Source organism: Xenopus tropicalis, chromosome 4, assembly GCF_000004195.4.
Source record: "Xenopus tropicalis strain Nigerian chromosome 4, UCB_Xtro_10.0, whole genome shotgun sequence".
Lineage (NCBI taxonomy): Eukaryota > Metazoa > Chordata > Amphibia > Anura > Pipidae > Xenopus > Xenopus tropicalis.
The window spans coordinates 64330666-64402754 of record NC_030680.2 but is presented as its reverse complement, the minus strand read 5'-3'; the positions used below and the strand labels follow the sequence as shown (position 1 = coordinate 64402754).

Here is a 72089-nt window from a genome sequence, read left to right as displayed (position 1 = left end):
TCAAACTTTATGTGCCAGTCCATGCTACCGAGTACTTTTTTCTTGAGAGTATTATTACACATGGATAAGCCTGTTCCACAATGTAACTGGTTGACTTGGTTGTTCAAAGTGGAAAATCCACTTGCCAAGGAACTATTTCCAAGCACTTGTAGGGTCATCAAAGGGGTAGTTCAACTTTATATTCATTTTTAGTCTAATATAGACATTAATACTCTTAAGACAATTTGCAGTTGGTCTTCATGTGTTATTTTTATGGTCTATTAGCATCTCTCCAGTTTGGTTTTTCAGCAGATTTCTGGTTGCTAGAGTGCTGTTTTCCCTAGCAACCAGGCAGTGGTTTGACCGAAAAACAGGACTATGAATTGGAGAGAGCCGGCATAAAAAGTTAAGTAATAAAAAGTAACAATCACAATAAAATGGTAGCCTCACAGAGCAATAGTTTTTGGCTGCTGGGGTCCGTGACCCCCATTTGAAAGTTGGAAAGAGGCAGAAAAGTATAGAAAATAATTCAAAAACTATCAAGAAAAATAATGAAAACCAATTACAAAGTAGTTAGGAATAGGGTAGAATATAATATAAGTTAATTTAAAGGTGAACCCCCCCCCCCATTAACTATGCTGGCCAAAACGTGTAAATGAAATGTAATAAAAGTCATAAATGGAAAAAAAATGCACACAGAATAAAAATTAGCATTTTGCAATGTAATATTTTTAATTAGAATGTTATTACATTGCAACTTTTAATTGGGCATTGCAAACTTTTAAGCCATGCTTGAAGGTGGTGCAAACTTTTGGAGCAAACGTGACAACTTTTTCATTAAGAAGTTTTATCACATGCACTGTGCACAAACAATAAAATATGACTTTTATTACATTCCCCCATAGAGTTTTCTGGCAAAGTACCTTAAATGTTTGCCAGTGTTTCATTGTCATAGAAGTTGTTTGGAAACTGCTTTGACAAAGGGTTCTGTTTGCCTAGTTGTCTTTGAATATTAGACACAGAGGCTGTTCTGTTTAGTAATGAAACTACCTTGATATACAGTCAGGGGCGGGCCAAGCCGACCGGGCGCCCTAGGCAACCCGGTCGGCCACCTCACTCCTGCACCTTCCTCATTAGCCCCCCACCCCACTTTGGCGCGCATGTGCAGTTGAACGCGGGGGGGTCGCGTTGTGATTCAATGGATCATTGCCCCCACCGCATAAGGAGAAGCGGCGGGGGCAATGACTAAAGAGCGCGGACTAGGGGTAGGCAGGAGAGACTGCCTGGCGCCCCCCAATCGTTGCGCCCTAGGCAGCTGCCTCTTCTGCCTACCCCTAGTACCGGCCCTGTATACAGTACTGGTCTTCAATTGCTGTGGTCACCTTGTTGTAAAATAGATGAAAATTACTTGGCCTGTAACACATGTTGTGATGCTCCTTTAAAACCTTTTTAATTTAGCTCCAGTTTGGCATTCAGTTAATGTTATTTAGTTCTTGCAGTCAGGTCTGGACTGAGATTCAAAATAAACCCTGGAATTTGAAGTACACAGAGGCCCAAAAGACCCCCCTTGCAACCCAATAAATAGTGACTGTCTATGGCATCTTACAGCAGTCCTGGCATTTGCCAGAATCCACAGATCGCCAGTCAGAGCCTGCTAGCAGTAAAGGCAATCCTGTTTTCAAGATCATATTAATTCAGTAACTTTCCAGAAGTAGTTAAAAGACCAATACAACTCACACTATTCAATAAAAGCATGCATTGCAATAAAAATGTGTCTTTTAAAAAATTACAAACTGTGCATGAAAAGATACTTTTCAATATCATAAAAAAAAGTGTCATTTTTCTATATAAAATGAGTGCAAAAAAAGTGCATTCATTTTACACGTGTTTAGGTAACTGAATATATATATATATATAAGGTGCTTGAGAGAGGAGACTGATATATATATATATATATATATATATTTTTTTTTTATATATATATATATATATATATATATATATATATATATATATATATATATATATATATATATATATATATAAAACGTGCACAAACTTGCAGCAATCACAGGAATTTACACAACTGTGTTAAATGAATTTAGAGTGCGGTTTTTTATGTTCTTTAATAAACCTCACTCTATGTTTATTTAACACAATTGTGTAAATTCCTATATATATAACAGAATAGACGCACTTGTTGGTGGACTCTTGACGTTTGAAGCTTATTGTATATTTGGGCACCAGAAAAACAAAAATAATTTTTTTGGTACAAATTAACAAGGTTGATTGATGGCAACTGCATAAAATGGTGATGTAGCAGAACCATAAAATGTTTGTGCCATGGCTGCAGCAACACTTCTGCACTCTATCTGTAGAAATACAATCTCCACAATTTCCCTGCAAGCTCAGATGGATTCTGGGAAGGTGGAGAGCAGCTAACAGCCCTTTTACTGGCTTAACACATCAATAGATTACCTGGCTAACTATACATTACAAAACAGATGTTTCCTTGATTTCAAATGTGTTTAGACTTTTCTGATATTATCAGTTTGTACTTGAAATAATATTGTTTGGTCAAATTTGAAGAAACTGTGAGGAGATGTTTAACTACCCTCTGGCATTATTCCTCGTAATAAATGGGACTTTAAAAGCTACTGGTACGTGAGTCTAATATGGCACTGAGCAGAAATTCCTATCTCCAATCAGTCTTCCCTTGCTTTTACCAATTCCTCAGTCAAATATGTTGGTTATCAGTTGGCATGTTATGCATATTGTAATGGCAATTTTATTCTTTTTTTTTCAGGACACATCTGAATTTGTTTCAAGTGCAACCAAGTATAGTGGGTTGAAGAGTATGACAAAAACCATCTGTGTGACGTGAGCTATTTAGCTATCAAGTCTGCAATAAAAACAAACAAGCCTTTCAGACTTTAAGACACTCATTTTTCTCAGGTAGAGCAGATTATCTCTTAACATTAATCACCAGCTCTTATCACACACGCCCTGTCACCTCTGTGTGTCATTTGTCTGTCTTTTATTAGATCATTAGTTATCGATGTGGGGGGCCCATTCGTTTGGATCTGTAATTCACCCTTTCTCAGCTTTTTGTTTGCTTGATAGTAATACCAGGTGATATTTTCTGAATATCTTCATATTGTGTGAACATTTTAGCAATAGTTATTCAGTATATACAGGACCTAAAGGAAAGTCAGCTAAAATTAAAGCTGCTTATAAGAGAAATAATGTTCTTCATAAAGCAAAAGGCCAATTATCTTTTGTCCATAACAACGTGTTAATGCTTTGAGTAGATGTCTCGAATTGTGTGGCTGGTTCTTCTTAGGAAACTGAAAGAGCTGAATAAAAGGGCATTAGAGGTGCATGTTGGTTTACAGATCTAAATATTTCCACCCAAAGGTGCTACAACAGAGAGAGAAAGCAACAAACAGACCAACTCACCTTGCACTCAGAGGCAGAAACCAAACATGCAGAAACTCACAGCCACATGGCAAGTTGTGTTTTACATATAATGACTATGGATAACTGTAATCACATAAGACCTGTCCCTGTTAAAAAATGTGATGTTACTTTTTTTACTGTAATAATAAAACCTCCTTCTGTGCCACACTTTGGATACAAAATTTGGTCCCTGTCAGTTTGCGGCAAATAGTTCTAAAGCCGTAAAGGGCGTTGGTGAAGGCTGGTTGTGGCGGGGGTCTCTTGCTCCCCAAAGAGTGCAATCTCCTTAGCAGTCCCAGGCTCCCTGCTTCAAAGATCATGGCAATACCTCTATTCTGCAAAGTAAATATGGTGGCAAAGGTAAAACTTTAATATTTTCTCCAACCAATCATAATACAGTATTTGTTCTTACTGTGCAACATATTGCCAAGTGGCATGTTAACAAAAACACATAGGAATTTTATTGATTTGAGTAACCTGAGCTACATTTCTTCCATATGAGTGTTACAAGAATGTGATATATGTTAGTTCTGTTATCCTAAATAAAACAAGCAGTGCATCATTTTATGAGATCAGCCATTTCTGTGGAATATAAAAGAATTTTGTCATCATCATTTTTTTTTTTTTTTTGGCTTTAGCGCAAGAAATGTCAGTGTAACTTTTCAGTGGTACTTGCACAAACATGACTTTACCATGCATATAACAGGAAACATTCATGATAAATGTATTGAAGCATTTTGTAACCATACGAAATGTATCAAAGTTCAAATAGGACTTATAGCTTTAAAGTCTAGCATTATGAGTAGACTAGGTGGGCCAGATGCATGTCATCAACTCATAGTCTCTGTTTATATAGACCTGCCTCCCAAAACAGAATGTCTTGTGATATGTTTACGGGACTAGTTAAAAAATATGGAATAGTTAATATCAAGTCCCAGGACTGTTGTGAGCAGCCACAGCATACTGAATATATAGTTTTATATAGCTGATTTTACAGTGTATGGGTCATGTATTCTGCTGTTCTTCATAGTGTTGCTCTATATGAGGACACCCAACAACAGGAAATAGCTTTCTAGCAGCATTTATTACCAGAAAGAAAATTCTCACCCAGCAGTTTAATGGTAGGAAGGATAGAAAAGAATGATACAGTAGGGCAGTGTTATGTGCTGTGCACAGCCTATGCACCTTTTCATTTGAGACATTGCATCACATTTTATATGTAATTTATATATATTTATTATATTATTTAATTTTTTTTTTTTTGCTGTCATATTTTTAATAGAAGGAGGAGAGCATGACCTCTTCAACACAGTTGGGGGCTGATTTACTAAGACACGAATTCGAATCCGAATTGGAAAAATTCCGATTGGAAAACGAACATTTTGCGACTTTTTCGTATTTTTGCGATTTTTTTCGGCGCCTTTATGACTTTTCGGAAATTATCGCGAGTTTTTCGTTACCAATACGATTTGCGCGAAAAAGCGCGAGTTTTTCGTAGCCATTACGACTTGCGCGAAAAAACGCGAGTTTTTCGTAGCCATTCCGAAAGTTGCGCAAAATCTGGCGACGTTTTGCGCAAGTTGTAACTCTACGAAAAAATCGCGACTTTTCGAGCAAGTTTTAACGCTACGAAAAAATCGCCAGATTTTGCGCAACTTTCGGAATGGCTACGAAAAATTCGCATTTTTTCGCGCAAATCGTATTGGTAACGAAAAAGTCGCGATAATTTCCGAAAAAATCGCAAAATACCGATCATTACGAAAAAAACGCAATCGGACGCATTCGGCCCGTTCGTGGGTTAGTAAATGTGCCCCTAAATGTGCACAAATCAGTGCTGCACTAGCTGATAACTATATATATATATATATATATACATATATATATATTAAAGGGCAGCAGCAGAGGATTCAGCCCCTACTGAGCAGGTTCCCTGACCTTTTATAAAGTCTGTAACAGAGCAATGGCCTTCAAGAGGAGGAATTGGAGTGCCCTGATGTTATGAAGCCGAGGGCTGAGTTCCAACAACATGCTGGAACAGTGTTGTGCCGGCCTCAAACTGCCAACCCATGAGTTTCAATGGGCCATTACAATACTGGTAAAAAATGTATAAATTAATGTATCAAATTGTAACAGTTTACTTAGTAAAGTTGTACACTTGACCCAGAGTTTTTGTATGAAGAAATCAATGAAAAAAATCATTATTTATGATGCTTTATTGTCAGAAAGATATTTTTAAGAAAATCATTGGAAAAAAACTTGCCCCCAAACTGTAAATGAACTTTTAGTTTTATGTCAAACACCAATAACAAATATTTATCTAGTTGCCCTCTTCCGCTAATTTTGTTTCTAAAATTCATTTTGAGAATCTGAAGGGGAAAACTGTATTACCGTGTAGCATCAGGAATTTGATATTGTCATCAAGACTACTTGAATGGTAGGGTGAAAAACTTTTGGGTTTCCCCCAAATTTCATCCTGAATCTGAAGTCTTGGACTGAACCTATTTCAATCTATTTTTCTGTGTCATGGAAAATGATGGTTTGAAGTTGCTGAACTGGGTGCAGATATCACTTAAGATGGTGGATGTGGTGATTTTGTCCTTCAATGGGAGACTCTATATTAAAGGAAAAACTAGAGTGAGATGTATTGATAGAAGGTGTACACGAGGGTGTTGTAGTTGAAAACATCAGTGCATTTATATGTGGCCTGTTTTTTTGACTTAAGAATCTGTACCCAAATTTACAGAGTCCAGAAACTCCCCCTTTGTTAGGAACATTGATTATACAGTGATGGAATTGTTACCAGATCACGTAAAATTAGGGACACTTATTGTAAATCCAGCCAATAGGACTGCATATATTGCATTAAATTTAAATTCAATGAACAGTCAATCAGTGCAGCCCAGCAATATGGAGTGATTAGAAATGTCTCTGACATGTTCAGAGAATAAAAAACTGAGGTGGATGTAGGGTTCGCCCACCTGTTGTTAGTTATAAAGTACTTTGGAAAATGAGGTGTTATCCTATTCCAAGGCAAGCAAAAGTGTCGGGAGGGAAATTTGCCAAGGGAATTCTGTTTGAAAGTCTTAAAATTAAGGGTTTCTAGAGAAGTAAAATTAAAGACTGGAAAGGGTGTTGGAAACACGTGGACTTGCATTGTTTACAGCCACCATTATTAATGGACATCTGAAAATAGACATTTTTGTGGGTGGGGATGTGCTTAAAGCATATATTTAGAAATTATGCATGTAATATATGTGATCAAACTAAATCTGATATGCTATATACAATTGTGCATAGCTAGGTTAAGATATATATATATATATATATATATATATATATATATATATATATATATATACATACATAGATGCTACATTATGATGTCTGTTAATAAAAATAAATATATACTTTCCTTTCTCCAAATGAGTATAAGATAAACATAAATAACCCTGCTCCTAGCTTGTTTCATTTACTTCCTCTATGTCTATGCCATGGTTCTGGGCTGCACGTTCTTCACCATGGCACTTCTGTCTGCATAACCCTAGAGCCCATGTCCAGATTTGGGGGGAACTCTGTGTCTCTGCCCAACAGTGAAGCCACCATATGAACAGTGGGAAGAAAAAGTAAATATGTTGTTTTACATGATTGTTTTATATGGAACTGGCTAAATATCTGACTCACAAAAAACTTTTACAAGATAACTGGATCTGTGTATTAAAATATATAAAAATAAAAAACACTTAACAATTAACCTATTTCTCCCCTAATTAGGATCCTTCTCCTGTTTACAGTTACACTTTTAATGACTAAATGCAGCATATACTTTACATCTATGGGGAGGTTTAACGTGATCACCCATATTCATATGTAATACAAAAGGCTTTAAATTTAGGTTTGTTTCTCTATTGAAAATAGATAATGTGATTCATTTTACATCGGCTGTGGTCTCTTTAAAATAAATGTGGCAAGTCTTTGTGTGATCATATTGTGGACCAACTACTACGAGTATATTCAAACAGCATTAGGCTGTTAGTGTTTGCAGTAAGTCAAAACCCACAGGTTTTAAATCAGTGTTATTGATCCTGGAATACAGCCAGAGAGGCAACTTCACGGTTCTAGGCCCACCCACAAACTATCTTGAGCCCCCTCCACCTGGTGTATGTGCTCAAGCATCCTACAATCTCCATAGGCATACATACTGCATGTCCGAGTTATATCCCTACTGATTGTGCCTAACCGGACGCCGCCTCTCATCCTGTTTCCCCCTGTGGTTTTTATGCCACTGACTACAGATTTAACAAACCTTTATAATCAGTTTTGATTATCAGAACTACACACAGAAGTCCAGTGGCAAAGGAAAATCCAACAGAAATGAAGGTACACCTTACAAAATCTTCTTTTTAATGAAACTTAATTATTTGAATGACTCATTTGTATGTTACATAATTTAGATTCTATCCCACCCACAGCTGATAATAAGCCTTTAACTTAATCATCTCTTGTTAACTTTTCATGTGGCCCTTTTTGTACAGATCTGTGGAACACTGGCAAAGAAAGGGCACGTGGTAACTCAATGGTGCATATAAATCATATTTTACAGTATATGCATTATTCTCAGAGGTGGAGAAGTGAGGTCAATAAATCATTAGGGCAAAAGTTTCCAGAGGAGAGGGGTTTAATGGAAACTAAAATGAGACATTTTATTTTGGAAGGCATGCGTTTAATTTGTATGCATTGCATTAAAAATAAGTTTTAAGGGTCCTAGAAACTACTATGTTATATATATATAAAAACCTATACAGATTTAAAGAAAATAATAAGATTATGATTACTTCCATGTCAGGTCACATAAGACTTCACCTTGAGGTCACTTGGAGACTGACTCATCCAGTGCCACATACAAGGTGCCTAGACCTTTTCTAAGGCTCATTTAACTTGTATACAATGGTGTTAGTATTTGTACTTGTGTGTTTATAACCTAACCTTTTAATTTGGTAACTTCCAATTCATTTCCTGTCACCTAAAACTCACTCTCTTTGGGTCACTAAAAGTGTTGATTAAGAGCAAGAGACCTCACTTGGTGCATTCAGTTCATATCCCTGTGCATCTTTATTATTAGTAGTATCAGTATTATCCTCTACCTCAGTGGCTTTTAACTTTGTTAGTTAGTTTTAACTTTGTTCCTAACTAACAAATTATGTTGTAAAATCACAACACAAAAAATTGCTTTAGCACCCCTTATTAACCTTAATTTAGTAGGAAAACATTTTACATTATTTAAGTGGGTCAGGGGACCCATCCTAAACTGCATGGAGACCCATTCTTGGGTCCCAATCTATAGGTTAAGGATCCCTGCTCTACATAAGCAGTGCTAATATATTAACCAGCACTTTACAGAGAGCTAATAACCTAATTTCCCTACCACAGGAAGTCAGTTAACCTGCCTGTATGTTCTTGGTCAGTGGGAGGAACACTGACCACCCAGAATATGCTCTTACAAACAAAGCACTTACCAAGGAAGATCACATAGTACTTTAGTACTCAAGCTTAGTAAGCTTAGTAATGCAAAGTTCCCAACTTAATTTTAAAAATAGAAACATTTTATAATACATTGTATATTGCACAGCAATGGATCTGTAAGCACTAACTGTTTAGTGTGAACAAAGATAATTTTAGAATTTGCAATCTGCCGTAAGGCCCCCAGCATCAAAACATATTATACCACATAACCATTTTTTTCAATAAAAGTGGCTCAGTTGGTAACATTGCTACCTTGTATCACTGGGACATAAGTTGGGTTCTACCTGAGGCACTATCTGCATATGGCATAAAAATAAAAGCACTTTTTTTGCAGAAATTTTGCATTTTGTCTCGTGCTCCCCCCTATATATATTTTTCATACGCTCCCCCCTATATATATTTTTCATACGCTCCCCCTATATATATTTTTCATACGCTCCCCCCTATATATATTTTGCATACGTCTGTGTACTCAAGTTTCTTGGCCATACTTAAGGTAAGGTCACCAAATGAGTGGATCTTCTCCCGATACACTCACCAAAGGTTAAAATGAATGGTGGGTAAATGAGCATGAACAAGCCAATGCAGTCCCCAATCCAACGTGAAAATCAAACCTGCCCGATGGAGGTCTGGCCAATTTAAAGCCAGATGTTAATTGGGTAGGCCCGTCGGGGGTGCCCATAAGGGCAGATAAACTGCCAAATCAGTCTGAAGGACCACAATCTGCAGCTGAAATCTGCCCATGTATGGCCACCTTTACACTCTGATACCACACAGGCAATTGTATTGGCTCCTGATTAATATGATGTGTGTAATTATTATAGAGACCTTAGGTTGTAAGCTCTATTGGGGTAAGGAGTAATAGGGATGATAAACAGTCTTTGTAAAGTGCTGAATAAAATGTTTGGTGCTATATAAATAAAGGATAACAATAACAATGAAATACATTAGGGATGTCCAAGATGCAGTCCTGCAGCTGCTGTTGTACTTCAGCTCTGATATTTCCTCCGGCAGCCAAGGGCCACATAAAGTGTTGTGAATCCCTGAAATAGTCAACCAAACTCTACATTTAATGCATCCTTATTATGCTCCAGTTATAACTGGGTTTTTACATTCCATCTACCATCTACTTGATTTTGATAAATTTGCTAATGAGCGGAGTGATTTGTTTATACATCTTAATTCAGTTGCCTGTATGTATGGATGGTTCTACACATTCTGATAAACACAGATATATAGACTATTGGGGTTCACTTACTAACCTGTGCCTATGAGTTTTATAAATTATTAATAGGAGAATGTCTTTTAAATGTAAACGCTTTTTAAATAATGCAGTATTAGTAGGACATAGTCATCATTAATTCATAAAAGAAACAGGATCTCAGATTTTATTCTGCTTATAAAAAATATATATATTGTTATTCCTAAACATAATCCTATTTAGATTATTTAACCTTGTGCTCTTGTACACACACTCACAGTAACTAGTTTAAGTGGAAAAAAATGTGTGTCTCCATCAGAGCCCCCCAGCATCTGCCATTCCATTATCAGCCATATGTTTTCTTTAAAAAGTATCACTGTTAGGGAAAAAAAATCTTAAAGAACAATCATATTTTCTTAAACTCCATTAGATAACAAGCAATGATGTGTTAGAAGAAATCTGCACATATTTAAAGTTTCATTGTAGGCCTCGCTTTGAAGGAATCTAACAAGACAGGGTCATGAGGCCTGAACTGTCCTTGATAAAAACTTAACTTAAAAGACTGTATGGGAGATCAGACAAAGAGAAGAGAGATAGAGACCCTGAGAACATACTTAGGAGACATTGAGAAACGTGCCATAAAAATGATAAGACGGTAATCAAAAGTTCTCTGATAGTAATGCTTCCTCTTTCTACCTATTAAATGGGTGCCTCTGTGTATTTTCCATAGATACTTCGTTTCAACATGCATTTTAGTAATGGCACTGTCACTGTGTATTCTGGGTGATGATGTACAAATGATCACATCCGACTCATTCAGGATGGATCCCACCACAGACATAACAGAATATATTCCCAAAGCCTTTCTACAAGCAAGAGAATATGTTTAAAGCTTCTATGGGCAACAAGAAGTAAGAAAACAAATTCCAAAATGATATCATATTTAACAGCTAAAGGAGCATTTAATAGACAGCAGTCCCTGTTGTAAGGAACTATCTTAGGATGTCTGTCTCTATGCCTTTCAATATAAAGCTAATCGCAGGAGAGGCCTAGGCATTGGCGTCTAATAAAGAGAATCCCACTGCCATACACATTTGAAGAAGCTCTTAAATTAAACAGCTCAGAACATTACTGATCAAAATGAGGGAGGTGCTTTATTTAAAGGAACACTAACATCAAAAAAATGAAAATGTAATTAAAATATAAAGTACTGTTGCCCTTCACTGATAAAAGTTGTGTGTTTGCTTCACAAATGCTACTATAGTTTATATAAATAAACTGCTGTGTAGCCATGGGGGCAGAACAGAAAAGTGCTGTAGAATACAATAGGAATCTACTTGCTTATCTGATATCTGCTATGTAACCTGTGCCTTTTCTCTTTTTTTTTTATTTTGAATGGCTGCCCCCATGGCTACAGAGCAGCTTTGTTCATATAAATTATAGTAGAGTTTCTGAAGCAAACACACAACTTTTACTAGTGCAGGGCAATAGCACATAATATATGTATTCCTTTGATACACTTTTATTTTTTGGTGTTACTGTTCCTTTAAAGGCTATTGTTGAAATGAGTGACAGTTACCCCAAACTTTCCCCAGTTCACTATATATCCATCAAGGTGCTCCTGGTTATATGTTGAACCTTTGCTTTTTCTTTTTTTGTTAACCGTAGCGCTCAATGTGACTGCATCTAACTCATACATGACACGGAGAGTCATGAATAATAGCGCAAAATATAAAAGTTAATAGTGGAAAAGAGATATCTTAGTCTTAGTGGCATGAAGGAAACACATGAATAAACTGGAGCTTCATTCTTAGTTTGTTAAGTTAAACATTTAAAGGTCCCCTTAGCCCCATGGAACCACCACTGTTTATCTTTCGTACAGCTTGCACCTATACTGTCTGCTTTAGTGGTGAGTTTTGGCTGAACCGACATTATTCCTCCTCCTACTCTTCGGGAAAATGATGTGTGTTATAGAGAAGAGTTGTTTTTGTTTACACTAAGAAACTGTGTCATGTCTCCATTCATAGTGCCTTGCATGAGTGTTTGCCCAGTATGTCTCGTGCAATGCACACACAGTGATTATTCAACAACATTATAAATCTGCAGTGATTCACTAATGCTGTAAATATTTAGGACCAGCCCCCAGATCTTGTTTATGAAACATGCTGAGCTGTCCTTAACTAGCTTGTCTTCACAAAGTTTTCTAACCTTTAGGCTGTGAAAAATACTGAGTAAAACAAAGAGTGAGTTATAAATATATAATATTGGTTCACAACAAATCATAGATTGCATAGCAGGGCTAAATATTGTGTCTACCACTTTGCCCCAACTTTAGGCAAGTGTTACCCTTATTGGGGGTCACCAATGCCACTACTTATTGGTTTAGAAATCCAATGAGGGAGTTTATAGAGCAGAGATCCCTAACTGTTTTTACTTGTGAGCTACAAGCAAATGTAAAAAGTGTTGGGGAGCCACAAAAGCATGAAAAAAGTTCTTTGGGGATGCCAAATTAGGACTGTGATTGGCTATTTAATAGCCCTATGTGGACTGCTGACCTTGTGAGCAACAAGTCCTTTTAAAACTTGCCTCCAAGCCAGAAATGTAAAAATGGGCCCTTACTTTGAGGCCACTGGGAGCAACATCAAAGGGGTGATGAGCAACATATTGCTCACAAGCCACCGGTTAGGGATCACTGTTATTTGAGTATTAATAGTCAACCAACTCCATCCTTGGATTTCAGAACAGTAAGGCAGGGACAAAATCGGTGAGCCCCAATAAGGGCAAAACTGGTAAACCAATACATAAGTGTTTGCAGGGGAGAATCTCCTAAAAGCACTTTAACAAGCGCACTCAAGGTTTTACAGCATTTTGGTCCAGCCCCCCTGCCACCAGCATTGGCCAAGCACTACACTACTGAGCCCCAATAAAGCAAAACCCGTCTGTACCTGGGGTCTATTTAGAAAATGCCTTAGCAGTGCCTTAAAACTCAGTGGCCTAAAATGGACATTTCTGTAGTGTTTTCTTCCCATAATTCCTCATCACTTTAGATCAGGGGTGGCCAAGACATTGATCGCAGTCCACCAGTTGATCCCCCGTGGATTTCTAGTAGACCGCGATGGTGCGGATGCTTGAATGCATATGTACCCTGCATCTTGGGGGAAGAGTCAACGGTAGATCGCCAATGGACAAAGTCTGGCCACCCCTGCTATATATGCTGTTCCCGTGAATCTACATCACTACCTCTGCAAATGATGTCTGAAAAACCCTGCACTACACTGATAAGTGTGGCAATGAGGATGCATCTGTCTAGTGGGGATTTGATCAACAAATGGTTGTGCTTAAATATCCAGTGGGTGAGAATTAACTCATAGGATTTGCCAAAACAGTGGATATTATTAGAGCTAAACTCAGTTTTCTTCGGAAGATGCTACTGCTTTGCATTTAAGGGCATATAAACCATGGCTCATTTGCACTCCAAGACTTCCTAAATCTAAATTGATATCCCAACCCTATTAACAGATAGAAAGGAGATCTCCAATCAGAATTAAAATATATGCTTTATTGCTTTAGAAATGCACCTGATGATCTCAAGCTACAACTTTCATCCTGCTTTTACTCTTAATAATAGGTTGGAGAATCCTGTAGTTCAGCAACTTTTGGATGGAACAGCACTGCCCCAAGAACATAAATGACAATCAGCAAGTAGCATTTATTGGTCTTAAAGCAAACATCTTATTGGTTACAATGAGTTACTAAACAAGATTTGTGCAGCTATCTCCAGGTGATGTTCGTATTATCTAATTGCATCAAATTTTTTAAGCAAACAGGAGAACGCCCTCATTTTTGTGCCACGGATTTCTTGTCCTTCTCATGCACTACAGAAAGACCAGTACATGTTTTCTTTACCTACATAGTATGTTGTCTAAGATCCCCTCCTTTTCTCTTAAATTGCTTTATAGTGACCTGCAAATATCAGTCCTAGAACTACTTCTCATTTCTTTCTTCACTCCCTTTAGCTATAATGCAATACTTATACAGAAAGTATGTCCCACATTAAATGACATGTATTTTGTTCATAATAATACACTTTGGTAATGTTTTAAAATAAATAATGCAGAGGCATAGACACAGTATGCAATTCTGTACTAATAACACCCAGATAATTAGCTATTTGGGTATCAACATATTTTGTATAAAAACCAAGCAAATCATAGAATACTGTATATTGCTTTATTGGGGTTTGGCTGCAAGTCACATGCCTAATCATTCTGATATACAGTATTGTTTGTGCCAATTACAGGTGAGCTATGTATGCAGTTGAGAGACCAGAGACATTTTTATTTATAATATTATGCAATAACATACAGATTACATAACATAACATATACATAACGTAAAAATTCTTAGGATTTCTTTTTTATTATTTGGTTGGAGTTCCCCTGTAATTAGAATGTTTTAGTTGGTGGGAGGAAACTCACAAAGAGAAAAGATAAATACTCCTTGTAGACACTGGCCATTGCTCAGACTGGAATCATATATTATTAACACTTTCATTACCGGGAGATTTTCTTCCTAGGAAATCAGTAAATAATTCATGTTTAATTACTTTTTTCTTGTTTAAAAAATAAGGAAATATTGGAGAATCAAACCAACAGAGGAAGCATAACTTGGAAATTTTAGGGTGCTGCAATCATCCTTTGTGAAGGCTGCATTTTTGTATACATATTACAGTCCTATTGGACTAGAGCATATCTGTATGGACAGTAAATCCAGCCCACTAATGCCATGATCTGTAAGTGAAAGTGCTTTCTTCCATTTCTGTTTCCTTGAGATCTCTTGCAATGCAATGCAGAGGTCTTTAAAGAACCTTACTTTGTAGTCCAAAATGTAGCAGAGCATTCTTTAGTTCACAGCAAGGATACAGATACATAAAATCCCTTAGTCACTCTGGTGTAATTCTAAATAAAACAGAACACACCCCAAATTCCACCCATAGGTGGCCAGACCCACCATTTCAGACCGACCTAATGGCTGTAAGCGTAGATCACTGTCATTTTACAACCCATATAGGTGACCAAACCCTACATAATGTTAGTTTGGTTAATTTCATAGGCTCCTTCTACACCATCCCTAAATTCTCCCATTTGTAAACCACCACCTTTCTACACTATGCTCTCCAGGCATAATTCAGATGTAAACACATGAACAAAGAACAGAGACCCTTGGTCCCCACGAAAGTCACTAACTGGATATCCTGGTCTTGTTAGTGCCAGCTACTCCAAGATTTTGCCCATTTGTTGATATCTAAGTGTAGGGTTAATCTCTTTAACTCCGTCTGTGCTTCTCTGCACTGTATCTAAGCAGTCACGAACTGGTTCGATTTAATCTGTGCGTCGGCGAAACATCTGATATCGTCTGCGCATGTGCGCTGATCAGGGAACTTGTACAAACGATACAACCAGTATGTGTATTGCAAACAAGTTCAAATGTATTTTGTTTTGAAATTACTTATATAGTAGATAGAAAAACACATCCCATTATGCTTACGTATCATGGGTGGGTACATTTGCCTTGCAATTATTAGTAGAAATACAGAAATTATTTAATTAGCTGCTGAAGCTTTATTATGATCTCTTAGCCTTGAATATTAGCTGAGATATTCAAGGCCGGAGCAACTTGGACAGACAAGATAGTGAGGATAATCATAACAACTGAAGTAATACATACACAGGCCTTCATGATTCAAAACAAAATTGTGTAAATTCAGCATTTAGCAATTTAAACCCTATCACTAAGTGGGCCACTAGACCCCAGGGAGCTTGGATAATTGCTTTATTGAGCAATGTTGCTTTAAGATTTCAGCCCTGATGTTGCTAGATTGTCCTAGCATGATTTAACCCTTGAAAAAGTATAATAATGCTGTACGTAGGGAAAATTTGGGTTTCTGCAATAAAATGAATTACATTTGTTCAGGTGCAGGAGCCCCTGTTTAAAAGCAAACACTTTAATGGTTGCTATGGTTAAATGCACTTTGGCAAACTTTTTATTACATATGGGGGTGTGAGTTTTTCCTGTGGACAGCGCAGATTCTTTAAAGTGGATTAAATAAATTGCAGACCAATAAAAGTAATTGTAGTCCTAAGTTTCCATTATACAGTAATTAAAAATGTTCAATGTAAATATATCTGCTATTGAATGCATTATCTGTCTGTCCCTTGTTACCCTTAGACCTAATGGTTCTGACTTTTGAAACAGTGTAGAAGGAGCCAGCTGATTAACAGGCCTGTGAAGAAGCATGCAAGGCTGACTCTTGTTGCATCATTTCAAGATATAGAACCAGCAGTGCAAAAAGGGACACAAAAAAAGTCTTTCAGTTATATTTGAAAGTTTTACTTCCAAAAATCACTGAAAATGATTAATGAATGTTCACTGGGAAATTACATTTTCTTTAATCAGGAAAATTTGTTTTTGAGTTTAAATTAAATTCATCAAACATATGTTTCCTTTAACCTCAGTGGCTGGCACCCAGTGACCTTAAATAAAACGAAACTGGCATTAAAGGGAAAATGTACAAAAAAAATACATTTTTTTTAATGTATTTGTTCTAAATAGGCCAGCACAGCCACCCCCAACATAGAGTGTTCTTACTAATACACAGAAGCCCTGAATAACCTATAATATATATCTTTATAAACAGCCCTTTGTGATGTTATTACTATGATAAAGATATCTTTTATTTCTAGTCAGAATCTCCTCTCGATCTAAAATCCGCTGACTGCCGATGAAGAGAGAGTTCTGCCGCAACATTGATCCGAAAGGGGGGGTGGGGGGGATCTTTAGTAGATGGGGGAATATATCAGTGCACAGACGTATTTACCTCTTAAAATGCCCACTTGCCAGACTAAAAAATGAACATCGGGGCAGGGTTAAACTTTAAAGAAAGTCACTGTCACCAATGACATGGGTGCTGATGAGGCTGCGATGTGGGAGAAGCAGAAAGCACCTGTTGGGGACTGATGAGGGATTAGACATGTGTTGACAGACAAATTGAGCGGATTAATTGCAGCAGCCAGGAGTGTGTGGGCTGAACTTGTTGGGAGATATTAGTGCGACTAGACTTTCATCAGCTCTATCTCTGGGTGCAAGGGCAGCACAGCAGCTTGGTATTGCCCAACAGTGGTATCTCCCATCTACCCCCTGCCTGGCTGCTCCCATACAATGCATGAGAAAATACCCTAGTCTAGAATAATAAAGAACATCAGTACCAATGTTATTTAAGATTCAAAGCGCACGATGTTACAAAATGAAAAGTAATATATATAATAATGTAACGCATGAAGCCCTGTAGCTTCTCTATCGAGCCAAACATTTAACCCATTTCAGTACTGTTAGATAAAATATAAAAACGCTTTTTGTGGTGGTGTAGGGGGATGCTGCATGTAAAACTGGTTTAATGATTATTTTTTAATTAAAACAATAAAAATGACCAGAATGAAGAACACAATTTGTTTTACTGTTATTGAAGATACAATCTATTTTTGCTGTAAAGCAATTAAGCTTTTATAGAGGTACAGTACACAAATAACATTTAAATAATGATTTGAAATATTATTAAATAATGAATTGTATTTGGCTACTTACAAAATGCATATGTTGTCTATGCCCTCAGTAAGCAGACAAAAAAATATATTTTGCTCTATCACTGTGCTGTTCACATGCTAGTGATATATTTGTGCCAGATAAAAACGTGTATGTGTGTATTTAACGAGCTTTCTGTAGATGTGAGCTGTGTTTCACTAGAAACCAGTTCAGAGACTGCAGAAGTCTGCTTGTAATCTGTGTCCCTAAACAAAAATATACGAGCCCACCTACTGAGCAAGCAATGAATGAATGGAGTCCCGGAATGGAATATGAGGACCTGGGCTAATGAATGCAATATAACAAACTTTAAAAAAAAAAACAACTTTATTTCAGAGCTTGCATATTTTGTCGCAACACAGTTACATATAAATAAGACATTTCAGATATCAACAATTTTATCTTGTATAACTCTTAATATTGAACGTATATAATAAATGGCACATGGGTAAAGTCTAAAAGGCACCTAGATTAATTCACATTATGGCAATTTGAATGTCATGTTGTCATCTGAATTTGTCCGCTAATAGCCAAACAAACATTTAAAGATAATCTAAAAAAAATTAGAAGTAATCAGAATTAAAAAATAAATAAATAAATGTATACCTATTAATTTTATCCCTGTTATTTTATGCGTAACTGTTTTTAGTTTGCGTGTTAATTTTTTGCCTTTTTGAGTTTAGATATGTGTCTTGTTTTACTATACAGTTTTGTATATTTAGATCCATTTTATTTCATTGATTATAAGAAGTTCGTTCCTGTACCATAGTAGTATGTAGTGTAGCCCACGATTACCTGTAAGAAAAGAAAATTCGTGTGGTCAGTTTACACTATATTAGTAGACAAATACACAATTATAAAGCCTTGTAGACTATTTTCTAATGGTTTGTCTGAGGATTGTTTTAAAGCATTTTAGATCTGGGTATATTTTCCTTAGACAGCATCCCAGCACGTATATTTCTGTTATCTTCTATTACTGTGCAGGGTTAGAAGTTATCTCTTCCTGAGATTACTAAAGGGCACAGAGGTCTCACAAAGAAATATGCAAAATGTATCAGCAGATTTTCAAACCCAGAGATTTATTTGACTTGCAGGGTAGGACAATAAACGACTGCGATCTCTATAGGCACAATGTCATTTATATCTAATCCAAAAGATATGGAAGCAGTCGTGATGGAGGGTATGTGGGAGCTAGAGTTCGCTCTGTCTCCACTCAGGAGAATTTATTTTGTTATTAAAAATACATCAAAATCTATCATATGAAATGCAAGTCCACCTCAGACATTTTTGTATGTCTACAAAAAAAGAAAAGGCACCATTAAATTTTTTAAAATACAGAAATTGAAGGAATCAAAAGGAATTCAAATTCGACTTCATCAGAAACATTGCTATATAACATGGGTAATCGTTATTCCAAAATACAAGTTTGTTCGTAAGCAAATATTAACACAATGTTTACTGGACTGGATTGTTTCTTAAAATTAATTCACTGACATTAATAAAACGCAAAGGTTATTTTGTAGACAGACTAAAATTATAACATATTAGAAACCACAAACTATTCCGTTTACCCCTTCATTGCCCGTACCTAGCTATCTATGCATCTATGTCTAGAATGAGATACATGTGCATTCGTATACATTAAAAAAAAAAGGTTTTTTTGCAATTATACTTATATCTTTTGATCAACCAAACTGATGAAATGGGATATAAAAGAATGTCCTTGATTTCTCCTCCAGTGTTTTTTATACTTACAAAAAAAAGTTGTGTAAAAAAATCCACTCCTTCCCTCGATCAGTATTCTAAAAAATACTTGTGGTATATGCAAACCTGTGTGCGTATCATAAACCTTAAACATCATTTGCAAACAACTGCTGAGCTTATTATCATGCTAACATTTATTAAAATAATTGAAAAATTCTTTGTCACATTAAATCATAAGAGCGTTGGGAGGAGTTAAGGGCATAGAGAAAACTAGGTTCTGCGAGCACTGGTGTGTTATAATAATACATTTATCAGTCTTTGACCACGCTGTCTTTAATACCAATCTCATTTGCAGTAACTGTAGTGATTTACATTACTTTGATCAGTAGGCGTAGATGCAATAGAAACCTATTATTGCAGTATTTAATAGCGGTCTATATTTTAACTATTGTAGTTTTTGATAGAAAGCTGTTTAATGCCATCATTAAGTATTAAGATGTGCGATTGCTATTTGTGTCTGATAGGAACTTTATTAACTGTATTATTGGACAGTAAAGTATATTTATTAATCGCTGTTTATTTATTCACAGTAAAAACATATTACGCTTTGTAAGTGCTGGACTTCTAAAATGGGTTGTTCATCTCTGAGTTAACTTTTAGTATGATGTCGATAATAATATTATAAGACAATTTGTAACTGGTCTTCATTTTTTATTATTTGTAGTTCTTTTTAATTATTTCAATTAATGTTCAGCAGCTAACTGGTTGCTAGGGTCCAAATTACCTTAGCAGCCACAGAGTGGTTTAAAAGAGTCACTGGTATATGAAAAGGAGAGGACGTGAATAGAAAAAAGTGATGAAAAGTACTAATAATAAAATTGTAGCCTCACAGAGCAATAGTGTTTTTTGGCTGCTGGGGGTCAGTAAAACCCATTTGAAAGCTGCAAAGAGTTAGAACAAGAAGACAAATAATTAAAAAATCTATAAATAAATAAATACTGAAGATTAGTTGAAAAGTTGCTTAAAACTGGCCATTCAATAACATACTAAAAGTTAACTTAAAGGTGAACTATCCCTTTAATAGAAAGACCAGTTAGAGTGGCGACACTGATTGCAATTGAATGTAAATTAGACAGTAGACTAGTTAAATACCATTTGCGAGTACGGCTTTTCCATAGTAATGCTTGTATTCCCATCTGGGAAGAACTCTTTTTAATGCATAGCATAGCTGAAATGATAGTGACCAAATTATTGCGATATAATAATCAATATTCCTTAGCATCTCTGGGTACTGGCATATTTGATAGCAGCCTAGTTAGCGCCCACAAATAAAGACACAAACACATGTATTACTACCTGTAAGCATTAGTGATAGTGTCTGTGCGAGCAATAATACTTGTACTCTTTGTGACAAAAACTCTCTGTAATTAATCATATTCTATCTATTCTTCCCCCTTCCTTTGCTTGAGGTTTATTGTATCAGTTAGTTCTAATGTAACAACATGTGATGACATATAAGAAGATTAGAATCTAGGATAAAACTACAAATCTGCACCTATGTGGATAGGGCGACCCACGGATAAAGGTTGAATTATCGTCCAATTCTCGCTTCTAATTAAATGGAGCATTTAGCAAGAAAACGGCCAGTTCTGTGGCAGGAGGATGAGCTAAAGGGTGTTGGGAATCTCCCAAGGGAAGATTCGTTTGGGAACGTGTAGGAAGACATGAGGGTTATTATTCTTTTCTCTGTGGTGCGGGCAAGAAATGGTTAAGTAGCAGACTGCTGCTCTGTACTGTAGCCTGTCGCTGCTGCTGTAACTGCAAGTCTGTGCCCAGGCCGCTTCTATACACAATGAAGGTAAAGGAGGATTTGATGCGAGTCTCCTGCATTTGGGCAAATACAGAGAAGAGCTGCTACTCAGCTTTAACTCCCTGCACCTCCTCACACTCTGCATTGTTGTAGTTGAGTCGCAGGGTGGTGTCAGGGAAAAAGGATATAGGTGTGATCAGGAGTGTGATACAGTATGTACGTGAGCTGGGAAGAGTGGAACTGGGGTGCCGGGTATATGTGACTGCTTTGGGGGGGCAGGTTGTATATGAGACTGATTGGTGGGGGACAGTGTATATATGACGCTGGTAAACTGTATTTGAGGTGGGCTGGGTTGTATAGGTGTGGTATAACAGTGTGTGTGATAAGCTGCCAGTAAAGGGTCAGAAGCGTACTGTATATACTGTATATAAGGTCCTGTGTATGTTTCATGAATACCCTATGGTGACTCAGTTGGACAGAAGTGTATACCATGATATTATGAGTTATGGGGGTGCTGTGAAAACAGTAGGGGTGATGTATGTTGGCTTAAGGGTTTCTAGATCTTCTGTGCACAGTATATTAGAAGTGTGGTATGGGGGGTCCTGTGTATTATGAGGGGATACGTTACATTATACCGGGAGAGTGGATCTGATAGACCGTGTGTTGTATAGTCTGCTTGTAACTGTCACCCTGAGTGTATAACTCTTTGTATATCTGAATCTTACAGTTTGGTAGTATGTCATTTGGGCTCTGAGTGGCCAAGTTATGCGGCCAATTGCCTCTATGGAAGCTGCTGTAAAGTGAGTGAAGCTGTACTGCCCCAGGGGTGAGCGCTGCCCAGAAGGAACATACGCCTCACAGGGCTCACTAACGATTGTCATATGTATATAGATATGTATATAGATACCATTCCAATAAAACTGGTAAAGCAATACGTCACAGTGGAGCACTTTATGCTTCTAACGTACCGCACTCACAGGTATGTCTGGCACAGTGACATTGAACCATTCATTTGACATGTAAAATTACCTATCTATGATTTATAGGGGGCACAACAGTAAATCATTTTGAGCCCTCTTAAACCTTGGGACAATTTTTATAAAGATATACTGAAAAGTCCTGATCAGTCAGTGCCCCCCAGGGCCCCCTTTAACTTCTGTTCCCAAGAGCTACCACCCACCTCCTCAGCAGCCATACTAGGTATTACCTGAGTGTAATCTTAGTGTGTGCAGCAGGGGAATTACAATTGACATATACTTTTCAATGTGGGTAAAACAATGCATTTTCAGGTAACAGAAATTAAAAATCAGTCGACTGGTCTTCTAAATCTGAGCCAATTACTTACAGTTTTGAGTAAGCAAAAGACCTTTAAAACCTTTTAAAAGGTCAGGGCCCACAATGCATTGTGGATACCAAAAAGCAAAAAAGTTGCTTAATTTATAAAACAGGGGAACTCAAAACGGTCCTCCACTGCACAGACCCACATATAGCTGTGACTGATGAGTCGGGGTACATGTATGTAATAGCTTCGCCAAAGGTTAGTGAATATAGCAGTGGTTGGTTCAAACAAGTCTTTGGTAAGAGGCGCCTTAATTAATATCAAGGTTACAGATATACAAAACGTTGCTGTATCAGTCACTCTAAGTCACACTATCAAATATTCAATCGTTCTAGGCGAGTGTCTAGTGTCCTCGAATGACTTTTTATCTCTGATAAAAATATATCTAATAAATTAAATGTTTAAATTGACAGTAATCTTCCTGCAACTGAGCACACAGAGCGGATTCTGGCTAGAAAACACTTGTGTCCCCGCATGTCAGTACTGGACACTTATGGTTTGGTTTTGTTCCACTTCTGTCCTTTCTCTGCTAGAGATTTTCCAGTGGTGCTGAACATAAATAGAGGAAATTTATTAACATTGTAGGCAAACATCACAGGTGATGTTGCCCATAGCAACCAATTAGCAATTAAATTTGAGTGGTTACCTACCAATTACAAAACAAAACCAAAGATCTGATTGGTTGCTATAGGCAACATCACCGGTGATATCTGGAGTGATATAGCCCTAACTGGCCTTTAGGCTGAGGCCCCTGCCATTGCTCCACCGCTCACCCCAGCAAGTCCCACAGTAAGGAACCACTGGACAAAGTGAAAATATCACCTCTGGGAGCAATTTTATCACAAAGCAATATTAACACTAAAAAGTGTCTGAAAAGTGTCTACTGTTTGCTGTTTTTGGTATTTATAATGCATTGTTTCACCCACAACGTCATGCAGGTACCTGTCATTTACATTGCCCTGCTAATTATACTGGGGAAAAAACTGTCAGTTTCCTTGTAAACAGGGTGATATTTTACTATTTCTTAAGAAAAATTATAAATCAACCTTAAAGGGGTTGTTCACCTTTATATTAACTTTTATTATGATGTAGAGAGTGATATTCTGAGACAATTTGCAATTGGTCTTCATTTTTTTATTATTTGCAGATTTTGAATTATTTAGCATTAGTTCAGCAGCTCTCCAGTTTGGAATTTTAGCAGCTATCTGGTTGCTAGGGTCCAGTTTTACTTAGAAACCAGGCAGGGGTTTGAAAGAGAGACAGGTATATTAATAGAGAATGACAGAGACAGAAGGATAAGCAACAAAAATAAAACTGTAGCCTCACAGAGGAACAGGTTTTGGCTGCCAAGGTCATTGATTCCCATTTCAAATATAGGATAAACCCATGTAAATGGGACTTTTCTAGGAGCCTTAAGGAATTTCTTCCCAGAATCCTGTTATGACTTATTTGCATACCTATGAGGGGGTCTCCTCAACCCTTTTAGCTTGTTCATTTCAAAACTGGAAAGAGTCAGAAGAGGAACCAAATAATTAAAAAAAAATATACATAAAATAAAAAATTAAGACCAAATGAAAAGTTGCTAAGAATAGCATAACATACTAAAAGTTACCCGAAGATGAACCACTCCTTTAAAAATTAGAAAATATGGACCTTTAAAAACAGGCACAAAGTTTGTTTAAACAAAGAAGGAAAAGCAGAAAATATCTCCCTTTTTACTAGGAAACATTTCAACATGGCAGCAATCTGTTATTTTCAGTGGAAATAATACAAATTATTAACATATTGTACCTTTACCGGTATTCCAATATACACCAAAATAGAAAATGAATTGAATCTTATTAAGTGTGCAGTGGCAGTTATGTTGCACCTTTACTCATATAGGTAGAAGCTCTTTGAAGGTATAATCTAATTATGAGGGAAGGATTCAGACAGGTGCTAAGTAGCCCTGATCACTATCACTACACAGAACAGGATGGCGCTCAACTGCTCAAATAAGCAGAACAAATCGATCAAATTGATAAATATTTCAGTTCTTTAAAACTTTCCTGTCAGGATAATTTTGTTAAATGGAGGAAATATTAAATTGCTAGGATTCCCCAACTCATATTTCATAAATCAACCCTTCTGTGTTTGCTTCAGTAGCTCCAATCTAGTTCATGTAAACAAACGATGTTGCCATAGAGCTGTCATTCAAATTCCAACAGGACAATAACGCACAGGGTGCTTTTGGAAGCTTTAAAAAACTGAGCGCTAAAACTCCCAAACTAATCTTTGAGCAACTGTTCATGGGGCAAGATGCGCCAAAACATAACATTACTCAATGCTATTCGCTTGAATGGGGAAAGAGTGACAGTATATGTACTGCCACTTTGCAGCCCTCACCTTTACTGCCACTTTGCAGCCCTCACCTGTACTGCCACTTTGCAGCCCTCACCTTTACTGCCACTTTGCAGCCCTCACCTTTACTGCCGCTTTGCAGCCCTCACCTTTACTGCCACTTTGCAGCCCTCACCTGTACTGCCACTTTGCAGCCCTCACCTGTACTGCCACTTTGCAGCCCTCACCTTTCTGACAATTTGCAGCCCTCATCTTACTGCCACTTTGCAGCCTTCACCTGTACTGCCACTTTGCAGCCCTCACCTTACTGCCACTTTGCAGCCCTCACCTGTACTGACACTTTGCAGCCCTCACCTTACTGACACTTTGCAGCCCTCACTAGAGCCCGTACTGGTGCAGTCAGGCATTTCCCATTTGAATGCATGGGAGGCAGCGGTGGTTCCCTCCCTGCAAAACTAAAAAGAAAGACAATGTTGCCAAGTGACATCAATCTAAGTATAAATATATATAGGTCAGATGTCATTCATGGCTCTCTACATATATAGAAAGCTTTTTTCATATGACTGTTGTAGCCAAGATATATGCTATTTGCAGTTGTAGGACACACATACAGTATAACCTTTTAATGCAAATACATATATTCACTATATGGCATTATTTGCCCTTTAAAAAAGCTTCAGCGGGTAGAATGTCATCTCAGAAATAGTTACAGTGCTGTGCATTGAATAAGCAGTGACTGACAACTCTCTAATGAATATCGCCCTGAAATATTGAATTTATTCAATCCAGTTAACTGAATCAGCATAACTGTAGCCCTGTGTGTCTAGTCCATGAAACTTCTACCATAATACCATATATGTAGATTGAAATAAATGATCCAATATATAAAGTTATAGGCGTAAGTATCCATATCCATATCTATCATCTAATCATCTTTCTGTCATCTCTCTATGGTCTTGTTCTTCCTTTTTTCTACTTTACTTGGTAAAAATATTTAATAGCACTTGCCCTTGAGCATGTATCTGTCAGCTAGCTAGCTGTATCTCATTATCTCTCTTTCTGTCATGCACATATAGCCAATTTTTTCATATATAATGTATTAATTATCTATATCTTTCCATCATTTATAAGATATTTGTTGCCTTTTATTCAATATATATCTATCGTCTGTCTGACTCTCTATTTATCTATCTATCTAGCCATCCATACCTAAACAGCAGGATAGGAATTATTGGAGTAGTTTCGGACAAGCACAGCCCAGTTCTGTGCAGTGAAGAAGCCCTGACTGCCAACTCTCTTTAAGGAGTCTGGCCCTAAAATATTTATATAAATTTATTTAATCCAGTTTTAAAAATAAATGTGTTTATCAGTATAGCTGTAGCCCTGTATGTCTAGTCTAAGAAATGTCCTCCATAATACCATATATGTACATATTTAAATAAATGGTTCAATATATAAAGTTATAATCGTAAGTATCCAGATCTATCGTCTATCTCTCTATGGTCCTGGTAAAAATATTTAATAGCATTTGCCCTTGAATGTGTATCTATCAGCTAGCTAGCTATATCTCATTATGTCTCTTTCTGTCATGCACATAAAGCTATTTTTTCATATAATGTATTAATCATTTATATCGTTTTATCATTATAAAAAATCTGTTGTCTATCTATCTGTATATCTGTCATCTATCTATCTATCATCTATCTATATCTATTATCTATCTATTTATCTATCTATCTATTATCTATCTATCTATCTATCTATCTATCTATCTATCTATCTATCCATATATCATCTATGTATCGATATATCTATCTTTCTATCTATCTAGTCATCCATCCATAGTTAAGTGGCAGTGTAGGAATTATTGGGGTAGTTGCGGTCAAGCACAGCCCATAGTAGTTTTCCCTGTATGTTAATAAGACGTATTAAGCTGTAACTAATACGGTTTGCAGAGCGCTGCCTGTAACACACATACTGAGGGGAAGGGAATTAATTGCATGGGAATAATGAGTTTAGCAGAGAGCCTGGCAATCTAGTTTTCTCTGATTATTATTTTCTATAAGCACATGTGTAAGTAAAACTCCTTATGATAATCAAAAAACATATTTTAATTGCTTATCTCTAATATTATAGGCAAATAAAGCAGAAGAGCATTAAAATGGCAATGCAGATGTATAGATGGGGGTAGAAGATAAGCTTAAGGCCTAATTTTAACTAATACCCACCTTGTTAGATGCTATTAATTCGAAATGTTTAAATGTATTGAGGGCATTTACACAACAGTAGCATCAGCACCATCTTGGTGCTGCCATTCATGACCATGCATACCATATATTTTATTTGTGTCCATTGCTGCCGATGTATTTTGCTTTTTTTTATTGAACATGCATCTCTATAGTGTAGAATAGAATGACAGCTTCAGTTTAAATATACCTAAACCCTACTTTAACATTGAGTAGTGTCTCTCTTCCCTGAATGATTTGTAGTGATCATATTTTGCTTGCCCCTTTTAAAGTGAATTGATTTTATTTGAATTTGATTTTAAAAGAAATTGGGACTCAACTGCACAAAACTGCTTTCCAATTCTAAAGAATAATATTCAGCAATATATTCAGCATTATCAAGAGGAATATGTATTTAATAAAATAAAGTTTGTGGGTGTGTATGTGTGTGTTTGTATTTATAAAATATATTTATAAAATACATTTCCATAATTTTACAAAACACACAATGATTACACCAAAAAGATGAATCCCAGTCTCATATAGAGCAAGAAATTATTCATTATCCTAAAAATCTAAATTAATTTATTACTTGAAATATCTAAAAGAAATAAACTTATCCAACATAACTGGGCCCTGCTTTACCTTAAAGATGTGGTTGTAAAAATAAATTGTGAACAGAATTCCACTACTACAATAATAATGTGAGGTCCTTTAAAAGTCTTTCAAGGTAAAAGGCACAAAAGGCACATTTCCTATGCAGATGGGAAGAATCTGAAGCGAGTTATGCACAAATGAGAAGAGGATAAGGCATCTGGATTGTGACCAAAAGTCGCCCTTTTATCTGCCGTGTAGCTCTGCGGGCGCTCTGATACACAACATAGTTATCTGTGTAACCTCCTGCCTCAGGGACTTCTACTGCTGCGAATACACTTATATTTCGGGGGAAAAACAGCAGAATCGGTTCCAATTGAAAGCTGAGGAGCCACATATATTTACAGTGCCCTAATCACAAGGAACAAGGGAAAGGCGAATAGGGACACCTTGGGTGACTGTGCAAAGTGGGAAGGATCGGTTACTGTTACTGAGCCAAGACGTCAAACAACTTGTTTGTAGCCAAAATGTGATCTGAAAATAGCAAAACGTTAAACTATTCTGCACCAATTGGCTGCTGTTTATGGATTATGTAAATCATATCTATTCATAACTGTTTGGTCATAAATAAACCGCTCTCACCCCATTCACTTCATCACTTACACATTTCCAGAGATCTGTGCTACACTACAAGTGTGTAAATGATTTCTGCATCTACACGTTTATGGGTGCATTCCCTGCAATCTGCTAATATTAATATTCATTCTTTTACTGTTTCCAAGAGGTTTGAATGTAGTTGTTTTTTTTTTTTTTTTTTTTTTTTTTAAATACTGCAATAGATAACAGTCCATTAGTGGACCTCCTGCCTCCATCTGTTGACCTCCGACGGTGCTCACATTAAATATTATGGGGTTTATTTAGACAAGATCATCCAGAGTCAGTAAGGCCAATAAAGTGTCTAAAGCACATTTAGCCGTGGCTCCTCCCTGTCAACACCTTTTATTTGGAACTTTTACAAGAGAACAAAATGCCATATATTTCTTACCCTGCTAGTAGTATTGGGCTGTCACAATCTCCGCCTCCCACCCCACCTTATGTAAACGTTTAGAGATCAATTTGCAATGGTGTATGGCAGCGTGTGGGCCAGAGGACTGAGCAGGGAGGGGGCTATAACATCTATTTGGGGGGGTGGATTGTGCAAGTGAAGTCACTGGTGTTAATTAAAAGCAGGGAGAAGAGAGGGGCACACGCCTGTCTGCTGGAACCATGGGTGGTCTCCCAGTCTGATAAACACAGGGCCCCCTCCTAAGGGAGAGCTGCACAGGCTCCTTCCAACAATATTCCCTATATACATTGCGCTCAGATTACACGTGTAACTAAGTGAGAGTCTGCCCCACTGAGACCAGTTACTGGCAATAGAAAAGAGTGGGGGTGGATTCACTTGCGGTTTCCTTGCACCTTTATCGCAGCCTTTATAGTTGTGTGACCCTTTGTTGTGTGCGCAAACGTGTACAAAATCGAATTATCCACTTCGGTTCTGCTACTTTCATTATTGGATGCCAGATAGAAGTCTAGCTTTTATTCCAATTACGTCTCCTATTGAGGTGGAGAGTACGTTCTCTCCAGTCAGAAATTAAAACGGCCTGTATTACATTATAAAAATGAAATATAATAGATGTGTATGTAAGAAAGTGGAGGGTTTTCGGATCAGTCGGGGCGCTAGATAAACGGATTGTGCCAGTGTGGGTAAAGTTATCAAATTGTTGGGTAAAAATATAAACTTATTATAGACAAATTTAGGAATACATCAGCATAAAATGTATATACGAAATCAACTGCTTCCCTGCATAATAATAAATGGGTTGCGCTAAATACTGATGGATCATTCTGTGCTCTTGGTTGCTGTGTGTGTGATAAAACGGTACAGAACGTTCAGATATTACTGACACAGGATGGAGTTCCATGAGAGTAATAACGCGAGACTGGATCTGCGCTGCTTTCATGCAGTGACGCTCACTGAGTGGGTCCTGGCTGCGACTCTGGGTTGGGTATTGGCTGACCTGGCTAATGATAGCCAATGTGGTTTAATGGAAATTTGACCGTCGAAGTCGCTGACCGCAGGCGTGTGGTGGCGATAGCTGGTTAGGTAGAGAATTTCAGAACACATAGGAAATATATTAAGTACAGTTTGCCTTTTGTGTATCTGTCCGACTGAGCCATGAAGCGAACTGGTTGTGGCGTAAGTGAGACTCAGTTTGGAAAGCATGCACGTATTAGAATGTTCCAGATTAACCCTTTCCTGCCTGATCCTTCCTTTAACTATATAGAATATATCTTAGGCCCTGCCCCGAAATTAATAATTTTTTTTTTATAATAAAGTTCAACATTAGATTTATAGACTGCATTTAAATAGAAAGATTTCATTTTCAGATAAGAATGTAGTCGTGCTATTTTTTTTTTGTCAGTGTAGTTTTAAGCGGTTCAATTGAAAACACTTTTTCCCGTTACTTTTTTTTGTCTATTAAACCCTGCACCGCTCAGAGAATCTCTAAATTCTCTCACGATCTCGTGTTTTTATATTAGAATTCCGCATGATTCGGATACCTGGGTAATTTACAAAGTAACCCTCCGTTAATATGGACAGTTTATTTTCAGGAATCGTTTTTAATAACAGAATAATGATGATTGATAGATAGATAGATAGATAGATAGATAGATAGATAGATGATAGATAGATAGATAGATAGATAGATAGATAGATAGATAGATAGATGATAGATAGATGATAGATAATAGATAGATAGATAGATAGATAGATAGATAGATAGATAGATAGATAGATAGATAGATAGATAGATAGATGATAGATAATAGATAGATAGATGATAGATGATAGATAGATAGATAGATAGATAGATAGATAGATAGATAGATAGATAAATGATAGATAGATAGATAGATAGATAGATAGATAGATAGATAGATAGATGCTAGATAGATAGATAGATAGATGATAGATATATGATTGTGTCATTCTTTTGTTGTTAAATCAACTTTCGGTATATTCGGTGCAGGATTGCAAGTGTGCAATAAAGGGCAAATCGGTGGGTGTGTGAACAGAAAAATAATTCCAGAAACACACACGCATTTTATTCAGTCGGTGTATGAGAGTGGCAGCTTGAGTTGCCTGCCGTGCAGCGCCCAGGGCTGTTATCAGCTCAGACAAGGCAGGCGCCCTCCTTATGGGGATTGGATGCAGTGACCGGAGAAAGCTGCGCTAAATAACAACACACTTGTTGTGTTATGATAAATAGCACGGGTTAATATCGGGGACAGTCTCCCTATCTCCAGTCAGTTGGATTCCTCACAGGGGACTGAGAAAGCAAGATCTTTCCTCCTTTATCAGAGTGTGTAAAATCAAGAAAAGGGGGTCAATTTGTTTGTAAGTAGGTGCCAAAAGTTGAAAGTGGCTTACCTTGATGCATATCTCAGAGCCGAGTTGATGGCAGATTGCTTTGAAGAAGGTCCCTTTCCCAAACGAGCAGACAATGCTCTCCTGCCGAAATAACATCACAGTTCTGTGCTCCCAGGTTTAGAAATAAAATCAGAGTGAAACAAACAACACGGAAGACACAAAGCACGGTTTATATGCCTCAGAAAGGAGCACTATGGAGACTAGCAGGGTTTTAGCTGTTTTTTATTATTAAAGAACTGGGGAAAATGTTTACATTGAGCTGTATAAACATCCTGCCCATGTTGTTTTCTATCTGCGGAGAAATCAGAAACTCAGTGGAAGTAGGCAAGTCCATGAGAAACCCACCTTAAAGTTAGATTGCCCGTTACAATCCTCCCCCCCTTTGATCATTTCAAAGTTGTTGTCTGTTTATTTCCATTGTGAGGGGGCATTATTATGATTATATGTCATTGTACAATTGGAAGAAAGTTAGGGGTGTCTGAGACAGGGGACACCTGCTTATACCCCAATAGTTTATTTATAGGTAAGAGGGACTTACATTAGTTGTCATCAATATATCCAGGTGTATGGGTTTATTTAATTTATATATAAATATATATATATTGTCCCCATCACTACAAACAATACACGAGGAGGTGAAACAATGGCCCAGTCAGACATTTTTTTTAATAATAAAACCTGTGGAATATGAAAACCCTATTGACCTTATAGCTAGCTGCCGCTCTGTCTATGGAGTCGTTCATCTATAAAACGCATCTGAGTATCCTATGGTGTATCCCTGTTACATTTATTAGAAAATCCGTGTAAAGCAAATTCTTGTGTAAAACACACAAAAATGGGTTTCAGTGCTTAAAAGACCTAAGTGGCGATATTCCTTTAACTGACCCCCCAGTGGTTGGGGGAGTGCTAAGAAACAGAAGGGGGGCTGTGGGCGGGGACAATCCAGTTCTTACGTCTTACTGTGAAGAGCCGACAGACGCCGATGACAAGAGATAAGTATAGGGCGATCTGCCTTTGTGGGGCAGAATCCAGAAGTTCGAGGCTGAGCAGCAGCAACTTTCTGCTTTAGCCCGGAGACGCAATCGTAGGCAAGGTCCTTGCCAGCCTGCACCCAGCCATCCACTAACGGACCCAACATCAGTTACCAAGGGACCATTCAGCCACACACAGCGGGACCTATCACCGGTGGCGCAAGGGCAGCGCATATGTAGGAATTCTCCGCCGCTTCTCCAGCTCTCGCCTGTATTCCCAGCGCTCAGAAGAAACTTTCCCAAAGGCCAAGCAGCCAAGTGCGAACTGCGGGACTCGTATCCTCCCTCCCAGCCCTGCCTGCGCTCTCAGCTTTCCTCATTTTCTTCAGCTGCAGCCTGAAAAGCTCTGTAAATGACTGCAGAGATTCAGCAGCCCCCCTCCCAGCCCCCTGCCCAGAGCAGCCCAATGTCTGCGGCCACTGACAAGCACGGAGGGCAGCCATCGGTTATGGAGTCTGCCAACTGTGCCACCAAAACCAAGAAGACCAACGCTGGCATAAGAAGGCCAGAAAAGCCGCCTTACTCGTACATTGCGCTAATAGTCATGGCCATCCAGAGCTCCCCCACCAAAAGGCTCACCCTCAGCGAGATCTACCAGTTTCTGCAGAGCCGCTTCCCATTTTTCCGAGGCTCCTACCAGGGCTGGAAAAACTCTGTCAGGCACAACCTGTCCCTAAATGAGTGCTTTATCAAACTGCCCAAGGGGCTGGGCAGACCCGGGAAGGGCCATTACTGGACCATTGACCCGGCCAGTGAGTTTATGTTTGAGGAGGGCTCCTTTAGAAGAAGACCAAGAGGCTTCAGGAGGAAATGCCAAGCTCTCAAACCCATGTATAGCATGATGAATGGCCTGGGCTTCAACCACATACCAGAGACTTACAGCTTTCAAGGGGCAAGTGGAACCATCGCTTGTCCACCCAACAGCTTGTCATTGGACAGTGGCATTGGAATGATGAACGGCCATTTGCCAAGTAATGTAGATGGAATGGGTTTAAGTGGACACCCAGTATCGCATATAGCTGCTAACGGTGGTCATTCCTACATGGGTAGCTGCACAGGCTCCTCTGGTGGGGACTACTCCCATCATGATTCCGGCTCTCCTCTCCTAGGGGGAGGGGGGGTGATGGAGCCCCATTCCGTCTATTCCAGCCCCGCATCGGCTTGGGCCCCATCAGCTTCAACCCCATACATCAAACAACAGCCTCTCTCCCCTTGTAACTCTGCTGCTAACCCACTGTCCTCCAGCCTCTCCTCCCACTCTCTGGACCAGTCCTACCTGCACCAGAACAGCCACAATACAGCCTCAGAGTTACAAGGTAGGTGCTCTGGGGAAAATAAAGGAAGCCAACAGTATCTATCTATCATCTATCTATCTATCATCTATTTATCTATCATCTATCTATCTATATCGATCTATCTATCTATATATCTATAACTGGGCTACCAATTATTACAGATTTCTGTCTATCTATCATCTATCTATCTATCTATCTATCATCTATCTATCATCACCTATATATCATATTATTAAATGACCAAAAGCACTACCAATTGGGTTTTTAAAAAAATCCAAATTAATTTAAGCTTAAAACACAGTGTAATTGTAAAATGCTATTATGAGATACTGAACCTTTTAGTGGACGCAGCTTATGCTCTGTGGTGGCCCTTGTCCCCGGCCACTTCCTGCATTATCTCTACAGCAATTTTACATTAAGCAAATAAAGTATATTCAGCTGGGGACAGCAGGAAGGTTAATGGCCTCCACCACACATGTGGAATAGAGTCCCAATGTGATAGCATGTGAGCATTTAGAGTGGTGCCACTGGGACTGCTGCAGAATAATTAAGGATCAGGAGGGTAAAAAACTGCCTGAAGGCCCCAGGCATCTTTAGAGTCCATGGGGATTGTCCTAACATCCTCCAGCTCCAAACTGAGTATTTAATAACGTTGCCTGGGGGGTACCAATCCCTTCTGTTTTCCCAAGCTAGTGCGAGTCAGGGTCACATTTACTTGTAAAATAATCATCTGATAATATTGCTAGATTTCAGAAACAAAGAAGGTTATTTCCTTATTTAATGTTCATTCTGGGATATGTGCTCTTCAGTGTGGGGGACATTTGTACAAATATCTTATTTAACTCTGTAGGCGTAAATGAGAATTTACATGGAACAAACAGAGGTTATACCAATTAATTACATAATTGCTATCATAGGCATGCTTGTTCTGTGTTGTCTGCATAAGGAAATGCTTCAGCAGGGCTGTGTAAATTTTTATCTAATTCCAATTTAACATTTTATAACGACCTAAATAAATACACCTACATAGCAAATGATGGAGAATAAACAAAATGTGCACGGTTGCACGGCAAAGAAAACAGTCTTTATAAATAAGAGTGGAAAGTATGCCAATATTGTTTTATGTATTTTTACTTTTTTGCCTTAGCTTTCTGTATACGGTGTATAAATAAGTGTACTTTATACACAGGCCCACTTTATTTTACCGTAAAAAAATTGATTACCCTTCACTGAATTTAGAAGAATTTTAGATTTTATTGTGTCATGTACTATAAATGTAATTTAATCCAGTATGCATTCGATTTGGATGTTAACCAGTTCTGGTTTATATTTGTGATGCCCTGGTTGGTGTTATTAGTATTATATCGATTGCAATAATGTGTGTGATATTATTATTATTTATTATTATTTAGTTTTGTGGTTATGAATATAAGATATTAAACTCAGGCCTCGGTTTTGCATGTAAGTATTTATATTTGTAATTATGTGTTTTCCTCCCATAAATGTCGGCTAACATTGTCCCGTTTGCCCTTGCAGGTATCCCAAGGTACCACTCCCAGTCTCCTAGTATGAACGACAGAAAAGAATTCGTTTTCTCTTTTAATGCCATGGCCTCATCATCGATGCACTCTGGCAGTGGATCTTATTACCACCAGCAAGTAGGTTACCAAGATATCAAGCCCTGCGTGATGTGATTGGATAGCTTTGTCTCAGACTTGCCCTCTTCCAGCGCTTCTGGCAGCCAAGTGGTTAAACAAGAAGTTAGTCATTGCACTAACCAAAGAGGTATTTGTTCCCATATTGAGGACGGAAAAAAAACTCTTAGATGGAAAAGAAATAGTTTTGCATAATAGATTTTCTTACTGAGGTCTTTTTTATACTTCAAACATTTATGTTTTTTAAAGAACTAGCACAGAAAGGCCAAAACGTTACCCTTTCATTGCCTGGTAACCTTGCAACCCACCCAGTGTCGAGCAAAACCTAACCAGGCCTAAAGGTGCGTACCCAATAACGCAGCAAGATCCTGGACCCCAACACAACAACTGTCTCCTCAAATTCTGCGGGGTAATTATCGAAGAAAGGTGGGATGAGAGAACTGGTTTCATTTTGGACATAAAACAATGAGCGTTCAGTGTATTTTTCTAGTATAAAATGTGCCCTTTATGTGACAGGCAATGTACTCCCTTATTTAGCGCAACGGCGTTAGATGGAATGAGAAGAAAAGACTTCTGAACTGCCCTCTGTAGAGAGTTACCATGGCACTTTTCACTCACTCTCTTTATTTATTTATCTTTCCCTTTCCTTTTTTTTTTAATGACAACGCGACACCAGATGCATCCGTCGGTTTATCAGTATTGATGGTGTTTTTGTGTTGGCAATATTTGCCAAGTGAATTTTGTTTTCTTCTTTAAAGTCACTGTAAATTTGGAACAAAATTCCGTTCTGTGTAAAGTCAGTCTTTAATATGTTTTATATAAATCTATATTATATATATAAAATAAGGGATGTTCGTGTGTTAGGTGGGTGCATTCGGCACCGACCCTGTTATTTTTCTCTGCACTGTATAAATGTAACGGAGACAGCGTTTCCCCCCTTGTGTACATCTGACAAAAAACACCAAGAAAAAAAATAAAATTTGTATGTTATTTGTAATTGTATTATATGTAGTCTGTTTTAACGGAATTTCATGGAAATGCAATTTTTATTTAGGACTAATGGTAGGGCATACCTACGTTTATCTTTTTTGTATAACCTACTATGAGGAATAATGAGGCCATAATTATACTTTAGGATATATGTATGCCTGCGCCTGTGTGAGACTGAGTGAGTTATAATACCCTCGCATTCGCTGGATGTTTGTTAATTAATTGGGATACAGATGAAGAGAAAAATATATATATATTTTTTTAATTAATTTTTAATAACTACAGCTCCTTAATTATATTCCTTAATTTATATACATAGATATATAGATATAGGCATATATATATATATATACTTCTCACAGTTAAACCTGCTGTCTTGTCAGAGGGATAGCCTTCCTTATATATACCTAGTATACTGGAGAGAGGAATGGAACCAGCACTGCAGTAGCAGCTGGGATGTAATGTAAACATAAAAATACAATTTTAACCGATAAAATGTAATTCTAATCAATATCTTGCAAAATCCTACGGTCTCTTTCTATTCATGGTGGTTCAGACTTTTGAAACAATGTAGCAGAAGCTAACTGTACAGACCTGTGCAGAAACATGCAAGGTTTTCCTGCAATATTGTTTCAACAGAACCAACAGAAAAGAAAGGAACAGGCAAATATCATATTAAATGCAAATACAGTTACACACACAGCATTTTAATTATTTAATGAATGTATATTGCCCAATTACTCAGAATTATATTTTCGTTCATTAGTCAAATTTTAACTTTTTCGTTTACATACTATCATATGCTTAATACCCCAGCCAGTTTGGCTGCCTAAGAGTCCCTTCCCATGCACACTGCTGTGGTACATTGCACACTCCGAGGCTAAGCTGCAGGGCTCACTGACTTGTGTGGGGCAGGGAATTCAGGGAGCAGTAGTTGCCAGACATCCCTACGGACAGACCCACTGCAGTTACCCACACTGCCAGTCCGTCACTGGGATCTCTGTTTCGTCTCAGTCTGACACACCCCAGGTACTAAATAATCAACGTGTGGGGGCTACAATTCAGTGTCAGATTATCAGGGCACAGCTCATAGATTGTCAGCAGGACCCTGTACCCCTCAATAGGAGACTGCTGAACCCCCTCATTTCCCCCCGGGCTGCTAATTCCTGTGAGACAAGACCCCACCCGTTAACCTGTGAGCTGCATTATGTAAGCCACTGACCTGTACCTACCGGCTCCCAGACCCCTGCAGCCACAATTTTCAGACCCACAAACTAATAAAATTAATTGTTACAAAATTAATTTGGATTCCTGTGCAATTTGGCGCAATCCCATATGCAGTGAACCTTTTCTGTTATATCACTCTGCCCCCTATTTATCATATAGAAATCAGACAACATTCGCTGCTGATAAAGGAAACGGGAGCCAACATTAAAGTGGAAGAAATAAAGGTCCTTTAATATTATACATATGAACTGAGCATTTTATACATATTTTTTTTATATATAATATCAAATAATTCGATTTTCTATTGATACTCATACAAGAACGTTAGACCAAGGCTTCTGGAGCTTTTTATTTTTTTACATTTATATATATATATATATATATATATATATATATATATATATATATATATATATATATATATATATATATATATATATAAATATATTTACACATATATGTATGTGTATGTGTGTATGCTAGATGGATATGTGTAGCAGTAACAACAATTAAAATACAAAACATTTTAAATATAAGTGCTGCTGTTTTTAGTTTTCTGATACATGTTGGTGTATGCAGCTGTATTTTGTATGTGCACATTGGCATGCACTAAGATAAAAGCTTTTAGGTTATAATGTTGGTTTAAATGCTAGAAGCATGATGTGGCACCCAGGCAGTCCAGCAAATATAGAGAAAGTTCTCTCTGCCCCAGAGTGTAGGGATTGGACTTATACAGTTTTGGAATGGAATATAGTGTATCAGTAAGAAGCATACTGCTAAGTTACCAACATGTACATGTTTCCTGTAGCCATTTTGCTGCTTGGCCTTTACTCCCTACAAACATACATAAAGCCCATGACTACTGTATATGATAATATGGGAATAAATACAAGTATGTGCTTAATCAACCTTTTCAATAACTGGGCTTTAGAGTAAAGCTTGCCATACAATTGTCATTAATTTGGCAGGATCACTTAAGAAATAATTCTGTTTGATTTGGTCACCAAGTGGTGGACCAAATTGGACTGACCCCCAAGGCAGGTCTATGATCAAATCACATGGAGAGACTAGTCTTTATCTGACTGGATTTTACAGCCATCCCAGTTGATATCTAAGCTACTTCATTTTCAGGAGTATGATGAAATGGCCCATGTAAGGTCATCTTAAAGGGGAAGTAAACTTCCCCATTAAATTATTGGCTTGCGGAGGACCAGTGGACCTTCCCCTACCACTCTTAGATTCACAATCACTTAGATTGTAAGCTCTACAGGGCAGAGACCTCCTTCCTACTGTGTCTCATACCACATGTCACTTATATATATACATATATATATTTATTGTATTTATTTATTATATCACTTGTCCTCCCTGTGTGTAATTTTGTATTCTGTAAGATTGTACAGCGCTGCGTACCCTTGTGGCACTTTATAAATAAAGTTATACATACATACATACTTACATACCATTTCCCCCCATCTCTCCAAACTTTACTGTTAGCCAGTTTCACTTGTAAAGCAGCACATTAGAGTTGGAGGACCAACAGGTTTGGCCATGTCACTAAGCATACTTGGCCAAGAGCACAGATTGGCTTTTATTGATCTGCATCTGCTCACCGATCAGCATATAAGAGACTAGGAATGGAAGTGAAGGGGCTAAATATGACAGTTTGACCCAGATGTGCAGCACTGTTCTGATTACAGGTAGGTGAAAACCACTTGAGGTGGTCAGGTGCGGTTGGTATAAGGGCATGTAGTGATAAATCACTAAAGGGATCACTTCCCCTTTATTTAGGAAGGCAGAAAAACAGCAATCTCTCAAGCTGTTATTTTGGTTTTAAGAAAATACTATGTTCTTAGCATGAGTAAGTGAATATCCTTCTACTCTAAGGCTATTGTCCCAATGAGTGAGTTAGTCGCCCACAATAGATCTCTGCTACTGCGGGTGACTAACTATTTCAAAATGCCTTTCCACTGGCAACAATAGGAGTCGCCCGCAGCAGCACAGATCTATCACAAGCGACTAACTCACTTCACATTAGCCTATGGGGCAAAGAAATACGGAGCTACCAATAGCAGATACTTGTCACAGCTACAAAATGCCAGAAGATACCCTGCCATAGACAATACTGAGAATTGCCTCTGCTAAACACACATAGAGACAATTATCAGTAAATGATCAGCATTGTCTATTTTTGTAGCTGTAACAAGTAGCTGCTACTAGTAACTCCATGTGTCCTTTCCCTAAGGCTAAGAACCCTAAGGAGGCAATTCTTAGTATTGTCTATGTCTTCATTCACAAACTTTGTGAATTAAGGGTATTGCCTAACATTTTGAACACCCCACCCCCCAGTGAATTCAGCTTTCCTTGCCTTTTGATTGTTTTACTTGCCTTTTAATTGCTGTAAAACAGTGGTTTGAGTGGGAAACTTTTTTTTTCACCTCTGGGGTCAGTGCCCCCCCCCATTTGAAAGCTGGAAAGAGTCTGAAAAAGAAGGCAAATTATTACAAAAATCTTTATAATATAAAAATAAACACCAATTAAAAAATTGCTAAGAATTGGACATTTTCATGCAAAGAAATTCACTAATGAAACAGATAACTATTTGACCACAAACGTTATTTATAATAAGCATTATGTACAATAGAGAGATGGGTTTATAAATGATGATACAGGATAGATAGATAGACAGACAGACAGACAGATGATAGATAGATACATTAACAGGACATGATGCATTAAAGAGGCAGATGGCAAACAGCTAGCTGCAAGCCTTCAGATCTCACTAGCCAACTCTCAATACAATTGCTCAATTAGTAGTTTGAACTACTGCCTAAAATCTGTACTAGTTGGTAGCCCAGTGGATGCAAAGGTATTCTAGTTATTATGCTCACTGTCAGAGTATCAGTGGAACAGATTTAGGGAGGGGATAGACATATCTAGAAAGAGCTCTAATCTTGGCTCGCTATAAAGTATTACTAATTACAAGCGCCATGCCTTCCTCTGTACGTAAAGCAGATCTAACAGGAATTCTCTCTGCATTTACGCAACACCAAAAGGCCAAGAATGTCTGCAAGGAAGAAGATCATTAATAATACACAGTGCTGGGGTTCTGATATCAAGCAGAGAAATGGATCAATAGCCAAGGAGGCCTTTGAAGAGAATTTCTGCAGCAGGTGTGTCCGAGATAAGAAAGCTGTGGGGCTGGAAGCTGAGCATTTATCCTGGTTGTACAGGAAACCCAAGAGATTGCTCTGCTGTAGATATAGAGGTTTTATATATAGACCCATGAGGAAGTCTGGGGCTCTTTTGTAGGACACCCTGTCAACTTTTCATCTAATCCGCACCCTTTCCCATCACACTCATCTTAGCTATTGTCCAGCAGACAGGCATTCTCTGTAGCTGTCAAATGTCCAGGGTAGACCTATAATATACCACATTGTGCGCTTGAAAGGCCTACCTACAAGACCTAAACTATGTTGGCTAATACCAGGCTATAGCAGACTTTGTACTCAGTTAAAGGGATACTATCTACCCCAAATTTTAAAAAAAATATTTTTATTTAATTTTTATACATATTTCTGGGCATTTACATTACGTTGCTATTATTAAAAAATGGCTGCAGTGTTTTCTTTATCTTGCTTAGCTTTCTTGCCTCTAACTACTCTCAAGGGCTACAAAATACTGAAGTAATACGGGTATGTGTCCTGTTTTCCAGAATGCTCGGGACCTGGGGTTTTCCAGATAAGGGATCTTTTCATAATATGGATCTCCATAACTTGTCTGCTAAAAATTATTTAAATACTGAATAAACCCAATAGGGTTGATTTGCCTCCAATAAGGATTAATTATATCTTAGTTGGGATCAAGTACAAGGTATTGTTTTATTATTACAGAGAAAAAGGAAATCATTTTATAAAATTAAAATGATTTGCTTATAATGGAGTCTATCAGAGATGGCCTTTCCGTAATTCAGAACTTTCTAGATATTGGGTCTCCGGATAACTGATCCCATACCTGTACATATATATATATATATCCAAAAAGACCAGCAACAACGAGTTATATTCCAAAAACAATCAATTGTGTATTAAAAACGCATGAACAGCCAACGTTACGTTTCGGCCCCCATCGGGCCTTGAGAAAGGTCCCGATGGGGACCGAAACGTAACATTGGCTGTTTATGCGTTTTTAATACACAATTGATTGTTTTTGGAATATAACTCGGTGTTGCTGGTCTTTTTTGGATATTTAAATCATTTACCTTGCACCCGAGCTAAGAGCTGAAGCAGAGTGCCACCCTGGGTTTGCTATATATATATATATATATATATATATAAATTCTTGCTTTATCCTTTAAAGGAACAGTTCACCATCAGTATAGATATTTAAAAAATAGATACTCTACATGTAAGTTGAACAGGAGGAAGTGTGAGTGTAAAAGACAAAGTGCATTCATTGGCTGATGTAACTTAGCACATCTGCATGCCCTTGGCTTGGGTGTTACCAGAGTATGTCATATGGGTCTGACCATGGGCTTTAGTACTTAAAATGGCAGTTTTCCAACATGGTTTTATCCATATTTAATGGCACACAATACTAAAAAAGTAAAGTTTTCATGAAAAGACTTTTATTTATATGAAATGGTGTGTTTGGATGTTTTATGTGATATATATATATATTTATAAAGACCAGCATTGTTCTGAGGTATAGCTTTCTTTTAAGACACTATTGAAGTTTGCATTCATTTTGTATGTCAAATTCCCAGTGTCAGTAAGACGTTTTACCATCACCGTATATGCACAGGATACAAAGTGTATGCAGCCCCAGCCTGAAAATCTGGAAATCTGGATATCTAGATCCTGGAAAATATCAGAGGGGCTGCTGTAAGATTCCATAGGCAGTCACTGTTTTTTGGGGCTGTTTGGGCCCATTATTTTCTCCATTTGGTGGCTCAATCACTTAAAATAAGCAGAGAGGCACAAATATTTGCTTAATTTTTGTCAGACAACAATTCAGACAACAGCAGACTTCGATACATGTATGCATGTTCACAATTGAATTAAGGTAAACTGTAATTACATATTTACTAATTAATCATATTGCTAATTTTGCAAGTGTTAGTAGTATACATATAGTATACTAATTCCTATTTTATTGTATATATGTTTGTATACTAGAAAAGTACAGTAGATTTTCCATAGCTTTCATTGCATCTGAGTGTATTTCAAGAATCTTTGCAATAAAGCAAGACCAGAAAGCGTTCCAGGAAATTCCCAAACCTACACACAGCTACTGGAACCCCCTGCAAAATACATTATTGTGCTCAATATCATTTGTTGTTTTCAAACATATATAATATGTATATAATGTGAAGAGAATTTTCTTGCATTAGCTGCAACTGTGTCAGGCACAGCTCCTCCTGTGAATGCAATTAGGCTGGAATTATTAGGAAAAAAAACTACTGCATTATGGATAAAACAAAACCTGGCAATGGCATCTGAATTTGCACTTTGCACTTGCAGGTAGTAAACTTCCCGTAAAATGTTATATTGCATTCAGTGTATAATAAAAGTATATAATAAATGCATGTGATAGCTACACTTTTTAAAAAAAATTTATTTCACCTTTAGCCTGACCTCACTCTCGCTCTTTATAAAAAAATGTGTTATTAAAAGGGAGGACCACAAGATAACGGTATCAGTAAGATCAGTCATAGCTTCAGCTTTAGCCAAGGGCACACAGCAAAAAGTCCAGATTTTCCTTATTAAATGAGATTTTGTTTTGACTTGCATAACATTTGACTAGATGGATAGTATCAGTTGTGTGTAGGTCATGTGTAACAAGTATGCAACTGGCAATAGGTCGGATGCTTTCTGTGCAATCTGTATATATAAGAAAATAGTGAGTATTGTTGAATAACAACTGACAAAACAATTACAGCATGAAATCTGCCTTCCCTTGTTCCAGTATAACATACATTTAGCTAATCTATAATTAGATAAAATGAAATAAAATGCAATTTTAACTGGTTTTAATCACTATGAATTTAAATGAATAAAATCTGTTTTTTTTTTTCTTTAGGGAGTGGCAGTTTCATTTTGTGTGTATTGTTATTATGTATTGAGTGCAATCATATTAGAGCAAAGGGCCACACACAAGGATGGTTGGATTGCACTGATCTAATCAGAGTGTGCAAGTAGTGTGAGGGAGGTTAATTTTGGCCGATAGCTTTCCTCTTGGGAGTCAACGGCCAACATCCATTTTAGTTATGAGTAACACTCTGATTCAGTTGGAGTGGCTGTTAAATGCTCAGGTTGAACATTTAGGCACTCTGTACATGAAGAAAATTGTGGCCTGAAGATTTATCTGCCAGTTTGGTTGAAAACAAGAGATCAAACAATCTTTTTACGTGTCACAATCTTTACTGCAGAGATGCAAAAGGTAAAGTAATAGTTAAAGCTGATCAAGACTAGTACTGCACAGCTCCAAGAATGACTGCACAGACTCTGAAGAACTCTTCTGCCATCTGCTGGCATTTTCAATTTGACTTAAAACAAAACAGTTCAGTGTGACTTGCTTAAAGGGGAACTATTATGATAATGTAATATAAACTCTTCAGTATGTAATAAATACTCTTCAGTATCCCCTTCTCATCGGCACTCTGCAGGAGTCAGAGTCAGATTTTAAATATCAGGTCCATTACACTGTGTGCTCCCTTTCCCTGTGAGAGCTAAGTGTCTTTAAAAATAGCCAACTCCGACACAAAGCTGCATATAGAAAAAAGAGGGATTGCCGATAGGTCAAAAGTAACACTATAATTTCAAAAACAGGAATTGATTATGTTTAAAAAGATCAACCTCCATAATCTTGGTATGATGGAATTGATATTAAATTGTCATTTTTGTAAGCAGCAGGCAATATAATGTGGATAAAGACAAAAAAAAAATTTCAGGTCTTTTTGTTACCTTTACATTGTGCAGGAGTTTTGGGGCAAATAATGCAGAAGTGTGCCCCTGGATTCTGCCAAATCACACCTTATTGCTCAAATGAGCGAAATTTAGCAGCATGGGAGCAGGAATACAGAGAATCACTGCTAATCACATTATAGAACTGCAGCCCCACAGTCTGTTATTCATTGGTTACATTTACATTTACTGCTAAATGTGCTTCATTAATAAAAGACCTCTGCCAATATTGAACCACAAGATTAGCGAGAACTTGAATATTAGCACTTATTATTATTATTCCCTTGCAACCATGTTACAAATCAGCGCCTGGCCAAGGAGGCGGGGAGCCCTAGGCAACCCTAGACTATTGTGGGACAACACAAACCTTTTTCTTGCTTAAAAGAATTTACTTGTCTGTATGAAGGTATTGTACATTGTATAACTGGTATGTAACCATTTCATTCTCTACTTTGGTCTTGTCCTAAAAACCAGAACATCTCACACAGAAATACACAAAAGCTATTAAATCCTTCAAGACAAAACAAATTCATTCCACTTTAGACTTTTCACAAAGGCTTACATTTACTGATGTTTTTAATCTTTGCTAAACTTGTGTCAAGCACTGGTGAGTTTCCATGATGCAGCACATATGCGGAGTAAATCCTAAATAAAGAGCGGAAACAGTTACAGGTATGGGACTTCTCCATATTTTTAAGCAGTGCTGTCCAACTGGCGGCCCACGACCCCCCCTCTGTGTGGCCCCCAACCTGTCTGTCTGCTTTGATGGTTTACCTTTGTGTAAGCTTTAAATGGTATCAGTACTGGCCCCCTGCATGGTTAACACCTCAGATTCAGGCTGTAAACCCCCTGTATTGTTTAAAAATGTAATCCCCTGTGTTGTTCACACCTTTTAATCCCTGCATTGTTCACCCCCTGCATTGTTCACACCTCAGGCTCAGGCTGTAATCACCCACATTGTTCACACCTCAGACTGTAGGAGCAGTAAAAACCCACAAATAAACCCTACACACTATAAAAAGAACATATACTGTGGTGGTACTGCAATTAAAAAGTTTTTTAATAAATAGTTATTGTTAAGACTGGAGGAGCAGTGCCAGCATTGTGTCACTGTAGGCTGCCTGTGTGTGCCATACACACAGGCAGCATAGGACAGGCAGAGTATGGCACACAAGCAGGGTAGGGAAGGCAGAGTATGGCACACTCAGGCAGCATAGGGCAGGCAGATTATGGCAAACAGAGGCAGGGTAGGGAAGGCAGAGTATGGCACACACAGGCTGGGTAGGGAAGGCAGAGTATGGCCCACACAGGCAGGATAGGGAAGGCAGAGTATGGCACACACAGGCAGGGTAGGGCAGGCAGAGTATGGCAAACACAGGCAGGGTAGGGAAGGCAGAGTATGGCACACACAGGCAGGGTAGGGAAGGCAGAGTATGGCACACACAGGCAGAATAGGGCAGGCAGAGTATGGCAAACACAGGCAGGGTAGGGCAGGCAGAGTATGGCACACACCGGCAGGGTAGGGCAGACAGAGTATGGTCAAAACTAGCTTCCATTATCGGCCCTCCACCACGGAGGCCGGATAAATTCTGTTTGTGTTTTGATGAATGGATTTCAATGCAGGATTCTGCTGGAGAAGCTCTATTAACTGATGCCTTTTGAAAAAAAAAAGTTTTCCCATGACAGTATTCCTTTAAGTCCACTATAAAATCATTTAAAAATTAAACCCTGGTCCAAGATCCTCAAAATTCTGGCAATTTATTTTAGACTTCTTAATGTCATCTTCCTGCTTATTTGTCTCCTGGGGACCCTAGATGTCCTTATAATGTTTAAATATGCCAGAAATAGGTTCCAAGCCCTACTGTTCTATGCAAGGAAAAATACTGCTATGCACTGGATGGGTCCTTGCCCAACTGTCAAATCATGGAAGCAATTGGTCAACAAAGCTATACCCCTAATTAAACTTACAACAGAGGTGGGTGGGTACACAGGGGAAATTTGATAAAATTCGTACCCCGTGGTGTGAAGCTGGCCTAGACTCATTATCTAGGTCAGTGCTGTCCAACTGGCGGCCCGCGACCCCCCTCTGTGTGGCCCCCCACCTGTCTGGCTGCTTTGATGGCTTACTCTTGTGTAAGCTTTAAATGGTATCAGTACTCAGATTAACTGCCCCCCCCTGCATGGTTCTCACCTCAGATTCAGGCTGTAATCAGGCTGTATTGTTTAAATATGTAATCCCCTGTGTTGTTCACACCTTTTAATCTCTGCATTGTTCACCCCCTGCAGTGTTCACACCTCAGGCTCAGGCTGTAATCACCCACATTGTTCCCCTGTTCACACCTCAGGAGCAGTAGAAACCCACAAATAATCCCTGCATACTACAAAAAGAACATATACTGAGGTGGTACTGCACTTAAAAAGTTTTTTAATATATAGTTATTGTGCAGACTGTAGGAGCAGTGCCAGCATTGTGTCACTGTAGGCTGCCTGTGTGTGCCATACACACAGGCAGCATAGGGCAAGCAGAGTATGGCACAAACAGGCAGGGTAGGGAAGGCAGAGTATGGCACACACAGGCAGAGTAGGGCAGGCAGGGTATGGCACACACAGGTCAAGTTTGGCACAAACCAGCCAAGAATGGTACACACAGTGAAAGTGTGGCACACGCAGGCTGGGTAGGGAAGGCAGAGTATGGCACACACAGGCAGAGTAGGGCAGGCAGAGTATGGCACACACAGGCCAAGTTTGGCACAAACCAGCCAAGAATGGCACACACAGTGAAAGTATGGCACATGCAGGGTAGGGAAGGCAGAGTATGGCACACACAGGCAGGGTAGGTAAGGCAGAGTATGGCACACACAGGCAGGGTAGGTAAGGCAGAGTATGGCACACACAGGCCAAGTATGGCACAAACCAGCCAAGAATGGCACACACAGTGAAAGTATGGCACGCAGGCAGGGTAGGGCAGGCAGAGTATGGCAGGTTTTTGCTGTACTACAACCATTAATATGGGTATGGTCATGTGATAACATGGGTGTGGTTTCAAGTGGGTGTGGTTTCAAAAAGGGGAGTGGTCAAAACTGGCTTCCATTATCGGCCCTCCACCACGTAGGTCGGAAAAATTCCGGTCCTCGGTACAACAGAAGTTGGACAGCACTGATCTAGGTGATTGGCCTTATATCCAATACATAATTCAAATGTACTGATCAGATATGTCTTCTACATTGACCTCACATGGCTCTGTTTACTACATCTGTATAACCACCTTCCGACTCTTACTGTGATATAATGATGGCTTGGCATAATGTAATGTTTTGATTTGTTTGTTCCTAAAACTAATAAATAGTTACCTTTAAAAAGCATTAATTAAACCCAATAGGATTGTTCTGCATCCAATAAGAATTATATCTTAGTTGGAATGGAGTATAAGGTACAGTTTTATTATTACAGAGAAAACAGAAATCATTCTTAAACATCTCTCGTAATTTGGAACTTTTTAGATAACAGGTTTCTGGATAATGGATCCCTTACCTGTATACAGTTTATTAATACAGATGTAAGATCTATGTTTGTGTATTTTTTTTTTTTTTTAAACATTAAGTGAGTATATGCGGTTGAAGAACATTGCTTGATTTTGTTTCTCTCACAATTTTTTTCCCAAATCCTTGGTTTCCGTTGGTTTTGTGCCTCTGAGTCCTTGCCAATTCCACCAGTAGGGAAATACCATTTATACTTATTCCTTCTAAGCTGGAAACAGCCTGCTTGGCCTGTACCACATCTTTGTAATCGAGGAAGGCTCTGTGCTGAGCCCCTTGCCATGTTAGCCGTAGAGGAGCTGCCCCTCTCTCCCTCAACATGCTCTTTAACTCACTAACTCTTGTAGATGAAGGTATGTTTCCTATATATACTGTTACCCCATCATACAAGTTACATGTTTCCAGTTTAGTGTGCAGTTGTAAATCAGCTGGATGTTTATGCTCACTCAGTACAGAACCACAAGGCCTGACTTCCTTCTCTGTCACACCAAAAGGAGACTGCCTAGTGCCTTTTTCAGATGCATTTTCATCCTTCAGGGACACATCTCTTCCAGCTTTTCTCTCTCTGTCCTGCAAATTTCTAAGGATTGGGATTTTGGCCATCATCTCTCTTGTGATCTGCAATAGAGAAACGTGTGTTTAGCTGTCTTAACATATACCTTGCTTTTCCCTTATTCAATTAAAGGCAACAACAAAAGCTGTTTGTGTTCTATTTGCAAAACTTTTATATATAGTAGTGAAAGTAAAACCACATTGCAACTCAACTTCCACAACAGTTGTCATCTCTGCCTAAATGAACAGGGCACTTTTAGCCACATATCAGGGAAAAGTATAAAATAAAATAACTGTGGTTACTAATTTGCAGAACCCCCTTGATCCTAAGCATTGCCTTCTGGTCCTCCTGTCTGTCTGGGTTTATGGTGCATTTAAAAATTCTGGGGTAAAAATTGGTGTTATCTTGTAAAAAAAATTGCACAAAAATAGAATTTAGGATTATGTTGAGGTGGTGTAAACTGTTAGATCAACTTTAGGGCTTAGCTAGAGATTAAATAAATGCAAATTTTAGACCACGTGTCAATTTTATTCATATGAAAAGCATTTCAGAGTAAAATACCTTCTCATCAACGTTGAGCAGAAAAGCTGCTCTGTACTGAGGAGCCCCAATAAAGGGTGAAACCAGTCAGTAGTGGGTATCTTTCCAATAACTGCCCTATCTGAACTTTAAAGTGGGTAAGGTTTAATCTACAGTGAAACCTCAATTTTACATACCCTAATTTTAAGTTTTCCTGCATTTTAATTTTTTTTGAGGTCCCACCAATTTATAATGCGTTTCAATGGGTGCTTTTCCACGATTTTACATATTCTCCTGGAATGTTCCCAAAAATGGCTGTTTGTCTATTATTTTTAGTGAAATAAAGAGGTTTAAAATACTAAGTTGCATACTTTGCCATGGTTTAGTCTGTAAATGGTCAGTTCCAATTCCCAATGCACAAATCACTTATTGCTTTAGGTTGTACATCTGACTGCCAGAGAGGCCTTGAACGTGTTGCACTGCTTAACCCTTGTTATTAACTCAGTAAATATTGTATTTTAAAGTAAAACTGACACCTGTGCTTATATCCCTTGAGAACCTGAAGAATAAGTTGCTTTAACACATTTTCCAGATGTTATATTTTCTCAAATTGTACAAATGGAGGTTCTACAGTATGAAGTATAAAGTCAGGGACAAAACTTTCTGCTTCATTCTGCTTTGGGATTCTTTCTGTACTGCGTCAAGTTTCACTTACATCAAAAGCACTGGCCCAGATTCAACAATAAATTAGAATTATCGCTTTATCAATTTACTGTTTATAAATTAAAATCGAGCACATAATAGTAAAACTTCCAAGTCTGGCCATGACTCCATCAGTTACATTGAGTAGGAGAAACAATAGCTTATCTGAAAGCATTTCCATTATTAAGTGCTAGCTTTTTCTGAAAGCACAGGACCAGGCATAATGAATTGGGATGGCTGAATACAAACCAGTATTACAAAAAGTATTGATAATTGGTTCAAGAATACAATTTTAAATGGTAAAATGAATGATCTGCAATGTACACATGGTAATTTAGTAATAAAAACTACACCACAAAACTCAAGATTTAATAATTTTAATAAAAGTTTGCATGTGCTGCACATAATGCTATACTTTATTTTGTACTTAAGTGAGGGTTATTTTTCTTATCACAGCAGAGAGACATTTTTTATTTATGTGCCCTGACTAAAAGCTAAGGTTTTATACACCGTAATGCACTGCAGCAGCATTCTTTGAAGCCACGTGTACATTGCTAATGTTAATTCATTAAACCTACCATAGACCATATGATTCCTTGGGGTTTTGCACGTTTGCAGTCTGTTTTAATAATTCTGGTTGGTGTCAGTATAAAGTCCACTGTAAGATCATGATCTTCAAGAAGCTCCTCAGGAATATCTACCACCTTCAAGAAAATAGGAAAGTAGCATTTAAAAATATTAAAATGTATTATATATATTATATAATACATATATCAAATGAAATATATCTTTTTTTCAGCCGAGACATTCTTTAAAGTTCTGAATTGCAGAACCAAAGCTATGTGTTATAATAGACAAGACAGACAGCTTAGCTTGGTATTTGCTGCCAGTCCTTAACAAAGAAACCAAACCATTAATTCCATCCTCATTTTCTTGTTTTCCACAATGCCAGGGTGTATACAGGCCATATGGTTAGCAAAGGGGCAGTGTTTCTTAAAGCACAAGGAAAGACTTCACTTGGAGGGGTGTCAATTGGCATGAGATTTTTATTCCACACATGGTGGATTCTTAGGCTATGGATAAACACACATTTAATACATGCTGTATTCTGCCACTAGGTGGTGCATGCAGCAAGAGCTATCAACAACACAAGATAGGAAAAAGTTAACTAATCTACTTTTAGCAAAACCCAATAAATAAGATAAACCATTAGCTGGATAAGCTCCTTATTATTACAAATGTCAATATATACAAAATCTCATTAAATGTCTCACGGTATACACTTTCAGACCCATTACTTGGTCGACACAGAACTGTTACTGAACAACCCCCTAGTCCTAGAAACAAACACATATATACAGCAATTAACCCATGGTGACAGACGATTGCAAAGGTCACCTCCAAGGAGTCATCAAACCAACCAATTGTTGAATGTTATCAAAGTGGATTCACCTTGAAAGCAAGATACTAGGTAACCCACCCACGGAACTTATAACATGACTAACCTCAAATCAAAGTTTTTACACAATGTTGAACAACAATATGCCCGAAGTGTAAATATTGTCGACCATAAGATTAAATGTCTTACTTTGTACTAATTTGTTTAAACTGTTAAACAATCAATGTTAGATCTTCTATGTATATCTATTTTTTAATTGTAAAAATAAAAACATTTTGAGAAAATTTTTATACATACATACATACATAATAATATATATATATATATATATATAAAAAAAGGGAAAGTTGTGCTCAACCACTAAATTTTAAACCATTAGGCGGGGGTGCAATGAGGTTGTGACCACGAAATACATAGAAACAACAACAAGAGATCCTCTACACTCACCCATTATCAATATATAGAACATTAAGACATTCGGTGCATTTAAGCTACTAAGAAATGTCCTTCCCTTTAAGCAAAACAGGGATTGTTTGTCCATATATTGCAATATACTTCAAGCTGGCCAACTGCGTCAAAGTCATCCCTTTTGACCAGTTCCTACACTGACTTATGCGATTCATTAAGAATTCTACTGCTTCAATATACATTTAGCCAAGGGACTAAGTTTTACCTGCAACTTACTTGCTTTCAAGGTTAAAACCCCCATATGGTTGCCCTTTTATTGGCTCCACTGGGATCACCTGACTGCAGCTGGGAGGGGTGGGAGCTACAACTAGGAGCTGGCCACTGCTCCTGTATATATTAAGTAATAGGAACCTCGCACTACAGTATTTATGTTAGGGTGCACAGTGTAAGGGTATACTATTAAGGTATATCTTGTTCTAGACACAAGAAAAGAAGGAAAGGACACTGGCACACTGCTCCTGTATAAGCTATTGCAAAAAAAGGGAAAGTTGTGCTCAACCACTAAATTTTAAACCATTAGGCGGGGGTGCAATGAGGTTGTGACCACGAAATACATAGAAACAACAACAAGAGATCCTCTGCACTCACCCATTATCAATATATAGAACATTAAGACATTCGGTGCATTTAAGCTACTAAGAAATGCCCTTCCCTTTAAGCAAAACAGGGATTGTTTGTCCATATATTGCAATATACTTCAAGCTGGCCAACTGCGTCAAAGTCCCTTTCCCTTTTTTTTCTATAGCTTATACAGGAGCAGTGGCCAGCTCCTAGTTGTAGCTCCCACCCCTCCCAGCTGCAGTCAGGTGATCCCAGTGGAGCCAATAAAAGGGCAACCATATGGGGGTTTTAACCTTGAAAGCAAGTAAGTTGCAGGTAAAACTTAGTCCCTTGGCTAAATGTATATTGAAGCAGTAGAATTCTTAATGAATCGCATAAGTCAGTGTAGGAACTGGTCAAAAGGGATGACTTTGACGCAGTTGGCCAGCTTGAAGTATATTGCAATATATGGACAAACAATCCCTGTTTTGCTTAAAGGGAAGGGCATTTCTTAGTAGCTTAAATGCACCGAATGTCTTAATGTTCTATATATTGATAATGGGTGAGTGCAGAGGATCTCTTGTTGTTGTTTCTATATATATTATATATATATATATATATATATATATATATATATATATATATATATATATATAATATATTATATACACACACACAAACATACAAAATCCCTTTAATACATGCTGTATTCTGCCACTAGGTGGTGCATGCAGCAAGAGCTATCAACAAAAGAAAACTTGCAAAAATTACATAAATGCAAAGGCTTCAGGAATCAATGAAACTGACACATCCAGCATTTTTTGTACTGCATTATAAAATAAACTACAATTCTCTGTAACTGACAGACTTTTTAGGCCTATGGCAGTTGTTGGCTCTGTCAGACAGAGATCACTTTGGAACACTTGCTTGGCGTTCTAAAACAATTTCCACCTGAGTACACCAGTATCCGATATAAGCAGTACCTCTCACAGAGGGCAAGAAAGAGGTTTTGGTTTTCCTCAAATCCATTGTGGTATGGTCAAAAAGACCAGTATACAGTTTGGTACCTTAGGTCTATGTCACAGGGGCTGAATTTTGAGAAAGTATTGCCTAATGAATTTTCTAGCACAGGGCAAAATGTTAAAAATTTCTCCAAAACCTCCCATAGTGCTAAATGGCATTAATTTATTTAACATTCTACAGCTATTGACAAGCTAAGACATGTAAGGCAATAAGAAGTATAGGTTACTTACTTGACAGTCATGAACAACAGTAACAACAACCGTATGTTCTGTTACTGCCCCCATGGACACCATCATTGCATATTCCATATCAGCAAAACCTTCTCCTTTTCCAATCCTCCAACCTTGAATAATAATTTGAGGAGGTGAGACAGTATGTTACAACGTGCCTCGATATAAACATTCTCTTCCATGCAAAGTGTCCAAAGGAGAAGGATAGGTTTATTCAGTCGGGAGGGGGGGTGCCTGGTATTTACTTACCTGATACCCTGGGCTGGTGCTCCAGAAAATCACACCAGCCTGTAATATATGCAGGCAAGTAATCCTTTTCCGTCTTTTTTCTTCATGCTGGCTGCGCACACGCAGTAGAGTGAAAAGCCAAAATGTAACTAAAAAGTTGTCTTTTTGACTCTACTGTGAATGCTGGGCTCGGGATTGCAGAGAAATAAGAAGGAAGAAAGAGGATCGCTCACTTGCAGGTATGCCGGGCACCAGTCCAGGGTATCAGGGAAGTGATTACAATCACTGGGGGTGCCTAACATTTGGCACCCCACAGTGGCAACTTTCCTTCTCCTTTGAATATAAATTGTGATACACTGAAATATATCTACATCATGCTTATGTAGACAGAGTGAGTGGCACTTACAGGATATATAATTTTATTGCCACAACAGGTGAAACAACACTCCACATCTATCCCTTATTACCAATCTAAAGCAGAATTACAAAGTACAGTCCTTTAGCAACTATGTCCAGTAGTAGTTGCACATGGTTTCCAAAGATGGCATGTAGCGTTTAGAGCAAAACTGCTTTAAATGACACATGCTTACTAGCCAACTCAATCAAATTTTACAGGAGTTACCTGATTTTTCACCCCCACAGACTCCCCTCACTATATGCCATTCCCCTGGTTTTTACAATTTCCCCATGTGAGTTAGATGTGCGCAAGCTAAGTGAGCATTCAGAGACATGGAATGTCCTGTGCACATGCGCAGCAAGTTGTATGCTGCATATGCCACTGATCCCCCAGGAAGCCAATTTACAAAGTTAACATCTGACTTTTAAGGCTAATACCAAGGGGGCTTATCCATGGCCCACATTGGCTTCTGTGTCTGAACCAAAAGGCACAGCCTGGGTGCAGACACCCTTAGCAGATCTCAATGCAAAAATGCATGCCACACACTTCCATGCCAAAATTCACTCAGTAGCCTAACAATGTAGAAGGGCATTTTTCTGCAGTGTGAGACAGGCAGTGGGATTGCACTGAGCAACTGGGCAAATGGTAAAGGAATTTGTTTTCACAGATACAGAGTTAATAAAATCAAAATATTTACCATACCTTCCACAGACACGGCAACAGAACCTACAACCACTAAGTCCACCTGAACTTTAGCATCCAGACCCATTGGGACGCTGTAATCTCTCACTCCCTAAACATAAAAGAGAATTAATTTTTCTCAATACAGATACTAGTTAAATATGTTCTTAATGGTTAACAGCATGTTTAACAGGGTACACTGTCCAATAACAACTCACCAATCATACACATTGTTTAATTTAACAGCTTTTCTCTCATCTTTCCCTAGTTAAAAAATTTGATGCATATTTGGGCCCCATAGCAAATCATCCCAGGCCACATCCAGTTATGCCAAGCCATGCCACAATCTGACGCACCACATGCTATATATTTGCAGAAAGCCAAAACCATGTAAATAGAGACAGTTGAGAGAAGTCTTTTCACAGCATCAGATAACATAACTGCTCATTACTTATGCCAATTAGTGATCTGTGGGTAGCAAATCTCCCCACACAACACAGAAGCCCCTAATATACCTATCACTGTAATCTGTTCCTTCAAAAAGTATGACTAAATACCATTTTTATATGCTGATATACAGCTGCAAAAAAGTTCTTCTCTTTCTGCATCATTTGAAATTCTGGCAGGGGAGTAGGGACTAAAACATTGATGTTACAACTTGTAACAGATTCTCCACAGACAGCATGCAGGTGTGACCCCAGTATTGTAGTGACTTTCCTTTCACTATTGACATCACGTGTGCAGAGAATTGTGGAGTTTGGAAGATGCAGGCTGAAGGCAGGCTTAGAACAGTCTGCTACTGTTACATTTTAGTACATTTGTAGCACATTTTAGTCTCAAATTAGTCAGCCAAATTAGCAGGAATGCAGGGACCTATGCTTAGGTAACTGTTCCAAAGCATATTATGACATTATCATGAAAAGGCAGCATATTTTTTAATTGTTGTATATTGCAAAATTGGGTGGCATTCCCCTTTACGCACTTCAAAGGGATACTGTCATGATTTTTATGGTGTACTTTTTTTTCTAAATTACACTGTTTACATAGCAAATAATTCACTCTAACAGTTAAAATGTCATTCTTGAACCAACAAATGTGTTTTTTTTAGTTGCAATATTGATGTGTAGGCAGCCATCTCAGTTCATTGTGCCTGAGTCTTCAGAAGGAGCCAGCGCTACACATTAGAACTGCTTTCAGATAACCTATTACTTTTCCTAGTCCCATGTAACTGGAGGAGTCGCAAGCCTGATACAGCACCAAAACAGAACCATAATACATAATTTAATTTATAGGGCACACATGCCCAATGTTTTGGGTATTATTAACAGCTTTGTAAACATAATGAATATGGTAAAAGTTTTTAAACTAACATTCTGACCTGAGAAGTTGAACAGATTCTTAGCACTTCTTTGTTTGCCCCAGAAGGAGGGGTTATTTTGTTGAAAAGACCAGTTCGTAGCCGTGGCGTTGGAACTAACAGAGTCTTATGAGCCTGGAGACGCAGACAGAACAAACAGCAGAAAAAACAGCACAAAAAACATACATGTATATTAACTGGAAAAAAAACCAAAACATTTTTAAATGTATAACACAATTCCTTCCATTTGTTTAATTTTTCTTCTTAAAGAACAAGTCAACCCAATTCACTGGGGAGGGGAAATGTGTTAGGCACCCCCAGAGACTATAATCATTTACCTTAGACCCTGGGCAAATGCTCCTAATCATTAAAAAGTGCACCAACTCAATCCCTTGAGCATCATGCAATTTCTGCAAATATCCTGAATAGTAAAAATCTGAACTCTAACTCTAACTCTGATGCTGGGATAGGGCGAAAGACCAGGCTAGAACATTGCTTACATCTCTCAGACCTAACAAATTTTGACCCTCCCCACTACTTGACAGGGTCTCTTTTACCTGCAAGGCTGCCAGACGAACTCCTTCCAAGGGCTTGTCAGGATCTACTTTAACCTCCCTTGTTCTTCTGAAAATCTCTAGATCTGTTATTTTTTGGCAAGCCTGGCGAGATACCTGTACAATACAGAGGCAGAAACATGTCACTTACTTCTAAAGTGAGGAAGCGTGCACTCTTCTGAGGTGTATCAGGGTTAATCTTAACAATCTTGGCAGCCTGGTACTCCTTTAATGAAGATAGCTTTTCACATGCCTGGGAGGCTCCCTAATCCACAAGAGAACTGAATGTTGAAAATACATCTAATGCAACACAAAGACCATACTAAAGTCACAAAGCACTAAAACTATTTAGCACAACTGGTACTCTGTGCTTTTAGGTAAAAAGTCACTGTTTGCCTTTATTTTGAAATCATTGCTGCATTACTAACTAGCATAACCCATATGGCATATTACAATACTTCCACTACACTACTCTTGAAACCCAATTTAAAAAAAATGGGATGCAAAAGACTTAACATACCTTGAAATTTGGTATCCTGTGATGAACTGGCCTTGGGAAGTCAGCCAAATTATTATTCTCAATATGATCCCACACCTTTTGACGTATGTCCCATTTGCTGCATGCTTGAATTATTTGTCAACACAAAAAAAGAAAAAAGTTAGCAAGGAGTCATATATTAATTATAATCATTTTTTAACACCCTTTTCACTTTTTTGGTAGTGTTTTTCCCCCAACATCATTGAAAATAATAGTGTATCAGCCATAGTTCCAATAACCGTTTAATTGAAATCTCACCCTCATTAACCTTCAAACTGAGCATTCATGCCACCAAATATGTATTCTACCCAAATTTCCCCAACTGATCTTCAGGCTTTTACAGACTCCCCTAAGTCAACCACAGTTTGGAAACCATTCCTCTGTGGGATAGCTCTGATGCCTTCACTTTAGGCTATACTGTGCATGTAGACTGTGTGTTTGTCATGTTATGGGGAAACAAGGCTCTATAGGGCTCCACAGATATCTGTTACCTGCTCATACATATATTAGGTGGGAAAACTCTGTGAAAGGGCAAGAATGCCCTACTAATTTAGAATCCTGTGCATTCTTTACTGGAAGAAATGTATACACCTATTTAAATTTACAAATGTTATATGTTCTCTTATGCAGAGCAGTACAAAGTGCATACAAAACAAAATAATATTAACACATCCAAACAGTTATAAAATATTGAATGCAGAAATCAGTCACAAGTAGCAGGACTCCAGTCACTCCAGCACTGAACACATTTACTAAATAGCAGGCTATCTACTTTCTGTCCATGGAAATGTATTTCTATTTATACTGGAGCAAGAGTGGATTAATTTCAAAGAATGAAAACTGTGCTTAATAGTAAAGCAGATAAAAGTATCAGCCCCTGACCTGGTTCAACTCGAATTCCAGGTTCCATGACCCAGCAGAGCGGCAGGATCAGAATCTAGTTAAGTTAAGAAGTTCTGTCTCAGTACAACAGCTGCTTGTTCCACGTGTGCCAGCAGCACTACGGTAACCTTCAGGGGACAAACAATGGAAAAACGCAAACCACCTGTAGTTGTAGGAATGAGAAACACTAATTTACAACAATAAGTTACTTTACTGTCTTTTCTTTTAATATTAGTATCTTTGGCTCAGACAGCTATAATTTTTTAACATTTATTTTACTGACAATTTCTTTTAATCTAAAAAGATTTTCCTATTTCAAATCAGAACGTGTAATCCAAAATCTATGAGCAGCAGTGCCAGAACTAGGGGTAGGCAGCAGGGGACCCCTAGAAGGTACCTCTCTTTCCTGGCTGCTTGTCATTGTGAAGCAGTCCCAACCCCTAAATTTTCATACATGCATGGCAGGGGAGTACTCAGGGGCCAGGTGGCTGGCCAGGTTGCCTAGGGTGCCCAGTCAGCTTGGCCTGCCCATGATAAGCGGTGCCATATTTCTCTCTTTTCTTTCACGCAGCAACATGTGAAAAGGCTGTGCGTCATTCGAATTCCACATGTCACCTATTCCTATTCACATAGAAAATACAGGCAGGCACTTCCGGATCAGCAAAAATAATGTTTCAAAGCAGCTCAATTTAAAGTAAAAACATATTAAGTTTATTATGTCCATACATAAATTGCCAAAAAAAGCCTTACGCGTTTCACACCTAGAGAGCCTATGACAAAGTACTGCTCTAGGTACGAAACACGTAAGGCTTTTTTGGGCATTTTATGTATGGACATAATAAACTAAACATGTTTTTACTTAAAATTGAGCTGCTTTGAAATTTTTTTTTTGCTTATCCAGAAGTGCCTGCCTGTATTGTCTCTGTGAATATGAATATGTGAGGCAATAAACAAAAATTCAAAGTTATGTAACAAAAATTAACAATAACAGGAAAATTGTAGCCTCACAGAGCAATATTTTTTTGAATGTGGGTGGTCAGTGAGCAGTGCCGGACTGGGACCTCAGGGGCCCACCAGAGACCTTATACCATGGACCCACTCTCCAAACTATTTTTCCTGCTTTCCTTGCACAACCTCTTTATTATTATTTTTCTCATAGTCTCTTTTATTTACATGCTAGCAACTATTATTCTACATCTTTTTCCCATTCAGAAATAGGGAATGACCATGAAGCAGGCCAAATGATCAGGAGCAGGAGGGCCCACCGACACCTGGGCCCACTGGGAGTTTTCCTGGTTATCCTGGTGGTTATCCTGGTGGGCCAGTCCGACACTGTCAGTGAGTGACTCCCATTTGAAAGCTGAAAATAGTCCAAAGAAGAAGGCATGGTGAGTTCCCTGCAGGCTCTGCAGTGCTTGGGCTCACCCTGCGCAAGTGTTTTTATCTGCTGCTGATGTGGTCCTCTTACCTGCAGGCCAGAACACAGCACCTTTTTTTCATTGTGTCTTGTACCTTAGGGCTGTTCTCTGTTACCTACAGCACAGGTGCAGCAAAAAGTCTTCAGTTTGTGGATCTTATTAGCCTATTTTTCAGCATGAAGGACTCCTAGTAGTGAAAGTTGGCAATAAGCAGGCCTTTTGATATGTCCCAATGAGCCTTGCTTTGATTTAGTAAATTATTATTTTATTTATCGGTGTGTTTAATAAAATATATAAATAGTGTGCCTTTTTCCTATATAGGCCCTAGAGTTGTGAATAAAGAAATACAGCAAACCCTTATGCTACATAAGAATAAGGGGCCCATTCATTAAAGGACATGTAAACCCCACACACAAAAATGTAATCAGTGAACATCCTCTTTGAAATCTTTCAATACCTGCCACTCTGTTTGTCCAGAGGTTAATAGTAAGGCTGCAACATCTCCTTAATCACTTAGATTTCCTATCCCTCCTGTAACCCACTAGGCCCCCTCCCTCACGAATTTGCTTTGGCTGTTGGCTTGTGGGCATGCTCAGTTGTTCTAAGCTCAGATTACTAAACACACCCCCAGTCTAGCAGCCAGTAAAGAGATGGCATTGCTGGTTCCCATAGAAACTCAGCTCTAGCTGTCTGCTTCAATTTTTTCCTCCTAACCTGAGCTCAGCTCAAACACAGCAGAACTTTTATTAAAGACAGTTCTGCCTGTGTGAGCCTGTATTCTTGATGAAATGTACGCTGAATAAGGGTCTGTGTGTGTGCTGTTTCCTGATTTAAATGTATCTGATTATATATCAGAGGAAAAATGGCCACCGGGTAAAAGCTACTATTTGCTTTAGGAAAATGTGATGGTGCTGGCAAACGGAGCGGATATATGCAGTACAAATGATGCCATTTGGGTGGAGGAGACGTGCCCAACTGATACATTGTAGGCAAATATAGGCTTTACATGTCCTTTAAAGTACAATGGGCATGATTGCAAAAACTGGTTTTTTTTCTAAACTTTAGAACTGTTCATACTGTTAATGATAATATCGTTAAAAAAGTACGACTTTTTGTGATACGTTCGTTATTTTCCCGACATTTTCAAAATGGCGTAAAGCTCAGTGTAACTCTGTCAGATCAATTCTAAACTCTTCTGTTTTGTTTTGTTTCACCCACTCTCCAATTCACTCTTCTGGTAGGGGGTCATAAACATATTAATGGGGATTAGCAGACTATTGTTTACTATAGACCCTGTGCCACACCTCTCACAACTCTGGTCATGCCCATTTCCACACCTTGTGTCTCAACCCTTTCTCCTTGTAGATTGTACGCTCTTTTGGGCAGGGCTCTCTTCACCTCTTGTATCGGTTATTGATTGCATTATATGTTATTGGAGTGGAGATAGAGGTTTGTGAATAAGGTGGAAAATCCGACAAATCTATCTCCACTTTTATTTTGTCTCAATATCACCACTTTTGTGAACAAATTGGTTTTTTTCTTGGTGTTTTTAGTAACAGTTGTGAGATTTGTGGGTCAAACTGTGATTGGCTGTGGGGCAGCTGTAGCAGGTTGTATTTTGCAGAAGTGGCTGAATAGGATTGTGAAAAATGCTGAAAGATAAAGGGGGAATTAAAAAAATTGGAGATAGCCCTTTTTTGGAGTAAAAGTGGTGGAAAACAATTTCACAAGATTCACAAACAGAAATACGACTTAACTGCCACTTTTCAGTTTTTGGTGAAAGACAGTTTACAGACACTTTTGTGAATTTGTTGTTTAGACGACATTTATACAAAGTTTTAACGGCATTTTTTCCCGACATTTTGAAAATGGAGTAAAGCTCAGTGTAACTCTGTCAGATCAATTCAAAGCTCTTCTGTTTTGCTTTGTTTCACCCAGTCTCCAATTCACACCTCTGTTAGGGGCATCATTTGGGGATCATTAATATATTAATGGGAATTAGCAGCCTATTGTTAGGGGACAAGTTTCTATCTAACCCTAGAACAATAGGTGCAAAAAAAAAGTTTAAATTATATTGTATATATAATAAGTTTTTACCTCACATTTGCATTGTTATGCTTGTTTTAGCTTAATGAATAACAATTTTGAGTAAATATATTGTATTCCAAGGCTCATGTAGCTGTGGGAATGGGTTTGATGGCACACTGACAAATTTACCAAGAGCTAATGACAAATTAATAAAAAAAATGTTGGTAAAATGGAGATAAAGGTTTGTGAATAAGGTGGAAAATCCGACAATTCTATCTCCATTTTTATGTTGTCTCAATTTCACCACTTTTGTGAATTCCCCCCATAGTGTCTGCACATACAGTGCCCCTGTGTGTAATCTAATGTCAGTACAAATACAGCTGCTCTGTGACGGCCTCAGAGGTTGTCTAAGAGAATATTGGGAGCAACAACACCATGAAGTCCAAAGAACACACCAGACAGGTCAGGGATAAAGTTATTGAGAAATTTAAAGCAGGCTTAGGCTCCAAAAAGATTTCCAAAGCCTTGAACATCCCATGGAGCACTGTTTCAAGGGATCATTCAGAAATGGAAGGAGTATGGCACAACTGTAAACCTACCAAGACAAGGCCGTCCCCCTAAACTCACAGGCCGAGCAAGGAGAGCACTGATCAGAAATGCAGCCAAGAGGCCCATGGTGACTCTGGACGAGCTGCAGAGATCTACAGCTCAGGTGGGGGAATCTGCCCATAGGACAACTATTAGTCGTGCACTGCACAAAGTTGGCCTTTATGGAAGAGTGGCAAGAAGAAAGCCATTGTTAACAGAAAACCATAAGAAGTCCCGTTTGCAGTTTGCCACAAGCCATGTGGGGGGCACAGCAAACATGTGGAAGAAGGTGCTCTGGTCAGATGAGACCAAAATGGAACTTTTTGGCCAAAATGCAAAACGCTATGTGTGGCGGAAAACTAACACTGCATATCACTCTGAACACACCATCCCCACTGTCAAATATGGTGGTGGCAGCATCATGCTCTGGGGGTGCTTCTCTTCAGCAGGGACAGGGAAGCTGGTCAGAGTTGATGGGAAGATGGATGGAGCCAAATACAGGGCAATCTTGGAATAAAACCTCCTGGAGTCTGCAAAAGACTTGAGACTGGGGCGGAGGTTCACCTTCCAGCAGGACAACGACCCTAAACATAAAGCCAGGGCAACAATGGAATGGTTTAAAACAAAACATATCCATGTGTTAGAATGGCCCAGTCAAAGTCCAGATCTAAATCCAATGGAGAATCTGTGGCAAGATCTGAAAACTGCTGTTCACAAACGCTGTCCATCTAATCTGACTGAGCTGGAGCTGTTTTGCAAAGAAGAATGGGCAAGGATTTCAGTCTCTAGATGTGCAAAGCTGGTAGAGACATACCCTAAAAGACTGGCAGCTGTAATTGCAGCTAAAGGTGGTTCTACAAAGTATTGACTCAGGGGGCTGAATAATTACTTTGCAGTTATTTATTTGTAAAAAATGTTTGGAATCATGTATGATTTTCGTTCCACTTCCCTCGTGTACCCCACTTCGTATTGGCCTTTCACGTGGAATTCCAATAAAATTGATTCATGTTTGTGGCTGTAATGTGACAAAATGTGGAAAACTTCAAGGGGGCCGAATACTTTTGCAAGCCACTGTATGTATTTGACAAATTGGCAGTAAAGTAAAGTTATGCTGTACTGCAGCACAATTCTTTGCAATTCATTGCACCATTTTATAGCCTTTTCCATATTACTTGGCACTGTTGGCACAATATTGAAAGAGCAGTGTAATACTCAACTGGATGTTATAGCTTTCTATTTATTGTTTTATCTGCAAACAGTTACGCAACCAGCAGGAAATGCTTAGAAAACTGCTGATAGAAGAGCATGTGATTTATTAAAACTTCGTAAAGTTTACTGAGCTTCAACAATAGTTACAGCCTTTTAGAATCAACTATTTAGTTTCTGTGCTAAAATGATTTATTCCAGCACTGAATATAATTGTCCAAATCCTCTATCCCCATGTGATATGTATCTGCATGAGTATAATTATATGGGGAGCAACTGCAGGGGGTGCCCTGGGGAACCCAGGGGCAGCAAAGACAGAGAGGAGGGTGGAGCAAACATTTAGCACCAGCGAATAATTTTTAAAAACTGTATTTCGTTAACTGATCAGCTTGAACAAAATGCAGTTCCTTGCATGTCATTGCATCATTCTACAGCCTCTTATATATTACTTGGTATGCAATTAAAAACTGCTGATAACATAAGACAGTTATTTATGATACCAATTGTATTTTACTAAAGAAAGATATGCTATCAACACTTTCAGGAGTGCCCTCTTATTCTAGTTGCACACTATTTGGCAAATTTGCTCTTTTCTGCTTCCATGTTGTATATTGGACTGTCAGTTCAGGGGATGAATTTCAGAGCATAGTTTTGTGTTTCTGTACCAAAATCAACCCCAACAAGGCAGCAGAAGATAGTAGATTTGGGTTTTCTCTTCCTGTGCTTCTACAAAGCCAAAGAAAATGCCTTGTTTCCAAGTATCCTAAATATATCACAACTTTAGAAATATGCAGTGCGGTACAATACATTATGCATACAGAATACATTAAAAAAACAATAATCCATACAATAGGTAAACAGGAATCTGCCCAAAAGAGCTTTGAATCTAAAGTACCAAGTCTAACACCAAAATAATAAAATAAATTATGTAAATATTATTAAATATTATTGGCAAACCAATTATTTCTATGCAGAACATGTCAGATGTTTTATTCAAACACAAGACCTACTTACATATTCTATTAGCTTTGAAATCTTGCCTAAACAAAGTCTCATTGTGTTACATGGAACTTTTTAGAAAACGTATATGGATGACTTGGTTAAGGTACTTAGCCCTGTAAAATGAAAGAAAAAGTGTATTTAGATGAAAATTCCAAGCTTCCTGGAAATTATGCAAATTTTTAGAAAGTACAAAAAACATATAAATGCCAAAAAAAAATATAAATGCCATTTTATTTTGCAACAGAATAGAAGGAATGTGCTTCAAAAAGTAGCATTTTGGGCTGATTTATTGAAAATTTCTCCAAAAACCCCACTAGTCCGACCCATTTGTGCCACTGTGCATGGGAGTTGGTGGCACTCAGCACACTTAAACAGGAACCAATCAGCAGCTAGGTTGACCTGATAGGGAAATGAATTCATTCTGAAGGTGGCCATACACCGTCAGATCCGCTCGCTTGGCGAGCGGATCTTCTCCCAATATCTCCCACCTATGGGTGGGAGATATCAGGTGAATCCAGGCTAATTTGGTTGTTTGACCCTGGGGCCAAACGATCGAATTAGAACGTCGGGTATAGACGAAGTCGGATCAGGCACCGCATTAATGAGCCAATGTGGTCCCCTTTCCGACTAAATTTTTTAACCTGCCCGATCGATATCTGGTCTATTTCAGGCCAGATATCGATCCGGCAGACCCATTGTTAGTGCCCCTACACGGGCCGATTAGCTGCCGAATCAGTCTAAGGGACCGATATCGGCAGCTATAATCTGTCCGTGTACGGCCACCTTTAGTTGTGTGACTGGAGGGCTGTAATTGGCTATCCCCCTGTTACTGTGCTTCTGGCATAGACCGTTAGAACACGCCCACCCCTCATTTGAAACATGGACAGGAAACTGGGAGGATCTATAAGGATCTCCAATAAAGGGGCCATTTTTACAGATAGTTTTAATTTTCAGACCAAATGGAAGCCAGCACCATATAGTATTCATAACTGCCTACAAGATTAGAGTTTTTTTCATTTATCCTATATGTCTCCTTTAACTATATAACTATGTAACTTACTGTGTCTCCATAGCAAAAATAAAGGCTGTTATACTGAAAAGATGTCCATTCATATGAGAAACAGTAATGGGTATGTATTTGGCTGCTCTGTGTTAACTCTGATGGATACCAATGAAACTGGCAATGGTAGCATACACATAGGTGAATTTTCTATAAGGCTAGGGGAGGTTAGGCCCCCCAAACCTGCTTGTCTCCTTAAAAAAACTCACTTTGTTTCTGCACTGCTCTGGAACCTTTAACATTGGGAAAATCTTCTTGCATTCCAGCAAGCTCTGGTTCTGAGCATACATTGAAGAAAGTGTTTTTAGGGAAGTGAGCCAAGAGCAGGCAAGGTGATGTTGCTTTACTATGATTGACAATAAAACGACTAATAAAACATTAGAGTGAATCATTTTTAAAAACTGTACTTCGTTAACTGATCAGCTTGAACATGCCTTTGAACAGACTCTCAAGGTGAAGAACAAAAGATCCTACCCGCACACCCTAGCTCTCCAAAAATTTTTTTGCTCGGTGCACACTGCTTGGAGGGATCGGCACCCTCCCAATTCCAATAGCCACAAAAAAGCACTGGCACTCAAAGCTGCAAAAAAGGGACAAGCCCTATAAAAATCTTTAATGCGGTGGCACCTCCGCATTAAAGATTTTTATAGGGCTTGTCCCTTTTTTGCAGCTTTGAGTGCCAGTGCTTTTTTGTGGCAGACTCTCAAGGTGGCCATACACAGGCTGATCTCTTATAGTATATGACCAAGTAAATTCTACTTATATACAGCACAGTTTTTTGCATGTCATTGCATCATTTTACAGCCTCTTATATATTACTTGGTCTGCAATTAGTGGATGTTATAATTTGCTATTTTATCTGCAAGCAGCAGAAGATAGTAGATTGGGTTTTTCTCTGCCTGTGTTTCTAAAAAGGCATAGAAAATGCCTTGTGTGCCAGTATCCTAAATATATCACGAATTTATAAATATGCAGTGGAGTACAATAAATGAGCGTATACATTATACATACAGAATACATAAAAAAACAACCAATAACCTAGAAAATGTGTTTAACCCAAACTCACCTCAAGGGCTTTTGAAAATTAAATAATTTTTCCTAAAATTCACCTTTAAGGAGAAGGAAAGGCAAAGTCACTTGGGCTGGTGCCCCTGTTAGAGTGAAAAGTCGGCTTTTCACTCTAATGCGCATGTGCCTGTCGTGGGGTCCCGGCAAAACGAAGCAGGAAGGAGGAAGCGCTCGCTACAGGTACCCCGGGCTGGTGCTGTTTTGTCCTAACAGGGGCACCAGCCCAGGGTACAAGGTAAGCGATTAAAGTCACTTGGGGGTGCCTGACATTTTGGCACCCCCAAGTGACTTAGCCTTTCCTTGTCCTTTAAGGATTGGTCCCCTAATTAACTGTTTTGGGTAGCTCCACAGACGGAAACCTGTGGTAAATACTGATGTGTACTGAGGTGCTTCATGTTTTAGAGAGACCTTTTTCAGTTGTAATGGCACCACAATTTTTGGAAAGCTTGGCAAGTGGCTTTTGTAGCCACTCCCTTGTGGCATTGGGCAGGATGGAGGAAATGTATTCCTGTATGATAACATTAGTACCATGGAAACATCAAATCAATCCACAACATTTGTTGATTATCAAATCCTACCCCCAAAAGGTAAATGAATGACGAAATTGCATTTGCCTTGCCTTAATTGAATAGTGGCATTATGATTTGTATGAGCAGTACTTTATGTCTACATCTCTAGTGTCATGTGACCACATTCACTTCTAGCAAATATTTGGCTAAATCAGAATTTCAGAATATTTATTGTAGTGTACCCCTTACGAGAACTAGTATCATTGGGGGAATAGCATAAGCCCCTAGCAACCATTTGCGTTCATAAATTTCTGTATGTACTTATGCACTTTTATGCTGCAGTTATGCTGCAGTTATATATTATTTGAGCATATAAAAAGGTCAGTATAAGTCTATATATGTGCACTGTAGTTCATTTTAAGGGGTTGAATGTGATGGACTTTTGTCTTTTTTCAACCCAACTTCAAGGGGACATATTATGTAAAAACAATACTGTGCCAATTAATTGTACTCATCTAAATATAAAAGGAATGTGCTTTAAAAAGTAGCATTTTGGGCTGATTTATTGAAAGTTTCTCCAAAAACTCCACTAGTCTGACCCATTTGTGCCACTGTGCATGAGAGTTGGTGGCACACTGCACTGTAGAACAAGAACCAATCAGCAGCTAGGCTGACCAGATAGGGAACTGAAGCCAGTCTTAGCTTGTGTGACTGCAGGGCTGTGATTGGCTATCCCCCTGTTACTGTGCTTTTGGCATGGACCATTAGAACACACCCACCCCTCATTTGAAACATGGACAGGGAAATGTGAGGATCTATAGGGATCTCCAATAAAGGGGCCATTTTTACAGATAGTATTAATTTTTAGCCCAAAGTGAAACCAACACCATATAGTATTCAAGGCTGTTATACTGGAAAGATGTCTATTCATATGATAAATAGTAATGGGCATGTAGTTGGCTGCTCTGTGTTAACTAAAATGGATAACAATGACACTGGCAACAGTTGCTTAGCAGCATACACATAGGTGGATTTTCAGTAAGGCTAGGGAAGTTTAAGCCCCCCAAACTCCTCTGCTCTGGAACCTTTAACATTGAGGAAATCTTCTTGCATTCATGCAAGCTCTGGTTCTGAGCATACATTGAAGAAAGTGTTTATTGGGAAGTGAGCCAAGAGCAGGCAAGGTGATGTTGCTTAACTACGAATGACAATAACACAAAACTTAGTAATGTTTCTGTGGGTGTGGATAGAATTTCATTTAGCAAGATATGCACGTACTTATAGCATATGCTAGTGCAAAATGTACACACAAGTTACAGAACAAAGCTGATATTCTGTGTTTTTTTCCCTGTGTCCACAGAAAGAATACATCTAGCCAATATAAATTTGCCATTAATTCATAGCCATTTGTAAGGAACACACATCCCTGAATTGTACTTTTACATTACAAAAATCGTGTATTTTAATAGTAACTCAAAAACACAATTTTGTGATTTATCAAGTGTACAAACCTAGAAAAGAACTAGCACAAAACTATGCCATCTAAAAGCTAGGTCATGTAGAAGTCAATAGGAGCTTCATTTAATTCAACGTTTTGTAAGTTTTCATGATTTTTTTCATTTGTAAATACACTTCTAAAAATCCAATAGGAATGAATAGAATGTGGGTGAAATTTTCAGTCGTAAGCTCTAGTCCCACATTCTGATAAATATGGCCCATGCTGGCAGATTTATCAAACTTCAAATTTGTGTAAAAGGAAAGGGAAGTTTGAGAACAAACTTCATGTTGGGTTGAAAAACGTGAAGTCAATGAATGAAAAATGATCTGTTGTAACCTTGGGCCACAGTTTGTGCAAAGTTTGGGGACCCTGGATTTTATAGTGTCTAAATGGCAGCAATTTAAATTTCCCCACTGAAATAGGCGAAATTTGATTGGCTGTTGGTGGCTCCGCCCACTTTTCCAAACTAAAACTGCAGTCCCCTACTGACCAACTGTAAAAAGTTTGGGGACCCTGGTGTTAATACTGTGGGGATGGCATCAGGTTGAATTTCCCCATTGAAAGTCATTAGGTAAAATCTGATTGGCTGTTGGTGGCTCCGCTGATTTTTTCTAACCTTGAACCACAGTTACCTGGTGCCTAACTCTGCAAAGTTTGGGGACCCTGGTGTTATTACTGTGGGAATGGCAGCAGGTTGGATTTCTGGCAAGACAGGTAAAATCTGATTGGCTGTTCACAGCTCCGCCGACTTTTGAGCATCCAACAATCATCATCAAGTTTGGGGAGTGTAGCCGAAAGCTGTAAGATTGGCCGCAGTTTCAATTTCCCAATTAAAGTCAATGGATTAAATTTTATTGGCTGTTGTTGGCCCCTCCCATCCAACAAAGTCACTGTTTCATTTGGGGTGACCCCATGATTATGTTATTCAAGTTTTCAAGTTTAGGGAGTGTAGCTTCAAAGCTGTAAGAGTGGCAGCAGTTTGAAAATCCTCCCTGTCAAAGTCAATGGGAAAATTGGGGTGTTCGGAGCGGCGCCACAAAAAGACGGGGAAAAGCACAAGCAACCTGCTTACAAACACAAAAACCTCTAAAATCATGAATTTGCCTAGGACAGCTCCCGTTGACTTCTACATGACCTCACCAGCTTTTAGATGTTATTTGTGTTTGTCATGGTTTACACTTGATAGATAACGAAAAAATTGTGTTCTTGAGTAATTATTTACATACATGATTTTAAGCACTAAAAAGTATGATTCGGGGAAACAAAAAAAATGAACCTTAGTAAATCTGACCCTTAGAATATGTGCAAATAAAAACTGGTTGGATTTTCATACCTCATAAATGTAAGATGATACTTTTTCGAAACTGTGTAAACATTTTGCATTATCATACACTTTAAGCAGGTGCATATCTTGCTAAATGGAATTTTATCCTCACTCATAGAAACATTTCTAAGTTTCTTTATATTGTCCCTTGTGGTCAAGCAACATCACGTTTCCTGCTCTTGGCTCACTTCCCCATATACAGTTTTTTAAATGCATGCTGCTTAGCAGATGTCGCCAGTGCCATTGGTATCCATCACACAGAGCAGCCAAATACACACACATTACGGTTTATCATATGGATAGACACTTTTCCAATATAGGAGTCTTTATTTTTGCTATATAAGATTTCATTCATGCCTTTTTCAAATGTAACTTTAGCTGTCCACCTTTCTTACAACTGCTTTAGTCCTTCTGGGATATTGGAAGATGGAGTTAAACAATAGATGGCAAGGATAATGAAAATTCCATGTGTAATTTTCCTTGTAAACCCGAGAGCATAGTGTGCAAGCCATAAGGCAATCTATAGAGCACACTGTTACTAAAGGGATTCTGCCATAATTTTATAGGGTACTTTTTATTTCTAAATTTCACAGTTTACATAGAAATTATTTACTCTAACATTTAAAATGTTATTCTTGAACCAACAAATGTATTTTTATAGTTGTAATATTGGTGTGTAGGCAGCCATCTCAGTGCATTGTGCCTGAGTGTGAGCTTTTAGAAGGAGCCAACACTACACATTAGAACTGCTTTCTGATAACCTATTGTTTCTCCTACTCCCATGTAACTGGAGGAGTCCCAAGCTGGACTTGGATATCTTATTATTGAGTGATATTCTGATATCTACTGGGATCTGCTATCTTGCTACCTTCACATTGTTCTGCTGATCGTCTGCTGTGGGGGGGTGATATCACTCCAACTTGCAAAGTAAAGTGTGACTGAAGTTTATCAGCACAGGTCACATGGTACTGGCACCCTTGGAAATGAAGAATATGGCTTGCCCCATGTGAAACTTCAAAATTAAATATTAAAAAATCTGTTTGCGTTTTTGAAAAACAGATTTCAATGCAGGATTGTGCTGGAGAAGCTCTATTAGCTGATACAATTTGAAAAAAAATGTTTCCCATGATAATATTCCTTTAAAACAATCCTAGGGTTTTTTTCTGTTCAACTCGTATACTAGGCAAACCTGCAACAAGTGCATACGTTTCATTTATTACTTTTTTGTGTGGTAAACATTTTCTCAGTGGAGTAACTAGAAGTTACTTAATCCTGCTGCACAGTCATTTTTACCCCCCCCCCCCCAAACTATGAAAATGACACAATTCTCACAAATACATACTGATTACTTATCAGTCAGTGTCCCTCAGGGCCCCAGTCAGGGGGGATTGGGCCTATTGGAAACAACAGAGAACACTCAGTCAGTGTTGGATTGGGCCTCCAGGGACCAACACAGAACCAGACAAATTTTAAAAGAGGTTGTTCACCTTTAAATTAACTTTCAGAATGTTGTAGAAAATGCGATTTTGAGATAATATGCAACTGATCTTCGTTTTTTTTATTTTTTTTTTTATTTACTTTTTATTTAGCAGCTCTCCAGTTTGAAATTTCAACAGCTATTTGGTTGTTATGATCCAATTTAACATAGCAACTTGGCAGTGGTTTGGAAGAGACCCATGAATACGAAAAGAGAAGGACCTAAACTACGGTACGCTCCAGCTCCCTGCTGCATCCTCAAACTACGGCCCACTCCTGCTGCCTGCTGCGTCCTCCCACTATGTCAATGCGATGAGGCAGACAGTTAGTAGCCAGGGGCAGGGCCTGAACTTGGGGTAGGCAGAAGAGGCAGCTGTCTAGGGTGCAACAATTAGTCTGCTCTCTTAGTCATTGCCCCCCCGCCGCTTGGCACTATCGCATCACGAACCCCTCCCACCCGACTGGGCATGCACGCCAAAGCACACGTGCAGGGAGGGGGGGCGAGGTGGCCGACCGGGTTGTCCTAGGGCACCAGGGGTGAGGACACAGCAGGGCCCGGATCCGGCCCGTTGCCCGTAGTTTGAGGATCGCTGCATATTAAAAGTTAACTTGAAGGTGAACAATCCCTTTAAATGTAGTTGCAAAATGTGCAAAACATAGTGTAAAATGTTACTAGTTTTATACAGGACTATTGTTTCAATATATTGTTGCTGAGCACTGCCTTTAGGTTGGGCCCACAATCTTCTTTTGTAAACCAACAGCTAGGGGCACATATACTTACTCACGAACAGGCTGAATGCGTCCGATTACGTTTTTTTCGCAATGATCAGTATTTGGCGATTTTTCGGAAAATTGTCG

General features: G+C 38.4%; 2 protein-coding genes across 3 annotated transcripts; one reads left to right on the top strand and one right to left on the bottom strand.

Moving 5' to 3' along the window:
- The first annotated feature begins 32319 nt into the window (after nt 1-32319).
- foxf1 (forkhead box F1) lies at nt 32320-36267 on the top strand. The gene is given in 2 exon segments (NM_001045761.1): nt 32320-33631; nt 35147-36267. Coding segments are annotated over 2 exon segments (1122 nt in total). The 5' UTR covers nt 32320-32667; the 3' UTR covers nt 35305-36267.
- Nucleotides 36268-47866: 11599 nt separating this feature from the next.
- On the bottom strand, nt 47867-58197 carry mthfsd (methenyltetrahydrofolate synthetase domain containing). 2 transcript variants are annotated; one of them, NM_001112960.1, is given in 8 exon segments: nt 47867-48601; nt 50336-50461; nt 53418-53530; nt 54745-54835; nt 56102-56215; nt 56638-56751; nt 57155-57258; nt 58055-58090. In NM_001112960.1, coding segments are annotated over 8 exon segments (1248 nt in total). In that variant the 5' UTR covers nt 58083-58090; the 3' UTR covers nt 47867-48043.
- Between the last annotated feature and the right edge of the window lie 13892 nt (nt 58198-72089).

Coding starts and splice junctions, on each gene's coding strand:
- mthfsd (XM_012960515.3), bottom strand. CDS start 58,082: ATGGAACCTGGAATTCGAGTTGAACCAG. Junction 54,836..56,101: donor GAATCTGTTCAACTTCTCAG/GTCAGAATGTTA, acceptor TTTTATGTTTAG/GGAGTGAGAGATTACAGCGT. Junction 48,602..50,335: donor AAGGAATCATATGGTCTATG/GTAGGTTTAATG, acceptor TCTCTATTGCAG/ATCACAAGAGAGATGATGGC.